Here is a 66,257-nt window from a genome sequence, read left to right as displayed (position 1 = left end):
AAACTGTGGTCCTAAAAATAATATAAAAAAATCTTAAAAAAAAAAGTGTGTCATTCCTCCTTAAATTTCACCAAAGCATGCATTTGTCCCACACTGCAACCAGAATTAGCTGACCTAAACCCTGCTTTTTAATTAGTCAGTCACAGCCCATGAAGAGTCTGGATAGAGGTTCACAACCATGGAGATGCCACTGAAAATAAACAGAACTTACACTTTGCCCCCCAACTGAAGTGCTTTGGAAAGTATCTGCTTCTGGTATGGAAAAGCCACTAATAAGGTCATCATCTTCTCATCCAGCTCCAGCAGAACTAACTCCCACTACAACCAAATTTGACTTATGACTTGTAAACCACAAAACATTCAGTCCTGAAAAATCCCGGCTGCTATTTGCAGCCTTTGGACATCTTATACAACTAAATGAGACAAGACTTCATGTATATTAAACATGTAAAAAAGTCAGACATTACTCAGATTATGAATGAAAAAAAAATATGGATAGAAATCACACTTTCATGTGAAAAAGGAAGTTAAACCACCATTTAGCAAAAAATAGAATCTGTTAAGTCTGGCTTCCCAGATCTAGATCCGTAAGGGACACTATTCATCACCACTGAGTCAGCTGGGATTGCTTGGGGGCAAGCATTGATCCGTTCGAGACAGTCAATCAAACGTATGTTCTGTTTTACAGCAGGTGCCGTACATAATATGCATTAAATGAAGACACATTTTTGTCTGAAAGAGGGATGGAAAAGATGCTTCTGGATACTGTGGGAAGAGACAAGGAATAAATCCATATTGATTTCAGGGTAGCTTATTTTAAAACACTGAGAAATGATGCCACTTGTTTTACTTGCTGTAATAGCACTTTTAAGGAACATAACTCACACTAAAACCATCTTGCTTAGGATTAGTTTTCTTTCACGGAAGAAATATCCTGCGCGGTGCCAGACAGCCCTGATGGTGTTATGCCAATGCTGCTAGAAGAATTAGCCCCATTACAATCGTCAGTTGTCTTCTGGAGAGCAGGATTTATAAACAGATCTGTGCTGAGTGACAGCTCTTTCCCCGGCGAGATGCAGGCCAAACTCCAGTCTTTAGAATACTTCCCTGATTGGATTTTAAGATGTTAAGAAGGATGCTCGTGCTCTCCCTGTGATTAATAACGGAATGTCTGCAGTTTTGAGGATAGGACAAACAATAAATTAAAGTGATGAGTTTCCATCCTTTTAAATGAAAGCTAATCCCCCTTTGCAGCTGCAAGGGGCCCAGCATCCCGCTTACAGAGCCCCTTGTCCCCAGGGCTGAGCTTGGTCTCTGGCTGTGTCCCCTCCACAGCAGCCACAGCCCCCCCAGGGGGCAGGGGAAAGGGGAAAGTGCACCCTCAGCTACCAAATTCCTCCCCATCCCCTGACTCGCCCCACATTGGTATCCAACACAAAACCAGCCTTTACCTGTCCTGCTGATCCTGACTCCCTGGTAAACAGAATCATAGAATGGTTTGGGTTGGAAGGGACCTTAAAGATCATCAAGTTCCAGCCCCCCTGCCATGGTGTCACTAGACCAGGTTGCCCAAAGCCCCATCCAGCCTGGCCTTGGACACCTCCAGGGACACCTTCTCTGGGCAACCTGTTCCAGTGTCTCACCACCCTCACAGGAAAGAATTTCTTCCTGAGATCTCATCTAAATCTCCCCTCTTTCTGTGTAAAATTGTCCTATCCTTGTCCTATCACTCCACTCCCTGATCAAGAGTCCCCTCCCCATTTCTCCTGTAGCCCCTTTAGGTACTGGAAGGGGTTCTAAGGTCTCCCTGGAACCTTCTCTTCTCCAGGCTGAATACCCCCAACTCTCTCAGCCTGTCTTCATAGGAGAGGTGCTCCAGCGCTTGGATCATCTTTGTGGCCTTCTCTGGACCCACTCCAACAGGTCCATGTCCTTCCTGTGCTGAGGACTCCAGAGCTGGACACAGTACTCCAGGTGGTGTCTCACCAGAATAGAGCAGAGGGGCAGAATCCCCCCACTCGACCCCATCCTTCCTTCTTACCCCATCCATCTACTGTCACTTCATTCCTCCTTGTCCATCGCATGGGAGTACGTGGATGTGTCCCACCCCAAGGTATTCAGATAAGCAATGTCCATGTCTTCTTCTGCAGCAGGGAAAGGCCTAACTCAGGTCTGTGTGGCGTCCCTGACTCAGGGCGATTTCATGGGCTGGGAGAGCAGTTCTTAACCTCTTTTGCAGGCAAGCCTGCGTTGTTGTGGGGAGTTTGTACGTAAAAACACTTGTATCTCTTGAGTTCTAGAAATTCTTGTACAGTCTCAAGGGAACTAAGGTCCACCCCTACATTTTTGTCTCAATGGAACTGAGCCACAGTCTTCTGTGGCTGATAAAGCTTTTTGCAGCCATCAGAAGGCATTCTTCATCTTTCAGAGAAACCAGAGACAAAGAGAGATTAAGTAACTTCTCAAAAACTGAGCAGCATAACCCAATGCAGAACACAGATATAATTAATTCTCCTAACTTCACCACTCTACTATTATGTCTTTTCCCTTTTGAAGCTAAATAACAGAAATAATTGCTTAAGTGATTCCTCTCCAAGCTGCATAACCAATTTATTTCTCAATTCTTGCTCTTTTCTTCACAGCAGATTCTGATTTCTGGTCTTAGAAGGGAATGAATTCTTCCTATTTTAGTAACAATTTTGAAGTTACAGACATCAAATATAAAAGAATAAGGAAAGCCTACTCCACTTACTGAGGAAGCTGAGATTGTTTAGCCTAGAGAAAAGGAGGCTGAGGGGAGACCTTATCGCTCGCTACAACTACCTGAAAGGAGGTTGTAGAGAAATGGGGATTGGTCTCTTCTTCCATGTCACAGGTGATAGGACAAGAGGAAACGGCCCCAAGTTGTGCCAGGGGACGTTCAGATTGGACATTAGAAAAAAATTTTACACTGAAAGGGTTATTAAACATTGGAATGGGCTGCCCGGAGAAGTGGTTGAGGCACCATCCCTGGAAGTTTTCAAAAGATGGGTTGACATAGTGCTTAGAGACATAGTTTAGTGATGTGGGTTGGTTTTTTTGGTATGGTTTTCTTCTGGTTTTTTATCAGAGTTAGGTTGATGGTTGGACTAGGTGATCTTAAAGGTCCCTTCCAACCTAGATGATTCTATGATTCTGTAAAGCTAGAACCCTGTCATAAGTAAAAATAATAATCAATGCCTGCATCTGAATTATAGTACTTAGAAAATTCTTTAAATCACTTCCTTTTCCATTTTCCTTTGTGGAGACAGCTGCTGGTTTTATTTCTCTATGCCTATAGATGGAAGGGGAAAAAAACCATTGATAATTTGCCATAGGAAAAAAAATAAATTAAAATTCTAAGTAAGTTTTGACGTGGAACATCTTCACTTGAAAGAAACAACTTCGTGCTTTTAAGGGGAGCAGGCTGTAATAAAGCTACTCAATCTGAAAAGCCAAGTATAAACATCTAAATGCAGGAGGGAAGGGGAGCTGTGTCCAAAAATACATCTATCTTACATTGCCTCTGCTCTCAGTCTTCAGAAGGGAAATGATAAGATGGGATGAAGCTCCTGACCGCTGATGACCACCAACTTTAAAATTGCATTGGCAACATCTACTGATATAGAGAGATGACAACTGAGAATCAGAGAATCTGGGTTGTTTTAGATGCTTCTACGAACAAACACAGTGTATTGAACCTTCTGAACATCCATCCAGCAGCAGATAAATCCAGGTCCAAGGGGGTTTTCAGCAGAATGGATATAATTTCTCCCTGACAGGCAATACCATCCCCACCTACTCACGGGGGGGATGAATGAATGACCTACTCACCTAATGAATGAAAGAGAAGCAGGAAGTCAAATACAGTAGTATAAAGTAGTCTTTTTTAAAATACACAAACTCTTCATCTAACCAAACTTGAGGAAATCTAATCGTGTCCATTACGGACATTTCCAAACAAGAACTTTAAGGGAAAGAGAGCTCCATCCAGAATTGAAGTTGGAAATATATTTAAGCTCGTTAAGTTAGTGAAATTCTTACGGAACACCACAGGGTGTTACTTTCCACTAGCCATAAAGCTTGGTCTTGATGTAGGACTTTCAATCCATTCAGAGGTGACAAGATCAGATACTTGTTATACCAGAACTTCAGTAGGAAGGCAGGAAATAAGCTGCTACAGAAGGGAACAAATCCTCCTCCAGGAAAGCAACTGTTTGCTTTCAGCCAGGAATCCAGAGTCACACTTTACTGGAGACTGCAAGTTCCTGGTTGGAAGAGATTAGTAACGGAGGTACATTGAGTAGGGAGAAGCAGCTTCGTAAAGTACACCAGTTAATTCATGTAGCCATGTTCATTGGTTCACCAAAAGAATTAAAAGCTAATTATGGCACATGCAATAGAAAGACAGCTGATCTTGACACACATTCTCTTCGAAGAACAAATGCTTACAGACTCTGCTGAAAACAAGCAGGTGAAGATAACCCAGGAGCTCTGTGTCTGAGCAGAAAAAAAACCTGGGAAGCTGCACTTTGCTGCAGCTGAGATGCTCTGGCCTAACTGATAGGATGCTGAATACAAAGCAGGAGCCACGAGTTAACCCAAACCCCCAAAATTAGCAGGAAGAATGTTCTGTTCTAATGACTTCATTGTCTCTGCTTTTGGTCATTTCCATTCTGTTCTGATCTCTCAGACAGCTGTCCTCAGAAAGAAAGAAAGAAAAACTTTTGTACCTCTGAAATAGCTGAAACAGGAACTTGCAGCTGTCAGAGACAGGTGACAAGCAGAATCATTCAAGAAGTCTTTGGATTAGACAGAGAAGGAATTTGCAAGTCCATTTTAAGAAGATAAGATACACGTCCTCTTTTAAAGTTATGACCCTGGCCATAATTTAGAATTAAAAGTTAAGTATTACCTTATACCGTTGCAGTTTAGAGACATTAAAATGTTGTCTTTTCTTTGTACTCAATGGACCTGGGTTTGTCTTAGTGACAGAAAAAGACCACTCCTCGCCAGATCTTCCTGTGCCTCTCACCTCGCTTTTGCTAAGAGACAGGAGAACAACTCCATGATCTGCTGCTTCTGGGACAACTCCACCTTCTTGAAAAGCATAAAAGGCTGCCAAAATGATAATAAATTACTATCTGTAGATCACACACAAGAAAGCTTTCGGTTGTGCTGTGAGCACCTGTGAGTAAACAGAGCTGAGAACTGGATTTCTGTAAAGAGACAGAAAGCACATAGTGTGATGCTACACTGAAGCACATAGGAACTTCACCAGTGCAGAGGTCTCCTTTTGGCCCAGGACATGGGAAAAGCCTGAAGGAAACCAAGGCAGGAACACGTGTACCTGATGCAAATGGGAAACTTCAATCTTCATTTAGGCCTTGAATCTTCATTCAAGACTGCAGAAACTGCAGTCTTCATTATGGCCATGAAGATGCTTCAAGGGCTGGAGCACCTCTGCTATGAGGACAGGCTGAGAGAGTTGGGGATGTTCAGACTGGAGAAGGGAAGGCTCCAGGGAGACCTTAGGGCCCCTTCCAGGCCCTAAAGAGGCTACAGGAGAGATGGGGAGGGACTCTTGATCAGGGAAGGGAGCAACAGGACAAGGAGTAACAGTTTCAAACTGAAAGAGGGGAGATTTAGATTAGATCTCAGGAAGAAATTCCTTCCTGTGAGGGTGGTGAGACACTGGAACAGGCTGCCCAGAGAAGCTGGGGCTGCCCCATCCCTGGAGACATTCAAGGTCAGGCTGGATGGGGCTCTGAGCCACCTCATCTTGTTAAAGATGTTACTGCTTATTGCAGGGAGCTTGGATTAGATGACCTTTAAAGGTCTCTTCCAACTCAACACATTCTATGATTCTACAATGAGTTGCAGTAGGACAGGAGGTGAACCAGACTGGGCATACACAGAGAATAAGCTCCAACTGGCACAGGGATGGATGTATCTAGGATAGCCAAAGGGTTTGGGGTGGTTTTTTGAGTCTCACCACACCACACAGCATTTCCTTCACTATAGAATAAAATGATATGTAGAGAACTCTTCACAGCAGTGCACCAAATTATACAAATACCAAATGGGCTCCATTCTTCCTTCAACCTTTCTTTCAAGGGTTGTCCCCTCAGTTATGTCACAGAGAATCCCACCACAGACCACACTGTGGGGCTCACTCACATTTGGGCGTTAGACTTGTTGTGGATTGATGTTCTACCAGTGGCAGTGTCAGGAAGGCGAGCGAGGACTTCACAAGGAGCGATGTGGAGGGGAGAAGTTGTTCCAAAGGAGCAGTGCGAGGCAAGCAGCAGGTGCCAGATCCCAGCGAATGTGGCTTCTGGGAGCTACAATCAGCAACTCCAGCTGGGCCACTTGTTTGGGATTCCTGCCAAAAGATTTATAAAAAGAACAGTAAAGAATGTGCAACAGCTTTAAATGTGAATTTCAAATGCAGCGCAGCCAATATCCACATTTGTTGAGGCTTCTATCCCTCAGCTTTTCTCTAAGGCTCAGCAAGGAATGCAAGGAGTTTCTCCTGCCCATCTAATTTTATCCTCTTAGAGATATCCACCAGCATGAAGGAACAAATTAGAGCCAGTGCAATTTCCTAATTACTTCCAGCTTTCAGAGAGAGACCCAGAAAATACTGGGAAGCAAGAATCCTTATTTTTTTATCAGCAAAGCTGATAAACCAGCCTTCAATTTGTGTGTTGCTATACATGGAAGCCTTGCGATAATTCACTAAGAGGTGATCCCAGCCTTGACTCAAACTACTCACTGATATTAGTGTCCTAACATCATAGACATTTCCAGGAGTTTAACGGTGGCAAACAAGAATGGCTGCTACATGATAAGCAAAACGTGCAGGTTATTTCCCCACCAGACACATGAACTGGTTCCTCAAATGCCAGCAATGACTATATAGCAAGATGCAACATTTCATTACCCAATAGGTTTTCCCATATTCTGTATCCGAAGCACGTTGGCATGATTGGAGGTGGGTTCATCCAAGTTCACAGGAGACCTGGCCCCATCTGTACGGAACGTGTGCCAGCCACAGGGAGCTTCACTACCAAGGTCCAGCAGCCTTCCAAGCACAAAAAGGAAATCCAGTCACCAAAAGGGGTTTTGTCCTTGATACGACGTACAGAATCTCACAGTGAATATCACAAGTCACTTGCTCAAAAAAGTAAGTTTACCACAGAGCATAAAAACCCCTCAACACCAGCACTGTAAACAGGTCAGGTGTGGTAGCTGAATCGTTTCTTTGATTCCTCAATTAATATACACATAAAAGTGTCCACTGCTTCTGCAGACGCCTGTATGAGATGGGGTCCTGCAGCTGGAAGCGAGTTAGAACAATCACAGACTCCTGATCTAATTAATACAACGGGCTCTGTTCTCCTCCTGTCCTCATGTGTGTACAAGAGACACAGAGGCAAGTGAAGGAACGTGAAGTCTGTTGGTTCTCTCTCTTCCTGGTTTGAATACCAATCTTAAATGGCAGTTTGTATCCAGGGGACACAGTATAAAGAAGTCTGACACAAATCCATGCCCCCCACCAGACAAGGTCCCTTGTTTGCCTTTCAAGAACCAGGAGTTACGTGTACCTTCAACTAACAGGATGGGCAGGTCCCCAGGGTTATCAGAGCTTCACAGGGTCCTTCTTGCAGCAGGGCAGGTCTCCTGCTGGGCATCCATCCAGAGTGCTGCTCCCGGGAAGCTGGAGCCAGTCCTGTAAGACACTGAACATCTGTACACGCTTATTTACGGCACAAATTCTTCTCCAATTTCAAGCTGTTGCTGCTTTACAGACACGCTAGGAAAGGTCAAGTTCAGAAACTAACAGTTTAACGATGAGCAGGCAACCAGAGGGCTTGGGAGGGCCAAAACCTCCTCCTACCCAAAGGTCACCGAGATTCATCCCCTAGAGAAATTTAAAACTATTCAAATCTCTCATGGGACATACTGTCATTCTAAGCCTCATGAACAGTTCATGACACTGAGCCTGTTGTGAGGCAGCAGACAAAAGAACTCTTTTGATACACGAAGAAAAAAATAAATTAATCAAGACAGCCCAAAATTCAGTGTTTTATTGCTTCATGGTTATTAGTTACACTTTGACACAATGTACTTTGGAATAAATTGGCACCTGATATATAATTAAAAAACTTAGCATTTTACAGCTCATATAATTGGCACTATAGAGAAAACCCACAGATCTGTCATTTTAACCCAAGATTTAAAAATAATGATAAAATGTTTACATTCTTTACTGTTGGCAAGTGCACTCTCATTGTGGAAGGCCCTTAAAAAAAAAAGTGAACAGAAACTAATAACCTAAACGCCCTCCAAAAATATCTAAAACCAGCATCAGATAAATCACTCCCCTCCTTACACCAGTCTTTTTGCTTTGGTACTTTTAGTACCCAAGTGCACAGTAACTCCCTCATCTCTTTAACATGGTCAAGACTACACTGACTATTCTGGGTGACAAGAGGAGAGACCCCCACGCACCATCCCCAGCGCCCATGCAAACAGCATTTCCATCAAAAGTGACATTGCCTCGGGATTTCACACATCCCAAGAGGTTTATAAAGTTTTTTTTTTAATTATTATTTTTTTTAATAATTCTTTTTGAATAAATAAATGACAGCCGTAATAGCTGCATTTACTTTGGTGACCAGTTATCCCTACGCAGCATAAGTTAAATTCATAAGGCAAGTGGTGAGATAGCAGAAGTGAAGTCCCTGAGGATCAGCATCTCCGTGTTCAACATGTTTGTTTCACGCTGCGTGTAGAGAGCCTGGAAAACAATGAGTCCCAAGGCATCTGCTTTTTTAACCTCCGAGCACAGCTGCAGACCACACAACGAATAATTTCTGTACCTCTTCTGTAGGCAGGAATATGTAAATAAAAGAGAAGACTTAGTAGCTGGCTGGCGGTGGGGAATTAGTTCTGGTAAACCTGGACCAAGTGCTCCACCTCGTGTCAGTCCTTGGCATTCAAAGCGAACCTCTCGATGCCTGCTCAATTATCGCAGGTCCGGCCGAATAGTTAATGATTTCTTCTGGCTGTGAATTAGTGTTGTCCATGGTGCCGTACGATTGCTGCTCCTTATGGGCAAACACCGTCCTTTCTGTAGAATAAGGATGCAAAACTCGGGGGACGTACATCTGAAATCACAAGCGTCAAGGGTTTTACTAGTCTCTCCAAGAACAAGTGAGCTAATTCACCCAGGATCATTTCTCCCCTTGCCACTCTTCATCCATTGCCCATTCTTCACCTTAACACCTAAGGCCTTTTGCACCCCAATGGAGGCTTCCTGCTGCAACACTCACACGTACTCGTAGACTGGGGCACAAAGACCTCTATTTCTACCTCAGTCCTACATCCTTCTTAGCAACGTGGCAGGTAGGACCCGCTATCCACGTCACAACTTTCCGAGTTTGGCAGACTGCATCTGGCGGCTGTCAAGATGTGAGGCTCTGTCTGGTGTTAAGGCCCCAGAAGGCAGCCTTACAGAGCTGCTAGAAGTAGCATCTCTCAACTACTCCCAAAGTATCAGTCGAAGGTACTTCTGGAAAGCCACCTGGGAACAGCCAAGGAGCCCAGCTGCAGAACTCTCTGGTCCCACATGCACACGGGAAGTCCCACAGTCCATTCAGACTAGTATCTCCTACACATGCTCTTTGGTAAGTAGGGTGAGAAATTAAGTGTTTCTAGGAAACGTAAGAGAATATTAGTAACTCTTAACTTCTTACAGAAGATGTTGGGATGGTTGGTACATCTGTGTCGCTTCCTCTTTCACACTGTGTGTCTTCTATCTGTAACCAGTAACAGGTGGGGAAAGGAAGAGAGACAACATCAGACTGGAAAGTCAAAACAATCTACAGAGACCATAAGCGCCCAAAAACCAGAACAGAGAGATCCCTGTGCAGTGCTGGTCCTCTCTCCTCCCAGCCTCTTGAGTTCTTCTTCCATGCTACTCTTCCAAATTCAGTTCCTGCTGCCACTGACAGCATTTCCACTGTGTCCAGCAGCCCACCTCTACTACCAGCCCTTACCAGGATGAATCTCTGTGGACAGACACTGCTAATGAGAAGATAAGAAGAACCCAGCTGGAATAGCTGGTGGTACATCAAGGTGCTGAAGGATGTGAGGTATCCATTGCTTACCTTGTAATTCAGTGGGCTCAGGTACTTGAAACAGCCAAAACAAGTGTAAGCCAAGCAAATAACAATTGTGATGTTGACAACTAGGAAGGTAAACATGGTTGTAGGTGCTTTAAAGCCTAGAAAAATATCCAGAGAATGCAATATAAAAATACATAGCAGGAAAAATAAACAAACAAACCTTTATCTTGCCCATTTTCAGAAGCCCTGTGGTTTGTTTTTTTTTTTTTCCTTAGAGGACTGGGCACACCACTTCCAGCCACAAACAGGAGAACCTCATTATGCACAAAGCTTGTTGAATAGTAAAACTGCTGAGAAAGCTGTTTCCCCAGCTTTCTTAAAGGCCAGCTGCAATGCTTGAATGATAAACAAGATTCAGCACGATTCTTCTCCTCCCTCAGTCATCTATTCTGGACCCACTTCTAAAATACTTTCATTAATGATCTGTGAAATGTAATAGATAGAGTCGGTTTATTAAATATGAGGATGCCACCAAACTAGATGGTGTGCAAACAACCCAAAGAAAGAGGAAAAAAAAAATGCAAAAATTATGTCAATAGATTAGACGACCCCACCCTCTATCAAGGAAAAAAACCCCAACCAAAAAAAGTGGCGAGATGAAATTGTATGTAGAAAACTGCAAATAACTACCATTTGGAAGGAAAAATGAAATGCAGATATAAGGGAGAACAAGGCTGTAGCACTACAGAATACAACTGGTGATTCCAAGCTGGAAAGCATAGTGTGATGCTATCACAAAACATGAGAAAGAACAACAAAACCACCTAAAAACCAAAGAAAATCTCTGGCACCTATACAAAAGCGTCTAGGGCTACTGAACCTTCAACTTGAGCAGCGTTGTCTGTGTAGAACATCATAATAAAATATGGACAGAACTTGGAAGGAATCCAAGGAAAACGATCAAGAAAAGAAACTGAATAAACATGAACTAAGCTGAAAGGTAAGGGTTTTTTCAGAGACAGAGACAGACAGAGAGAGAAAGAGATAAACTATAGGAAAGGACGTGGTAGCAGCCTCTGGTATGGAAAAAGTTATGATGATTACAGTGACTTATTATTCCTCAGGTCCACTGAGGAAATATTCTGAAGAAATTAATCTCATTTTGCAACAAAGATGACTTGAATAAGATAATAGGAAAAAAAGCCAAAAAACTAGCTGTTTCCAAGCTTCTCTAGTCAAAAGAGGCAACACCAGCTCTCAAATATTTTTGTGGTAATCCCAGCATGTGCAGTAGCACAGAACAGACAAGTTTTACTTTTTAGCAGGTCTGTTCATGAAGGGGAAAAAACCCACCAACAAAACACACACACACAATCGAAAAAAAACCATCCCACAAACACGTCACTATTCAAACCAAAGAGGGAAATGAAAAAGCCTCCCTGTGGGTATTCTGGAATGTCCTTTAGAAGGTGATGTTTTTCTAAGCGTAGGTTTCATCAGTATTTACCAGCTGGCGAGGCATGTCTACACCAAAGCCAACGTTCAGCATGAACCACAAGGTTCAGAGAGCAGGGAAGGAGTAGTTTCCAAAGATAAGTTTTCCCTGCCCTGTGCCTCAGCAGCTCTCCCTGCCAACAGCTCCAGACAAAGTGGGACTTCAGTGACCATCCCAGGAGACAGGTCATATTTGATTCTGGCTGAGAACTGGGACAGAAGCTCTGCCAGCCTTATGTTAATATTAATAATTAGTGAGAAAATGAGTGAGTATTATCACTACAGACTGAAATATCCACACCAGGTAAGCTGTACAAATCCATGACTAAACAATCGAGCTTCACACACTATAAACTGATCTATTTCGCGGATAAGAAAGCAGACTGCTCCTTCCTCCTCTTTGGCACAAGAAGCAGCTGTGAAATCAATGGCAATGAAATCTAAATTTTGAGTTCCCACCTCTCAGACTCACAGCACTTGGCCAGAGCACCAACAAATCACCAAAACCATCCCCTAAAGAGGATCCTCTATACTGATCAAGCCAAACAGGGTAACCTGGTCTGTGTTTTCCATTACTGAGTTCTACGACAAATGATGGTTTTACCACAGATGCAGAACCAGAAAACAACATTATAAAGATCTAAAATTTCTACTACATTTGCCTTCGTAACAATTAAGAGAAACACCTCGATTTCTGTGCGTTTGGAGTTGATTCTTCTAAAGCATAGTCTAGAAATTCTGCTGTTGTTTTACAGGACATAGATTTGTTGGTCTTCCTGGTTGCAAAGACAGCTCTCAAAACAAGGGAAAAAACAAGCTCTCAGAAATACAGGTAACACAGGGACATCTGCTCAAATCCAAGGACAGCCTGAAGCAATAGTTCCAACTGTCCCTTACAACGACAGGGAGCCATCTCTGAAATTGACAGTCTGCCAACAATATTTTTTTTTATTAGTATGCTAGAAAAACACAATGCAAGCATGGTCATTTGTCACCAGTGCTGTGAAAGCAGAGAAAAGGGCAAAATACAGACAGGTGCCAAGGGCCTCCTTCCCAAGAAGGGAAGCTCAACTCCTAGCATCATCCCTGTTCCACGTCAAAGGCTTCCTCCTATATCCCAGATAAAAAGCCATCAGCTATCACCTACCTCTTCTGATGTCAAAGCTGTCAGCACACCACAGCCAATGCTACCAATGCCAAGTATTTGAAAAATAACAGAACATCCCTATTTTTAAAATAAATTCCACACAAACCACGAGGTTTTAAATTGCAACATGGGGAGGAGAGCCGCCATCTCACTACAGTCTTCTACGTAAAGTTTGATGGAAGATGTAGAACACAGGCCTTCATAGCATTAGGTGACATTTTAGCTGTTTTTCTAAATGAAAAAACCAAAAATCTATTCAGAATTAGCTCTATGATTTTATTACCACTCCACAGCCTAACTGGCCAATTAAAACTCTACAGATTTAGGGAACATATGATCTCCTCTAAAATGAAGAACATGAAGCTCCACGCTAACAGTTTTAAGTTAACATATCAGCTTCTCACTTATGGAAGCAAAAAGAAAAGCTCACAAAGCCTATGAAACTTCACGTGTAATTTAAGTAAGCTGGCATGAGACAAAGAAGCAGCTTCTAAGTAGAAAAAGGTAATACTTACCTAGCCGCAAAAATGAGAAAAAATAAAGCCAGAAAAGGCAGAGAATTGGAGCTGCAAGGGCCTGATTCACAGCTGCAAAGTGCATCTTCTTCTCCAGCTTGGCAGGGAGATATGCATAGTAAAGGTTGTAACGGTCCACCATGTGCTTCAGGAGTATGTATATTAAACCTGGAAGGAAAAAAGGGAGAGCCAAGTAGAGGCTGTTGAAGACTTGATAAAAAGCAGCAATTCTGTGAGCAGATCTACGCTAAAAAAAGTGACTGAAAATCCAGGTACACAGCCCAAACGTGCAAGAGCAGCCTGCTCCTGAGGTTGCTGTGTCCCCAGCCCAAGACCCCTGGGGTCTCCCCATCCCACCCCATCTCCACACACTTCTCTGTGGCACCACTCGTGCTCCCAGAGAGATCCCAGAGCTCCCTCCTAGCACTGGCACGTGAGGCCAAGCCAGCAGGGAGGACATGGTACCTCCTCCATCACCCTCTGGGAAAGAAGAAAGATCTAACGGTGGCTTAACATCCCCTTCTCAGCCTTCAACAGATCCATGACTGGATTTCAATCAGCTATTTCTGATCCCCCCCCTAAAAAAGCCAGTTACTGCAGTAGCATGTTCAGATATTTACAACTGCACACAAAACGAAACAAATATCAAGTACATCGTTACCAAAAAAAATTGGCCATGTTCTCCCAGTAATAAGGTTGTAAATTAAAACCAGTTCTGAACAAAACAACATAACTAGCTAAATTAGATATCTACCTCTCTAAAATTTTGCATTAGAGAAGGAAAATCCCAACTATATGAAATGATTTAGCACTACTTATGCCTGATAAAGAGGTTTCCAGAGTGGAAATATCTATAGCTGCTGAAATCATTCTTTATACATAATTTTCATGACAGTCCAGAATCTCTGTGAATGAAAAATGCAACAAAATCAGATATAGATCATGTCACAGTCACTAAAGATGGACAACTGTCCGTGAGTTCTAGACAGATTGCTAATTGCTAATTTCTTGCATACCCATACAGGGTTTAACAGCTGGTACAAGAAGAAAAGTAGTCAAAGCCAGATATATAGGTAACTTAGGGCAGAACTGTTAAGTTTTGTTCATTGGACAGAGATAAACCAACTGAATAAGCAAAATATCCTAGAAAAAGATCTGTGACTGAGATCTGGAGACCTTCTCAACGTCCTGTAGGACTGCAGCTCCATCTACACCACGGGGCAGCTGTGCTCCACCCACATGCCCTCAACTCCTACTTAACTGGTTTTCTAAGGCAGCAAATCTACCAGAATTTCTTTTCCAGTCAAAGGCCAGTTACAATGTCCACCAAAACCACAACCCAGCAAAGCAGTCAGCACATCATTGGGTCAGGACCACACAGCTGTCCACAGTGGTGACCACTGCTCCTTTTCTCATTCAGGATGTAGAATTTTAGATTGCACATCTAAAACTGGAAGATGCAGAAGATGCATCTTTGCGACACAGAAGAGCTGCAGCAGTGAAAACACAAGGTAGTTTTCCAGTCTCTTGCTCCTGGATCAACACGCTTATTTTTGTGCCTCGTTTTATCTACATCAGTCAAACTTTAGGACAAAAGGTATTTCAAACGTGCCTAAAGGATTTGGGGATCAGAACACCTCAAGTTTGGGTACTTAAGGTGGACCTCCAGACTGGTACCCTCTGCAGCTTGCTTCTCCCAGACCTCAAAAACCAGATATATAAATAATCCTCTCATCCCTAAACCTACCTAAACTCCTACATTTAAGGATTAAAAACCACCACCAGAGCTAATACATTCAAACTTGAGAAATAAGATAAGCATTTAATAGACATTTATTATACTTCCAAATTCTAAAGGCAGTAAAAAGGTATGTAATTCAGCATCTTCTGCTCTGTTTTTCCACGAGAAGGGAAGGAAGCTTGGCTCCAAGTCCTAAGGATGGACTATCACCATTCTAACTGGAATAAGGATACAGAACTGGGCCTTCCGAGTCTCCTGCGTGCCCACAGCTCATCAGAAAACTTACCAAAGGGGACAATGATGGGACACGTAATGCTGTAGGCCATGATGACAGTGAACACGCACAACATCCAGGCGTACATTGCTCCAAATTCGTATTCAAATGCTTGTTGCTAAGAACAGAAACAAAACACCCAAAACTATCCATCAGGAATTAAGAATAGATTCACTGAAGCAACAGTTCACCTTTTCTTATTCTCTCAGTTATTTCCCTAAGAGGCATAAATGATGTCATTACAGAGGTGAAATGTTATGTATTTCAAGCATCTGTGCTTCCAGAAAATACACTGCTTCTTTCATAGCCTTGAAGTGATTCCTCGGGGAATCACAAGAGTGATTCATCTACAAGAAGCAACTACTTAAAACCATGAGGCAGAAGATAATTGTGTCAAACTCATCTTCATTTCACTGCAGATTCCATTGAATCTGTACTGTTCCTTGTGTTGGCTTTCCCAATAGGGAAATTTCAAGAGATCAAAGCTATGGTGTGGTCAATATTCCCACTTTTTCTTCTTGGGATGAGGAAATCAATATAATTTCATATAAATAATTTCAACCAAAGCAAGGGGTAATAAGTAACAGTTAACAGAAGCAGATGTTTGAAAGAATCTTTTAAAAATGGAACCCACCCACCCACAGAAAAAGTGGAAAAAAAAAAGCAGAAAAAGAAGAACAGGGGCAGCTGTATAGAGGCTTAAGTTTCCACTGTGACACCTGGAATTTCAAGCTGCAAGATGGCATGTCACCTGGAAGTGAAAGTCCACCATTTAAAATGGAATATAGACAAAAGGTATATATTTTTTTTGCTAGGTGTATGTTCAGATTAAAGTAAGTTGTACACACCTGTGGGCTGACAGAGGAAACTGACTAGACAGATCTGAATTTTAAAAACCATGAAGTTTAGGCTGTAAGATAAAATCAGAACTATCCTATAAAGTAGAAATCATAAAACTCTGGCGCTATGAAGAGAATAATACCTGAAGTTCAGAGCTTGGTTTTTGATTTTTGACCATCTCTGACTTGAATAAATACCTCCCCATTACCTGTGCTGCAACTGAAAGGAATATGAACCCGTCACGGATGAGTGCAAGAAAGGCCATAAAAAAAAATGACAGGATATGATAGTTAATGGTATGACGGATGGGGGCTCAGGATCAGTCATTTAATTGTCTCTTGCTAAGGAGGGACTCTAATACCTGTTTAATATTTTTCCTTTCTGCTGTAGACTTGGCCATTATCATGCGTATGGTGTAAAGGATGAGACCAGGGAGGCGCAGCAGCTCCATCCCATTGCCAATGAAAGCAGAGGCAATCACGTAGTTGACAAAGAAGGCTCCCTGGTCGGGCAAAAAGACACATCTGCAAGGAAAAACATCAGAAAGACACTGACTGGAAGTAGACAAGCAAATACAGCATATAAACAATGGATCCCTATCACCTTGGAAATCTCTTACTGTAAGAATAGGCACAGGTCACCATAAGAAGTGGCTAGAAGACTTCCAATAATCTTGTTGAAAAAGCTATATATATATATAAAAATATATATATATATGTAGCTATATATGTATTTATGTAATTTTATATTTATTTTATATATATTTAATATAATTATTTAATATAATTTTTATATTTACTTTATATATATTTATAGCTACATAGCTTTAAATGCAGTAACTGGAGTACACTAAGAGCCAGGTTAAGTTGCAGCTTGGATGAAGAATAAACCCTTCAGCCTGATGGGTGGCTGATGGCAGACAAGAGCATCATTTGATGTCTGCAATAGCACCCCAAGACAACATGAGGTAAGGCTGCAATAGAAGAATTGTCTCGCCAAGCTTGGTACCTCCTAATTGTCTTCTTGTTACTGATTTCGAAACAGCACTTGGAAACCTAACTATGTCCTAATAATTGCATTCCATTCTCTCGCTCCACCCACAGTCACAAGAGTTTATAATAACCAATATCTGCAAGTTTACAATGCTGATGTAAAAACATTTAATTTTTAAAAACATGAGAGTCAATGGATTTCAGAAAGAGAATTGCTGCAGCTATTTGATCTCACTGTGATCCTTGGGAAGGCCCCTGTCCTCAGTACATTTTCTGGTCCCCTCTCACCTGCATCGTAGCATCCTGCCCTTTCTTGTCTTGTACAAAACATGTAAGGTTTTGGGAAAATAACTGTCTCTCTATTGAACGTTTGTATGCATTATAGTGCAGGGAAAAAGCATGGATTTCTTCACAGCAAAATCACTTGCATTCTACTTCTCTTATTCAGAAACTCAACATCATCTCACAGGGTACCATCCCCAAGCAAAGTTTAATAACACCAACCAAGGTTAATCAATGGCAAAAAACCCCAAATAGAGTCCCAAGTGCTACTTTAGCAAAGAGTTGCTAATACTTACTCCAGCCTAACCGCAGAATCAGAGGATTCTCTGTCAAACAGCCAACGGAAAAAGAAATCAAGGCTGCAAGAAAGACAGTTAATGTAATTCAGTCTCCAACAGCTTCGTACTGTGTAAAATTGCTCCTCTTTTTAAGTAGTTCAGCTCAGGATAGTGGATAGAGAGAATTTAACCAAATAATCTGAACGCTAGTTTAGCTTTATTAGAGTTATTGATAGTTGGAAATAGGAAAAAAGGTACAGAATCAAACAAGACAGAAATGTCTACTTCATACTAAAGTTTTACTGACTGATTTTTAGTAGTTCTTCTATAGGTAGGACAAATACACGTTACTCAGCCAGGTAAACAGTTCAATACTCTAAAGGTGGAAAGAAAAAGATATATAACTGAAGATAAGACAATCAGAAAATTGGGGGGTTCCCAGCTATGATGGTGAGTACAGGCAACTTTCAATTCATCACTGATCTTACAACATCTTAAATTTCTTTGCTAAAAGAAAAGTCAGCCTTTGGAAACTTCAATGGCTACGAGTCCTCAGGTGAAAGATGAACATTGAAATCTAATGCATAATGACAATATAATCATACGCACAGGAGGGAGTGGCAGTACTTCAACTAGAAAACAGAAGTTGTCTTATACAATAAAAACATCACTGTTAAACCACGATTCTTTACCTGGTCAGACCAAGGGAGGGCAGAATCAATACCATGAAGATCAAAAATATGTAGACTTTATGCATCATTATTCTGTTCTCTGTAGATCTACCAACATAAAAAAGTCACCAAGTAAGTAACTCATACAAAAGACTTTCATATTTGAAGGATCTTGTTCTGAGAATGTCAGCATCTGTCAGACTTCCAAGCTTCCCTCCACCATTGCTACAAGATACTCAAAGCACAAACAACTTTAAGATATTCACTTATTAGGACCAAGCAGGTTCTCAGTATCTTCTTGAGCAAAGGAAACACTTCTGAACATTAATCCAGACTCTGGATTGGCATCACTACAGGTTGCACCACAAGCAAGGGGATGTGTGAGCATCTTTTACTAACACAGAGCAGGTAAAGGAAAGCAGAATAATATTTGTGTTACAAAACTAACACAGCATGCTTTTTTATTCTTCACAGCCTCTCTGATGTAAATTGTCTGCATTCTTTTAACCTTCAAGTCACATTGGAGAGCTAGACTTTCAGGCTTTTTTTCAAGAAAGCCCAGGGTACAGAATTTCTTGCAAGAATTTGAGATGCTGCATCATTTATTTGATGAATAAACCGTACATTCTGGACATGATGTCTTACAACAAAATGGTACAAAAAAAATAAGACAGTCCAAAAAATTTGGCCTTAGAATCCAAAAAACATCCAAAAAATGGCTGCAGGCATTGTGGAGAAAGATTGAGTGAAGCTGGGATTCTGTGTGCAGTGTACAGCTGGGATTCAGTGTACATCCAGACAACGTTTTTCACCCAAAACAACACAAAGTTGGATACCCTTTTTATAACTAGCACACCAGCAGTTGGAGCACTTTCTGTTGAAGTGGGATTCTGGGGTTCTGTGATGTTCTCAGCCTAGAGGGGATCCAAACCCACACCTCCCATCTTCCCAGAGAGCCAGCTGGTTATGGGATCTTCGCACGCTCCTGTTGAAGCTACACCCCTTGAACCCACTTACACATTTTTTTTCTGATTAAACATCATGAGGTTTTGGGGGGGGAAGCACAAGCAAATCATGTGGTCAGATTAAACTTGCTGTGTTGACTACAAATTACTTAAATAAGATGTTGGTTATAGTATTAGAAAGAGATGAGAACAAGACATTTGTTGCTATGAGAGGTACGCGGATCTAAGAGCCCCAGGAAAGATAAGCATTTTCTCCATATATTTTAGTAATTCAGCTGATAAGGCCAAAACCAAGGGAAAATCTCGCTTACTTTGTCCAGTGGGACTCCAGCAAAGTTGAATAGTAGACAATTGTTGGTAGTAAAGCTGAGAAGGACCAGAGCAAGAGCGTTGGGAAAAACTGACTGACAATGGGATTCTAGTGAGGGAAGAAAAGTTAAAAAAACCAAACATTAAAAACATTTTAATGTAGCTGCTGTAGAACACAGGCTGCAATACTTTGCTTTTTGTAAATTATAGCAGGTTGGACTGTGGAAATTATACTCAGATACAGTCTTAAAACTAATTAAGTGCTTAGCACTGGCATGCAAGACAAAAAACAAGAATAGGATTGGGAATTAGATCGGAATTCCAAGAGAGTGAAGTCTCCCAAGCAGTTTTTATGTAGCTTACATTAGTTCGGGGAAATATTTAACATGAACAGTGTGCAAGAGATTTTAGCTGCAGTCAAACTAGGACCAGCTATACGTGCCATCCTGCTTTGAATCCAACAAGCAAAATAAAATCATGGTATTTCACTTCAGAATTTAAAAATCGGAATTCCCCTCTCCTCATCATAAAAAAAAATAAATCAAAATACAAGTTAGACTTGCAATTCCATTTTTGGCCAAAGTTTTTGACTACAAAATTTAGAATTATGTAAATTTGGAATCCGAATTTTTACTACAAACAAGTAAGACATGTATAATAATATAAAATTTCAGATGAAATTACTTCAGCCTACCGTCAAGGAACAAAAGAAGACTAAAGACCTGATTCTGGACATATGCTTTCTAATCAGGAGTTACATAAAACAATCCTGAGAATTTCAACTGAATTTAGCTTATAGACATTGTTTCCTTGTCTTATCACACACCCATCAGTTTATCAACCCTGTGGTCTGACACACAGCTATATCCAAACATATGGTGATACTCACATTAAGGTAGTGAATGGGTTTAGTGACATTGAACTTGTCCATGGTTGAGATGATTATGGAAGGAGTGGTAAGAAAAAACAGCACAATAAAAAGCAGTAAATTAATGCAAGCCCATCTAAACCACCATTTCAGTCCACCCACTGAAAGATTTTTCCTGAGGAAAAAACAAAAGAAGAGGATATAAAACCAAGCAGTAAGCATTTGCTGTTAAAAATACATATATACTATCTGTCAAGTAACAGACACTTTTTTTTGGCACTGCTTTTTCTAAATTGAGCTTTCATAAGTCTCAAACTTGTGTAACAAAGGACTACACAAGTTCCAGTTGCTATCAAAAAGAAAGAAAACCGTGCAACCTTTCTTGAATGATAACATAAACTGTGCTTGCAGCAGAACATATTTAGTCTTCCATAGCAAAACCACAATGTCTAATGTAGTTAAGGCTTGGGCAGAACTGCAAAGCAAATAGCGATCAGAGGCAGAATCAATCTATCAAGAAACCATGATTTGAAAAAAAAATAATTAAAGAACCCTGCATCCCTTCCTGTCATACTAAAACAGAAGCCATAGGTCTTAAACAGGCAGAGTTCTTAAATGTAATCTGAACTGGTTCCCAAGGGGACTGGAATGATCTGAACCCCAGCCAAAGCCAAATATTTAGAACAGACAAAACAGGGACACAGAGGCATCCCCAACTAGGACAACTCTTTTGGTGAGTTTGATGAGTAAGTAACTTGGCAAATCCCTGTGCCTCTTCTTCTTCAAGGGGGAGAAACAACAAAATCCCACCATCTTCCCCTCTCAGAGGTGTTTAGAAAAGCTTTGTAAGTGTCTCAGCCCACTGAGTCTCAACAATCATTTCCTGTGTCCATAGCCAGTGCTTGAAGAAAGGAAGAGGAAATGAAGCACACATATATGCAAGAACCCTTTCATGAAAAAGATTAAACTGACCTTACTTGGAAAGCTGCTTGCAAGAGATTTTTAATTCATGTCTCGAAAGACAGAGCTAAAATTCATGGTTGTTTGTTTTATGGTTAAAGATTCTGTACTTTATTCCCAACAGCAGAATTGTAGTTCAAGAGAAAACCTCTCAATTATTAGAAATAAATGGCAGTCACCTTAAAAGTCATATTCTATTAAAATCATTAGGAAAAAAAGTGTTTGTTGGTTGTTTTTTTTTTAACATTACATACATGTGAAATACAGAAACTTGTGCATGTTTGTGTCTCACTTGCTGTTTATGTTTGGGCAATGGAAACGTGCCAACAAATTACTGTTATATGAACAGGGAATTATATTGACCCAATTCTAAACTATTCGCAAAGTGACTGGAAAATGTTTGGCCATTTTTAGCCTATAAGCATGACGGAAGGCAGCACAGGACCAGCTTAATTCAAAAAGCATTTATCTATTTCCCAACACTCTCCTGTAAGCGGTGGGTAAAGGCTGGGAAATTTACTGGGTTAATAGAAAGATGTTAGAAGATGGATCTTCTGGATCAAGTTATACTCATCATGGGGAAACTCAAAAGAAATATAGATACTTGGAGAATACTCAGCACTAACACCAAGGGAGGATGGCTGGGGGGGGTGATTTGGCTTTGTTTTGTTTTTAAGTGAACAGGAACTGCAGGTACCAGAACTTTGGGGTGGCAAAACTCTAGTCAGCCCCCTGAGAGGCCTCCCCAAAGTCAATGAAGAACACCAGTAATGGAAATAAAGATGTAGATCAGCTGCACAACAGAAAGTCTTAGTTTAGGGTTAAAGAAAAACGTGCTCGTGCCCCTTCTCGTGTCCCCATTGTAAACGATATCATAAACAACTGGATGTAAGTCAGGACTCTTACCAACAAATATTCTCAGGATAAGGAGCGTATGTAACCTCCCAGTTTGAGACGCACAGCTCCCTGCTGTAGGATGATGGCTGGGGTTCTCCTTTACACTTAATACTCTGACATTTGCAGGCATTGAAGTCCTTAAGGATACTGTAAGGAAGAAAAAATAAAAAGAAGAGGAGGGTTTTTTCAAGTTTGTACAGCTCAGAACACTGGATGTGTAATGAGAAAGACTGGGAATAGCGAGGAAGGTTTTTCTGCATTTAATAAGCAGAGATCAAGACAGTACCTAGATAACAAGGTGACATTATATTATACATTTTACCCTTTTTGCCCACTCCTAAAATAATCACAGTACTTCATTTTATCTTCTAATATTACAAGCTGATTGACAATCAATGTATTTAAGGAAAATTTTGAACATGCCTAGAATAAATGCTTCCAAAGATTTCTCAAAACACAGCAACAGAAGTGCTAGGCAGACACTCAGAGACAGTACAACTGTGTGTACGTTACTGTGCAAAAGAAGTTCCACTCCAGATAAGCTCTTACACCAGCATGGAAACAGTATATATTATATTTGAACAGGCAGACTTTAAAACTCCTGAACATGCTTGTTTCTCAGTTGTGTTCTTAACACAAAGAAAACAGAGAACCACACACACACACACAAACAGCAAACAAACAAAACAAAAACAACACCCAAACCCCAGATCTTTACCTGTAGTGATGTCGAACTGCAAGCATCTTGCAGCAGCAAGTATTTAAGAGAGTTAGTTACACTTTGACAGTTTATTTTTAAAAATATATACAAAGCAAACTTTTACACTACCAAGTACCATCACTAACCAAACTTCTACAGCCACCTGACTCCATGAACCTCAGTCCTGGCTTCCCATTTCCCCCATCCTATTTCGGGGCTCTGTGGAGCAGAACCTGTGAAAGGCACCGAGTAATTTCCTAATTTGATGGTAGCTTCAGCTTCACATGTAATATAATCTATTTTTCCAGAGAATGGAGTCCACTGCATCAATTCCAAGCTAAACAAACATAAATATTTCCAGTTCTTGATAATTCAACTCGGAGATACCTGCAGTGTGACTCAGAACATGCGCCCAAAGAGAGACTACCCCATCAATACTGGGTATGACAAATCAGCAGCTAGGGAAGGAACTTCAGCACTTATGTCTTCTTTCAGTTTCCCATCTTAAAATGCTATTTCATGCTCTAGATTCTATAAACATGGCCTGTAACATTACAAAATTAGGAGAGGGGCAGATTTCACCACGTAACTGCCACTCAGCTAAAGAGCAACAAGTAGAACTTTCTCCTGCATCTCAAATTCTTGCAAGGAATTCTATACCCTTGAAAAAAACCCTGAAAGACTGCCTCTCTGATGTGACTTGAAAGCCAAAAAAATGCAAAACATTTTACATCAGAGAGGCTACAGAGAATAAAAAAGCATGATGTGTTATTTTTGTAACACAAATATTATTGTGCTTTCCTTTACCCACTGTGTGTTAGGAAAAGATGCTCACAAAGTGCCAAGTGAAAACAAGAGGCTACATGCATTTTCTCTGCAAATGGCTAAGTAAAAAGTGCTGAAGAAATACTGATATTAGGCTTACACAGATATCTACAATAACAGGCAAGAGAGATACATAATGTGTGTCTATCACCTACGGCCGGGTCAGTCACTGACTCTAGTTGCCAAGATGCACCGTGACAGTTTGGTAACTGGACCATTTGCCCAGTAGAAAATGGAGAAATTAGTAATTTGTATTCAAGACCCAATTATTCTGGCCTGCTATTAACCTTCACTGATGGACTGGATCCACACAGAAGACAGAGGCTCCTTATCCCTGATGTCCTGAGCCATTTAGTCCCTTAGATATTTTCTTCACTTGAAGCATAGAGGCTAATTGAACACTTACAGGAAAACTTACCGGGAAGCAAAGCAGAGGAAATCCACGAGATGGTGAAAAAGAAGAAGAAAGGAAGAAGAACCAACATAAGCAAACAAGGGACAGGAACAGGAGATCAGTTGTACTATTACAGTTAAAAGAGAACAAACAAGACAGCAGACAAAACTTACTAGGTTGCCATGGATTTCTCTTGAAATGTTACAAAAGCCATTCCCAGTGGGTTATTATGAACAGCTTGTTCCTCTTTTGAATATTCTTCCATCAGTTCATTTCTAACTTTGGTATAATAATCTACAGCATCCTCCTGTTGGGAAATTGATGACTGTTACATCCAAGTACCAGATGGCTAATATCTTCAGTAAAATACAGCTTACACAAACCATAGTCTCTCTTCCTCATAGTACTTCCACAAATTACAAATCAGGTCACAATGTGAAGACAGACAGGAAGTTTTTCAATTCTTGCACTAAGATTACATTTCAAAAGTTTGGGGGAATTCCTTTTCTGTAGGGTGCAAGAACATGAAGGATGAGCTATCTGCAATAAATAGGGTATTTTCTGAAGCTCAACAAGGCGTCACAGAAAAATTATTCTCTAGTATTCTACCAATATACCCAGCCATAACTAAAATTAACACACTTTCTTACCCTTTCGCATCCTCTCACTTCACAACAGCAGAACTGGCCACAGGGCTTAGGGTTGATTTGGACCCGCTTGCCATACTTCTGATGCAGGTGTTCATAGTAAGTCAGGCTTTTTTCTGCCTGTTTTCTAGACAGAAAAATACACCCATAACATTTTGCAAGAAAACAGTATCAGCGTCAAGCTTAAGAAGAATATAAACCCCAAGAGAAAAAGCTATGTCCAGGACTGACAAGAAATTAATCAGTCACCAAAGACACTCATATACCTTATTTTGGCTACTTGCCATAATTTATTTTCAAGTCTGTAATAGAATTATACAGCCTACACCTGAGTGAAAAAAAACAGCAATGTATAGCCCAGAAGGTAATACTTTTTTCTCCTATGGCCAGCACCTCTGGCCAAAGAAGCAGGGTCCCAGAGTCAGTAATTCAATAGTTGAGTTCTTGTCAGGCAGCACAAACTGGGAGAACTCTCTCATACCTACAAGAAACAGGATGAATCCCACAACTTACCTTAAAACACAGCTGAACCTAACTGAAGTCCAGAGGAGAACTTTAAGAGTAGAATTAACTTCTAGTATGTGCAAGCTTAGTACTACGGGTATAGGTTGATTAAAGACTGGCAAAGCATTCATAATATTACGCTAAATTTGGGCAGATTACAAAAACAAGTACCTTTTTTTGAAAAGACGAATAAGCTTGGCGACATCATAACACAGCTGGACCTCCAGCACAGTGCACGTTGGGTAGGCAGCGCTGAAAAGGAAGCAGAACACAAGAACAATAAGAACAGAAAGTACAATGAAGAAAGTCTTTCAAAGAGCATCACTGATGTCTAACTGACATCTCAATCGCTCATTTCACTTCTGAACGAGGTACCATAGAGTGGAGACTTCCGGAGGGACAGTTAATGAAAGTTACTTTAAGATGAGATGTGCAGCATTATTCCCAAGTAAAGGCCATGTGGGAGCATGAATGGAGAGTGTGGATCCACAACCACTTTCTTAGATTCTAATTTTAATATCAGCTAACTAACTATAGTCTTTAATACAGTCTTTTCTCAATTCTGTCCAAGGAATAAGATATGCTTTTAGAAAATGGATACTATAATACAAATTTTGAACAGTGCAAAAGTCAAATAACATTTCTGCTTGGGCAGGTAAAATTACTAGGACAACTTTAAATCTCCTGTTCTTAATGACACTACTCAAGCATGAAACATACTTGAAATAAGGTAAAAAACTTACGTGAAATGGCCTTGTATTGTCTCTTCTCTTGCATTTTTCGGAAGACCAGTTATAAATAATGTGCACTTAACCTGCAAGAGAAAAGCACAACTCCAATTTTGAGAAACCACATCATGAAAGAGAAAACAAGAGTATGAGGAAGGCAGTGACACAGCGCAAGTTGCTGTGCTGTAGAGGGGAAAAAAGGCAGGAAATTTTTATTTTTATAGGAGCTGCATCTATTCAAGATAGTACCATGTTCACCATCTACAATGGCAACAGGTTACACCAAAATTTCACAAATCCCTCCCCAATCTCCTCCTCTCCATCCATTTTCACAACTCACTCAACGGGGCTTTGCTTTCAGTGAATTCCTTCACACGTCACATTCTAGCAAGCAGGAGGCATCTTGGCAATTTGCTTTTTTAGCACTATCCACTTGGAAAAATGCAGTGTGATTTTATTTCACCCCAATACAGAAACTTACTATGTTTTCTTCTTTATATGTGACATACTTCATGTGATGTCTCATGAAGACAACAGTCAGAATCAGGTAAACAACAGCAAAAACTGTGTGCAGCCAAAGGAGATCATTACTGTTGGACAAAACATTAATGAACATGAGAAACAGGAAGAACTAATTGTCAGCCTGATATTGTATCCTTGTATTGTAGCCTTGAAAACAGTAAGCAGAGCAAAACCTCTCATTGAGCAAAAAACAAGTAAAACAAGGTAGTTACTGGTAGTTAGTCAGGCCTATGCAGATGCCTTGGACAGCCATTAGGGTTATTTGCTTATCCTAAAATTTGATGAGTAATGGACCCAAAAAAGAAAATAGATATTCTAGGACATGGACATTCTTGCACCTTCTCATTCAGGTGACCAATAGCACACACCATGTTATTTGCAAAAATGGTATTTAATGGCCTTATTAGTTACTGTGCTGAGTGCATAATTGAACTCTCCTTGAAGACAGACCTCAGCCAAACCGACAGCAGTCTAATACAGGGAGTAAATTCTGCTTCTCTGATAGCTCCCTCCTCAAAGCTTACAGAAGTTCTGTTCTGTGAACAGTTCTTCAGTTTTGCAAAGAGCATTAATAATTATGATTAACCTAGAATACATGAAGCTATTTTACAGATAAAAAACCCAACCAAACAAGAAATCCCCACTAGCTACTAGGATTCATAATGTGGTTAAAAAAACCAAAATGCATTGATAGAAACTCTAAAGGACATAGTAGCATGGATAGATGTGGACTGATCAAGTGTTAAAAAAGAAAAATTGTACAGCTTTGTATCTTAACTGTTTTACAGACTGTTTTAAAAAAACACATAGAAGTCATTTTAATCATGAGCACGGATGGGAGAGATGTGCACACACATAAATCTGACGTAAGAGAATTTCAATCATCTGAGTTACACATTCTAGTAAAGCTGTCAGGTTTATTTCCCATCTGAAGTATGGTTTCTTTTAATGTGGAAATTTCTGAAAATAATATGGCTAGATGTGTAGTCATTAGCCAAGAGAAACATGTGGTGCAAGAAGCAAGAGCTGAGAGAGTAGGAGCCAAGTCTCCAGATTTCTTATCAGCACTGTAATGGCGTAGCCTGAGGCAGGACGTATCCCACTTTCAGTTGATGAAGCGCGAATAAGTAATTTCTATCCCACAAGCCACGCTGCAAGTATCAATTCATGTGTGGAGAGACTATGGCAGGAAACAGACATCAGCATAAAAGGACTCAGCAAGATTTACTTACCCAGTCTGTAAGTTTACTATAGTTGTTCTTCCAAAACTATAGGGATCTTTATCTAAGAACAAAAAACAAGTAGCATAATTGACTGGTGCAACATGTAAACTACCAGAAAGTCAGCTTTGATTCTATTTTTTTAAGTGCTTATATACTTTTTTAATGTGAAGCATATTCATTGATAAAAAAATTCAGAATCATTATCAATGCTGGTTTACACTGCAATTGCATTTTAAAGTTGGAAAAAAAATCCCAGGATTATGCCACATTCAACCCACCAAGAGATATAACAGATTATTTTAAAAATCTGAATATTAGATCCCAGCAGTTCCCTTTCTCCTTCCAATCTCCCTTCACATCCATTAAGAATATTGCTTAGGGATTTGAACATTTTTCCTTCATATCTTCACTTATTTCTTATCTCATTTTTTTTTAAACTGCATTAGATCAGTGTTGACAAAAAAGAACTGATAACCTTACTAAGGTCAAGAATGAGAAAGTTTATATGACACCGTTTCTCTAGATTGTCAAGTATTTAAAAAAAAATGATAACGCAAGGGAGTGAAAACTGAGTACATGTTCACAAAGGAAAAAAGAACTAAGTGTATCTGGAAAGCTAAACAATCTTCTGGCATAGACTGTTAAACCACATTGTGAGTTAAGTCATCAACACAGAAAGAACTGCAAATGCACAAAATCAACATATGGTGCAAGAGGGGGAAGAAGGGGAAGAAGCAGAGAGACACTAAAACGTCATCTTTGATTTTCAGCTGTATTTCCTAGCATCACAAAAATTAATGCAGGAAAACAGAAGCTGTATCCCCCTGCTGTAGAAGGCCAGCCATACTCTGCCATTTGAATTAACAGAGAGCATCTACTGGTATCCAAGATAACACAACTTCTATCAAGTTGTAGTTCAAGGACAGTGCACAAATTGATGCGTTTTACAAAAATCCATCTTGGTGTAAACATACAGGTAGTAACTAGACCAGAAGTGGGAACTACATTCTCTAAGTTCTTTGAAAGCATCAGCATTTCTCCTCCTTTACTAAGGAGGTAAAGACAGCAACTGGGGCATGAGTTGTGTTGGATTTGATTCTGTAAAACCAGGGATGCTGACTGAGAACACAGAGGTGGAAAGCAAGGAAGGAGAAGTGACTGTGAAGTGGTAAAGAGTCCTTTGAAAGAACAAAAAGAGAAAAGATTTGCAAAGAAAAAAAACAACAAACAATAGCAATGGTCTTTAAGAAAGCAGATATTAATCTAAACAAAAAATTGCTAAAAGAGCTCATAAAAGGGAAACTGGAGATAGCAGTTCTACAAAGAAACAATACTAAAGGCACAGCTACAAAGCATCCCATTACAGACAAGGGCAAAGTCACAAGACTCTTTAAAACACAGGTAGGAGTAAACTGAAAACAAGAACTAGGCCACGTTATTAAGGACAAGAGAATAAATTATAGAGACAAAGATCAGCAAGGCGCATACAAAAAATACAATGCAATAGTTGTCTTGTGGTACAAGAACAAACAAAACAAAATGCAAGTACTCTGCTTGAGAGCTCCTGGGAAAATCAAATTAATTATTGCTTTTTTTTTTAAAATCATTATTCACCAAGATGATCAGCAGTGAACAAATCCGTAAACGTGATCTTAACAAGACTGCTGCAAAGACAGGTACAAAATGGGCTTATAAGGGCTCATAATAAAAAAAAAATGGAAGAGTGACCTAATGAACTGGCCTGGTTTACCAAAACGAGGACCAAGCACAGATGAATTGATAGTCCTCAAGCAGATAAAAGGATATTGCTAAAAGGAAAATAATAATCTCTTCTCCCCAGTGATCTTAAGTTGCAACAAAAGAGATTCAGAGTGGACACTAGGAAAAGATTTCTCAGCTGCAAAGACAGTTTCCACTGGCAATCACCACCAACAAAAATCATGCTTAAAAACTCCATTTAAGAGGGCATAGGTCAAGTTAATCTTGCCTTGAGCCTTCTAGGTTGAGCCTTCTGTGTCTGCATGTGGTCTGCCCTCTTGCTTCTGACAACAGCTTTTGCCAGACATTTAAAGAACCCTCTGCTCTCACACATATTTCACACAAAATGACACACACATCAGAGTGAAGCAAGGAGGGGGGAAACAAACCCCAGAATTTACCAAAATAAATCCTAAAAGCTTTTGCAATGATATAACCCTCAAAATTCTTCCTAGAATACAAAAAAAAATAAAAAATCTTACCAAGTAGATCACCTGACAGGTTGACGGGCAATATGACACAGACAGACAGAATGCTGACAGCGATCAACAAGCAGATGATGTGACGCTGGAAGGCAAGGTAATGTATGGCATCTTCACCACATCGCTCATGAATCTCATCATCGCTGCACCGTAGACAGAAAAGCACATGGTCAGTCTCTTTAACATCCCTGGGGTTTTGGAGGGTTGTTTTTCAACATAGACTCATTTCTCAGGCTACCTGGTGACATCCCCATCAATCCCTATCCATTTTCAACGCGGTTGTGTTCTTTCACCCACAAATTTAAGTTCCAAAAGCGAGTTTTTCTTGTGCAGTATCAACATACAAAAGTTAACAGGAGGGAATTTAGGACAGAAACAAGTAATCTGAAAAGCAAATATAAATCCAAGTTCCTTTTTATCAGCCTAAAAGAGGACAAAGTCATTTGCTGTGACCTCCTGCTTTATGACAGTCACAAGGTATTCAGCTTAGCTCTCAGACTTCAAGATGACACTGTGACAGTGTTCACTCATCTCCATAAAGGCTCCCCATGAGGAAAATGACAACAGAATCACCTTACTCTTATGACATCCAATTAGCAGAAGGCTTTGGATTGAACGACCGTCATCTATCCATTGTCAGCAGGACAAATCTTTAAAATAGGAGTTCTTGGAAAAGGAAGGAATTGAACTAGCAAAAATGGGGAAAAACAGGCTCAATCCCCACCCTTTTTTTGTTTCAACGTACCCAAGCTAGAAAGTGATTTTTAAAAATCATGATTTACTAAGCCCCAAGAGATACAAAGACTGAACATCACACGTCTAACGCTCAGTTTCTAGGAAACAGTGCGATAGGCTTTTCATAGTTAGTCAATTCCAGTCCCAACTAAAGCACCAAAACCCTTGCAGGGAAATCCTGTTTCTTGCCTGGGGCCTTGCTGGCTTCAAACAGGGGAACACCCACACAGTACTCTTTGAAGGGTAAAAGCCTCGAGCCTAGCTATTAGCTCAGAATCCATATAAATGCCATAGATTCACTTAGGTTCACACACTGTCCCAAGATCAGGAACTCCCTGGGCTGCCAGCAGAAGGACAACTGTATCCTGAAGAACTACTCTCATAAAATGACCTCATTTTCATATTCTTTTTCCACCCCACCAGAGGTACCTGTATCACTGTTTGCATTAAATTCTATCTACTCAAGGAAAAAAAAACCAACCAACCAAACACATTTTATTGAATGCAACCCCCCCTCTTTTTAATTAAAACAGCATAGCAAACCACAGCTCACTATTTCTGTTTCATATACTTACTGCATCCGAAAAGCAGCTGTCATCCAAGAACAAAACCCCTACAAATAAAGAAGAAAGTTCTTAGGAGCTAACATACACAAAAAATATAGTCTCTAATCTGTGCAATTAAGAGAAGTGTTTCTATTTAAAAAGCTGGCAGTTTGCTGCTCTGAAATCATCCTTTAGAAACATATAAAAAAATACCTCGTACTCTACATATTTTTTGCAAGATTCATCATACGTGTGTCTTCAGAGAGTATTTAAGGGTGTTTTTTTTATTACTTGCCCATTTATTGCTTAGGCTTCTTAAATTTATATAAGTATGCCCAAATCCCATCTCCAATGAACACAAGTCAAGATTGAGGCTTCTAAGGAACTTTTTTCAAAAGGATTATTTGAGAGCAGAACAGGTGATTATTTTTCCCCCAAAAAATTTCTAGAGACTCTCCAATTTCATGGGTAAGTTCTGTGAGTCTAATACAAGTTAATCAGTTAAAGAGTAATAGAAACAATGCTGTGATTACGTTAACAGAAAGGTTTCCTGTATAAATTTACAAATCTTCCTATAAAACCCTACAGCAGAGAGCACATCTCTGTGAATGTTCTGGTATGGTTCAAAGAAATCTTGTCTCTCAAAAGGCCTCTTCTTTCGAGCGAACAGTATCGAGCTAGAGAGACACATTTTTATTCAACAGTTTCAATGATAAAGTTGCTTCAGGGCTTTTAAAAAGATGAAGAAAACTACGCAAATAGCAGAGCAATCCTGATCAAACGCGGGTATGCTTTTGATGCTCACACAATTACTTAGTTGCAAGGCTAGATATTAAGTTGATACACATATAAAATGTTAAAATGTAGGCTGCCACCATCCCAACAGCTCTCGCATAGTTTATTCTGAAGCTGCAGCAGAAAATTATAGAGATATGTGAATTCAAAGACTCCAGGAAGACCATGAATGGAACCAACTAAAAGTTTGGAGTGGAAAATTTTTCACTTTTTTTGCCAAACCAGTTTTAATATTAAGAGCACACGGCATTATTGCTCTCCTCACTCTTGCATCCAGTTTTCTCATCTTCATGAGGAAGACAATGTACTATAAATCACAGAATCTTCATGGTTGGAAAGGACCTCTGAGATCACTGAGTCCAACCATACACACACAAAAGACCCCCACAATCTCAGCCACTAGGGCAGGCCACTAGATCATGGCTTGAAGTGCCACGTCTACACCATTCTTAAATACCTCCAGGGATGGTGACTCCACCACTTCCCTGGGCAGGCTGTTCCAGTGCCTGACCACCCTCTCAGTAAAGTAATTCTTCCCAATATCTAATCTAAACCTCCCCTGCCACAACTTCATACCATTTCCCCTGGGCCTGTCATTATTCACGTGGGAGAAGAGGCCAACACCCACCTCTCTACAACCTCCTTTCAGGTACTTGTGAAGTGGTAAAGAACAAGTACGTATTATTTGCAATCAATGTGAACATAATGTAACTTTTTGAACTTTTATTTATGCATATATTATTTAGTAGGATTTTTTCTTCCTCACCCCTCCCCTTTGAAACTCTAACATGTATAGTCCCCCTCCTAATTTAAAAAAAAAAAAAAGTCTCTTAAAAACAATGACACAAGATACTGGCTTGTGATATGGGCCGAGTTTGTCAGGAAACACATTACTAATTTTTGCATATATACATGGTCTTCTAGTTGAATGACTGGTTCATTGGGCTAGGTGGAATGGCAAATTACAACAGATTCCATTAAATGGTTCACATTTTAAAAAAAAAAACAAAAACAAAAAACAAAAAAACACACAAACCAAAATTCTAGAATACTTACCCTATCATATTCAAGATCTTCAGGTACCGATGAGGATGTTGACAATCGGTTGTATCTTGATTCACTAAAATACATTCAATGACGCTTTTAAGCATCTTTAATAATAGAGAACGGAATTCCACAGAATTTTTTCAACTTTAACAATTCTGAAGTAACTAAGGGAAATAGCATAAAAACACTTTTTCATTTATGAAAGCTGTGGTTTTCACCTTGTAGCATACGCCTAATTAGAGAAACTTTTGCTGTGTCTCATGTTGAAAAGGGAGGATGTGTGAGCTCCTGACTTGAGAGCATTTAACTGAACTAGAAAGAAAAAAAATGTTTTATTGGGATATTACACCATGGTATCATAAGAGAATGAAACACAGGTCTTGGAAGCTTAGTGAGGATCAGCTTTGCAAGGTAGGTCCCTGTTCAGATATTGCTTGGTACAAGACATCACCTGTTTTCCCTCCACCTCTCCTCCTCCATCTTACAGTCACTGCTCAGAATCCCTCTGCACAATTAAATCCTTCACCTGCAGGGCCACCAACTCACACAAGTCCTGTGGCAAGGCTAGAAAGAGACTCCACAGCCCTCAAATATAGCAAAGTACCTGTTTTCAATTTGTTGTTAAAAAGAAATGTTGCAACGGTGATGAGCCCATAATTACAGGACAACACATGTCAAAATGGGGCGTATTTATAGGTGCATCTACGATAATTTTGACCTAGCTGGCTTAGGTCACAGACCAGCAGGGACACTCCTAGGTCCCACATGGACACCTGTACCAGAGCATCTTCACTCCTGCTGCCTGAGCTTGCTGCCTCACTTATTGCCCATCTTATTGTTTTGTTCAGGCTTTTGTTTTGGTTTTTTTGTTTTGTTTTTGTTCCTTTACTTTTCATAGTTGTATGTGGATTACACCTAAAAACACATTTTGAGTCCTTTCCTATGGCTTAGTTGTAAGTTTACCACAATTCAGTCACACCTCTACTAGCAGGAAGCAGCTCACTATTAAAGTTCACCCACTTCATAAACAGACAGCTAGCTTTTAAACATCCCAAGATATCATCCTGCAGAATTAGTATTTTTTAAAAAATTAAAAAAAATCAAAACCTATTTGCATTGTCACTAAAAATCAGTGAAAAATTTCAGAAACCTGAAATGATATGTTTCTTTTGTATTTTTCAATCCTTCAGAAATAAAGCACAGGCTACATAGGGAGCTCTGAGAAGATTCTGGGCTTGAGCCAAGACAAACAAAATAATTGATCCCCTTCTATCACAGAAACACACTGTAAACATCAATCTGCAGTTATGTGGCCCTTTAGCAGACAAGCAGCCTATTTTCTTACCTTCTCTTCCTTAACCCACAACTGCAGAATGAAATTCACAGCAAGTGTCAAACACACAAATTTACTACTGAAACCCTGGAGTAACTCTGAGTGGGACCTATTTCACACAAAGCAGCACATTGTTAACAAATATGTACATGCGATTACAAACATATCTAACTGATACAAATGCACTTAGGTACAGTAAATAGGGCTTAAACTATTTCCATATTCCCCAAATGGTTTCAAAAAAATCAGTCTGTGTATCTTTTTTACTTTACCTTTGAGCTTCTGACACCAGAGCAACACGACCGTAGTCCCAGAATCTCTTTCTTATAACGGAAAACAGCAATATTAAAATCTAGAAAATAAAACCAAAGATCTTTGAATATTTATTTTTCCACTTCATAATGATTATTCTCAGGTGTCTAGGAACTGTCAAAAAATGCTGTCCTAATCCTTAAGCCAACTGTCATGTGTTAATCAGCCCAATGGTGGCCATGCTACAAACCAACCTATCTGGCACTGAAGGATGAGAACACCTTCTTTCTTGCTCTAATTTACAAAGGAGAAGAACTGCCTGCAAAAATACCTCTGAGCCGCAGGCTTATGCAAGTTTGTGACACAAAAAGTAGCAAGCAGTGCTTCAGAGAAAGTCAAAACTTTCATAAATACACTTTTACTACTATACATTACTTAATGACCAGAACTACAATGGAAGACTTTTATTTTATTTTTAAATAGTGATGTAAACAGCCAGTAGGGGGCTCAGCTATTTTCTCAAGTATGAGAATTATTTTTATCTTCAGAAAAAGTAATATATTATTGTAACTCGTAAGCCCCAGACACTTATACTAGATCTCTGCAATGTAATTTTAATCTCTGTCCCTGTATTTTCACTTTTTTGGAAGAAGCTAAGAAAACAAGGAAAAAAGTCCCAAACCCACTATATAGTTCATAGATGCATTTCCTTTTTCTTTTTTTTTTTTTTTTTTTTTTTTAAAGAAACAAGTTGCTCTGAACAAAGCAATGAAGCAGAAGTAACAAGGCCTGTTTTCTATGCATATGTATCATACGCCCTCACCTTCCAGCCCCTCCTACATCCCATACCTGTTTGGCTAGAAAGTGGTGCCAGTGATGTAACTTATTTGGACTTGCGCAAATACCAACTGGCCAGCCAGAACACACATCAAGATTATCTATGTGTGAAGATTACACAGCTAATTTCCGGATTTCACAATGAATACAACCTTCCTCTAAGAGCCTTCCCCCCAAACAGGGCATTTAGATCTTCCTCCATCATGCAAACAGGAAAATTCTCTAGACTCTTTGACAACTTTGGTTGAAATTGGGTAATGTATTCTACAGTGACAGGGAGGAACCACTAGACAAAAATGGGCTATATAACAATGCAATATATCAACCCCACTTCCTTAGGAAAGGAGCCTAGAAATAATATTAAGAAACCCATTAACTGACAGTTACTAAAGGGATCTGCAGTAAACCTGTCATGATAAATAGGAATACAGGGATTGCCAAATGAATTGCAGTACTAAGTACTTGAAGAAGAGCGGAGCCTTCTGCACTGCATCTAACTCTCTTATCTAAAGCTGTTTGAGAGGAGAGTTGAACAGCAAGGAACTCAAAAGCTCAGTATCTTAAAAATCAACCACAGCTTTAAGAAAAAAAAAAAAAGTGTTCCCCTCCACCCCCCCAAAATAGTCCAATTAAATCTTGTTTAATGCTGTGCCATCAGTTGCACAGAGCAGTAAATAACGTATATCCTCAGAAAATGGATTTATGATAGCATGCAGCATACACCAGTTAAGATAAAACAGAGAAGTCTGAGCTACCACTACAAAACTCACCATGACCCCATGTACAGACGCTACGATACTGCACTCTCTCTACATCTACACATCCAACATACAGTGACACTGTCATCCCACATGTATGTGAGCCTTTATCAACACTTGAGCAGTGGTTTGATGTTCCCAGGATGGCCTTAGCACATTTCTTATTCTGAAGCTTCTCAGGAACAAATCTCTACCTGACAAATAAGAGCATTCTGAACAATCTAACTTTTGAGAAGGCCACAATTATTTTCAATGCAAGAAACAGAAACTGGGCTTACAAAAAAGCAGGTTACATCAAGCAGCAGGACAGTTGGGATTCCACCAAAAGTTACTCCTTGGAGCACCGTGCTGCCCCGGGCAGTGCTGTAGCAGTACGTCTCATTTGTTGAGTTGAAAGGTGCACTTCTATTCCAGAAGTAGGCTAGATGAGAATGTCCAAAACCCAGAAAAAAGAAAGGGTTCATTTTGTCTTTCCCTTGAAAAAAAAAAAAAAAAAAATTAGGAAAAGTGAAACAAACATGTAAAATGCCTCCCTGTAATATTAGTACATCTTACACATACCAAGTATAAAAAGTACAGGAAGATTCGGCCAGGAAACTACTTCAGAACAGGAGTTGTATTTGACAATCTTTCCTCTTCTGTAAAATATTTTGCAGTAACTGACAGGCTCAGTTACCAGTAGTGACCAAGCAAGAATTCCAGACATCTAACCAACCACATCCTCTACAGACAGCCGAGGAAGACTACAGAAGACCTACAGAAAACAAAGTTCTTCATCTTCTAATCTATAACATCAAACTATTTATTCCAGCCTGGATTCTGATTCTAAGAGTAACACGGGGCATTAGATATTCCAACAACAGCAGTTTGAAGATTTTGAACCTCGTATTCAAATATCAAGACCTTGAAATTATTACCACTAATTCCACAGAAAAGAACTACTACACAAATACGCATGCTCCTCTCTGTTCTTGGACTACTGTGGGCGTTTTCTTATTTAATAGGAGAATTCAGCTGAAAGAACATAACAGTCATTACAGAAGCATTACATGAACAAGAAGGAACAAAGAGTATTTCTAATTTTCTAAGAGAACAGCCATCTACTTCATTTTAGTCAACCGACCTGCTCAGATAATGTAGTAATATACAAGAATGCACAAGATTTGGCTATTAATACAATGGTCTTTTTATTAGTGCAGGCAATTTCTCACTTATTTGGGGGGCTTTCTGCTTTAAACATTTCTTTTCTTGGGTGGTTCCCATGTACTTGGGACAAACACATGCTTCATGCAGGACGTAATCCTGACTGATAAATTCATTTTAAAAAAGCATACCCCAAAAAACTCTATCCTTTGAAAGCAAATATTGCAGGTTCTCACCACAGGTCCAGGGATGCTACTGCTCTGATATCATGCCTCTGTAAGAGGAAAGCACATGTCTCTGATGACAGCACCGTTCTGGACACTGAAAAAAAAAAAAAACCCACCACCAAAACAAAACCAAAACAAGATTATGAATAACTGCAAGTTCTCCCTTTAAACAGCAGAAAAACAACACGGAGAATACTCCTCCCAAAAGCGCATTTACTGAAGTTGGACTGCGTGACAGGGCAGGGAAGAAATTTTGCCCTGACTGCTGTGTTTCACCACAGGAATAAAATAAATAAATTTTAAAACGCACAAACTTTGTGCCGCCCACCTATCCTTAGTCTGTCAGGACCGAAGTTTAATGCTGACAAGAAGTATTTTTTGAAAGCCTTCCTCACAGCAACTGCGGGGACCACACGCTAAACTTTAAGCGACACACCGCGTCTTATCAGACACACTTTCCCATTTTTCAAAGCGATTAATTTTAACCAAACCAGCCGTCGGGAAGAGAAAGGGAACGGCGAGACCTCCCTGGGCTGGGGTCGCCCTGCACCCACCGAAGGAGCCCGCAAGGAATTTCCCGGGAAGGCGAGGCCGGGGTCCGGGCTCCAGAGACCGGGACCCAGCCGGGGAGAACGGGGAGGAGGCCCCGAGGAGCCGGCCCCCTCCTCAGGAGGGCCGGGGAGCAGGAAGGCGGCCGGCCCCGTCCCTCGCCTCAGCGGCCGCCCCTCAGGGCTCGCCTCGCCCCTCCGCCCCCGAGGCCGCCTCATGCAGCCTCGCCCCTCCGCCCCCGAGGCCGCCTCACGCAGCCCCGTCCCGTCCCGTCCCCACACGGCGCCGCTCCCGCCCTCCATTACCTGCAGCGGGACGGCCTCCCCCTCCCTTCTCGCCTGCTCGCCACGCAGGGCTCCCGCTGTTACAAGCCCCGGCAACAAGTCCCGGGAGCCGCGCATGCGTTGCCGGGACGGGCCCCGCCGCCGGGACGGGGCCGGGACCCGGCGGTTAGAGACCGGGGCGGCGGCCGTGGGTCCCCCGCCTCTTTCCCTCCCTCCCTGCCTTCCTCACGGGGCTGCACAGCCCTGAAGGCAGCTGGCTTTTTTTTGCCAGCCCTCGCTTCTCTGGCCTGCCTTTTCCAGACCCTTAAGTGCTTCCCTCAGGGAGGAGAACCCCGCAGTAAAACAGCCCGGGGCTGTGTGAGGGGCGAAGAGGCACTGTCGTTTCTCTTGTGCCACTGTCCCTTGGCCACCTGCCGCCTACACGACATGGCGGCCGGGAGGCGCAGGCCCCTGCTCTGGTTTGTCCTGTCAGAGGAGAGGCCGGGAGCTGCAATGGAGCTGGGTCTCTTCCCCTTTCCCTTGGGTGGGGATAGGGCTCGGGGATAGGGCTCGGGGGGCCTGCGTGTTGGGGGTCTGCCCCAAAAGTGTCTTGAGCCCAGCTTTCCTTTGAGGCCACGCAGCTGAAATCGTGTCTGTGATGGTTTACAACGGTTATTTTAGAAGTTGATCTGTGAAAATTTACTGCTGGACCCTAAAGACAAACTGTCTGGTGAAGAATGAAGGACGTCCCAACTACTCTGATTTCTCAGCGTGGACTGTGGTGCTGCAGTTTGGAGGAAACCTGTTTGTGCCTCTATCACTCACATTATCCATTAAATAAAAACCCAAAAGAACCAAACCCAGATCCAAACAGAGCTTTTTGTAGCAAAAAGAGGAGGAAGATACATGAGACTTCAAGAGAGGTTTCACAGTTCCCAATCTGGTAGCGAGCAGGTACAAATGGAACAGGCCATGCACTGAGATAGGCAGCTCTGAAATAAATTAAGTAATAGCAGTAATATGAATGTTCCATGAAATATTCAAAGCCCCTTGTCTCCACACACCTATAAAGAGAGAAAGAGCATTCGAATGTTGTAAATTGGAGAAAACGAGACCTAGGGATTTCCACTTAATGTGTCTATGACAGGGCTGGGATGGTTGATTCCCAGCCAGCCACAAGGACGTCCTGTCCTTCACGGGAGTTGATTGCTTCCAGCCAACAAGCCAGAAAGGCCAGCAAGGCCACACCATTCACCTCTTCTCTGCCCTTTATTTTAGTGTTCCCTCAACAGCTATTTGAGACCCAGCGTTGCCAACCATCATCATCCTCCTGCATCTTCATCCTCTGCCCCTGGTTGGCATGATTGACCTCAATGAGTAGCGGGCATCTGAGGAAGAAGATTATGATAATAATGAAAACATCTAAAATCTAACCTAATCAGAGGGAGGCAGGGAAGCCACTTGCCTTCGAAGTTTTACATCCTGCTTCCAGTCCCATGGATGAAGCAGCAGTGGTCTGCTCTAAAATGTTTCAGAGCAGCGGTCTGCTCTAAAAACGACCCAAATCATCAGGGGATTTGCAAGATCCAATCTGACATTACACTGATCAAAATCTCAGGCCAGTTCTCAGGTATCATCTGTTGACGCTTATGTTTAAAAGAAACGAGCATCCCAGCTGCCAAGAAACAAGTATTTCTTCTAGTTGACAGTCCTGTTCCCGCCTCTCCATCTTCAATTCCATATATTTGAACTGTGTGTACTGCTTAGGGCCCTGCACTCATACCTGCTATCCTGCTCCCTGCCGTTTTATTAATCCACAGTTGCTTCACTCTGTCAAATCCTTGCCTCACTTTTCAGGAATGCCTGCTCGGTGGAGAGCAGTGTTTGGCTGTCTGTGTGCTGTGTGCCTTCCCCTACTCCACCCTGAAAAAAAAAAAAAAGGGAAAAAGTCCCAGTTAACTGCAGTGACCAGGAGACATCTCAAGATAGAATATCCTAATTTGTCTAGCACCTGCATTGTAGATAATCTGGGATTTTAAATTGGCCATAAACATTTATATTTGTTAGAAAATGACATAGAAGTCCTCAGCTCAAATCAGAGTGGTTCAGATTCACTGCTGGAATAAATAAATTCCACTATTGCTGAAAATTATGTTAACAATTTTAGCTTTGAAATGCATTCTCTTCTACTCAGGGGTATGTTGGTGGCAAAGTTGTTTGGCATGAGTATAGCAGAATAATGATTCCAACCTGACTTTTCTGGAATAACACTTCCTGTGGTCAGTTTATTTCAAAACAGCAATCCAAAGTGGAATCGTTATAATTGCTTTCTTTTAAATTAAATTTTACTGATGTAGCTGCAGTGGAGTAGACCTGCCCTGTGGGTGAAGCTTTAGTGTGTGCTTCCAGCTCTTCTACTTCTAGGACCAAAATTTGGTTGATTTTCTCACTGATTTCCTAGGCTGTTTGTACTTTTGATTGTCTTATTTTTTGCAGAATTAAGGCGGCCTTGCTCTGGCTAGACTGTCTTATTCTGTAGTGTAAAATAGGTGATGTTCAGTGATCTTAACATTGTAGTCCTGACATTCCTCATTCTGAAGAATTTCGCCCAGCTACAAAATAATTTTTCTCTCTCTTTCTCACAGGAGTAACATCAAGCTTTTGTCATTTGGGTTTTTTTGCTTCCTCTGTCTAGACAGGCTCTTTAGCTAAGTGGTGTGATTTTGTTTATCTCTAATTTTAACAGCAGAGTCACATTTCCCTTGTCCCTACCCCTTGTAAATAGGGTTTTGTTTACCACTGTCTGTTCTTTTGGTGACAAAAGCCACATACTGTCATTAGTTAGCAAACGTTTAATTATGTTGCTAGAGCAGATGGAAATCCAGCCTTAGGACCTAGGGATTAGGTCAACAGAATTTAAAATTCTTCCATCTTTCCTGTATTTTGCATGCGCCGTATCCACTCCAACAGCTCTTTAGCACCGAGTTGAACAAGTGTGCGGGGTATTTACACTTACGTGTGTGACTCTTCCTTTACTTTATTAAATGACCTTATGGCTGGAGATCTCCACTGTCACTTTAGTTTGATTTATCACAGCAGGGCTCCCCTTGATGGGTGAACTCCCCACAGGACGTCAATAGTCTCTGGATGCGAGTAGCAGGTGGCCTGACGCTTTACCATGCGTGGCAGCTCTCGCCGTGGTTTCTTCTCTCTGAAGAAACCCATCAGCCCAGCTTGCTGTGCCTTACTTATCTGCCTATTCAAATATATCTTAATAGATTTAATTCAGGCTCCTAGCTTGGCAGTCCTTTGCTATCTTTTAATCTTGGCCTTCATCTAGCGATCTGTTTACGAGCCTCGATATACCAAAGGACTTAGTGTGGGCAGTATGGAGTCTTCATTTGGAAGGCCTGAGCATTAATATGGGTATAATAAAAACAAACAAATAGAAAAATCTAGACAGACAAATTTAAATGAACTCTAATCATAATGCAAATATGCAAGCAGCAAATGTTGATTAAAATTAACAATTTATACTTGTCTTCTCTCTATACTTATTAATTATTTTTGTAGTGCTCCTTCTCATTCGTAGATACTATGTTGATTTTCAAATAGCCTTGCATTGAGATTGTAAAGTATTTCTATTAATAAAGACAATTGGCTAGTATAAAACTATTTAACCAAATATATCTAGTGATAGAAATTTGGCTTGCTTGGTTTTTTTACATTTTGTGTCAGTTAGGAAGTGGTGAACGGGCTGTTGGTATTGATACTTGAGCATGATTAATTTTTTTCACGGTCTTTGTCAAGTTATATTTGGATGAAAAATGGAATATTATTAAAAACTACAAGTAACTGCAATCCAAGGTAACAATACTAAAAAGTACAGGATAAATGCCCAGGAGAAAAAAGCAAGCTTATTACAATGTATTTTACATTTAAACTTGATTTAGGAACTTCCCTCATCACTCCCCTGTATGTAGTGTGAGATTTTAAGTCTTTGTTTCACAGATAGTTGCAGCTGTGGAGAGTCTTTTGCTGATATATAGGATTTATAGGTTTATTATTAGCTCGTCAAAACACAACCGCTGTTGATGTGACATGCTTTGGTACAAAACTGGGGCAAGATGACCTGAAACATGGATGACTTCATTGTTTTCTGAATATACGTATTATCTTAATGCCTATCCATGCGTTAACCTTGTGTGTATGAAAGCTGAAGGGATTTAATGCATAGGTGGCATAGCACTAGCTATAATTAAAGGAGGTCCCTGAGAGACAGAGGGAGATGGAGAAACCATCTGGCACAATCTGGTCTCTCCCACTGAAGAGGACACCACCTGGCTGCATGGCCCATTGGATTTAGGTGAACCAGGGAGCAGGTGTATTGGTCACCCGTGTAAAATATCAAACCACCTACAGCTTGTCATGTTTCCATGTTCTTGGGTACAATATACCTTAGTATTAGCAAAGAACTCTAGTGTCATCAAGACCATAACTGTGCTGACCATAGATAGTAACTCTTGTTGCAACGGGACTGGGATGAGACCTGGACAGATGTGACCTCCTTGCCTTAGGTTCTGCTTTCTCTGGAGCAGAAAGCTGGGTAAGGACTTGTGCAGGAGCCACGAAACACCCCAGGAGATCTTGCCGGTCTAAACCATTGGAGGGTCAAGTCAGCAGGGTTTGCTGGAACCTTGGATTGGAAGTAAGTTTTTGTTAACCAGCCTCTCAAATCTGAGTTTTGATTACTTTCCGTCTGCAAAGAGACTGGTGAGATTCCCAGCTTCTAGACTTAAGAACTGAGTTCCAAGGCCTTGGCGATGAGCCTTCTGGAAGGTGGTTCACTGGCTTGACTTCCCATCAAACATACTGCTTGAACATATTTATAAATGTAATTTACAGTATTTTTAATCACAGAATGGTAGGGGTTGGAAGGGACCTTTGGAGATCATCTACTCCAATCCCCAGGCAAAGCAGGGTCACCCAGAGCAGGTTGCACAGGGTGGCGTCCAGGTGGGTTTTGAATGTCTCCAGAGATGAAGACTCCACCACCTCTGGGCAGTCTGTTCCAGGGCTCTGCCACCCTCAAAGGAAAGAAGTTTTTCCACATGGTCAGACAGAACTTCCTGTGTTCCAGCTCGTGTCCATTAATGTGTCAGAACCTTAAGCCTTAATATAGGTGATTATAATTTAAGCAAGTATATTTTAAAAAATAAGAATATATTTGAGTAGAAATCTGGATTAAATAATTGTTAAAGGACTTTTGAAATGCGTAATCTCTTTTTTTCCCCCTCAGGCAAGAATTCCCCATTCCCACTCCTGGTGTCACTGATGAAAAAAAATCAGAGTAGAGACTGTGAGAATTTCAAAGAGAGCTTTGGTTTTGTTTTAATCTCAGGTTAACTCCAAGCATACTAGAAGCAGCAGAGCTAAGAGTTATGCTTTGTTAGCATCTGTGTCCTGCCTAGGATCTGCCACTGATAATTATCTTTGTAGGTTTGTGTGTGCCAGCCTTTAGAAATCCATTTTTCCACGGACCACTAGTGACAGCAGGATGATCCTGGTGAGTCTAGGCAGGGGGTCAGGTGCCAGCAACGCCAGGGCCATGTCCGGGCCGAATTGGTGACAGGATGCGAAGTGGCTTTAAGCAGGAAGCTGTGAAGAGCCGTCCCGGTGGCAAACAGCCGTGACTGAGGGCCAGCGGGGCTTTTTCCCAGCAAGGAAGGTCCCGCATCCAAGGCCTGGCTTTACCACTGGAAGTGGTGAGGAGCAGCAGCACCCAGGCAGTTCCACGTGCATGGCTGCTGCTTGAGGCTTCTGCGTCCTCGCTGGGCACTTCCCGGCACCTCCAATTTAGGGAAGCAGAAGAGTTGCCTAAATACTGACCATACTCGCCATTCCCTAACATGATGGTTTTGGACGCTTTATCACCATACCTTCAGACTTTCCTATTCTCATCCCTCCCTACCCATCTTCATTCCTCTTTCTGTAGGGATTTATTTCCCCTCCTATTCGTCCTTTCTTATATTTCTTTTTTTTGGTGATGATTTTATTTTCTCTGGATCACTTTCTTTTCGTTCTCTTCCATCTTTCTCCTTTCAAATGTATGCAGAAGGGTAGAAAAGTATTCCCTTGTGTACTTTCCAGCTGTACACAGCACGTTTGACGTGGCCTCAGGAGTGAGAGTGTGGCCAGATCTGTGTAAAAAGGGAAAGTAATGTAGTCATTGCAAGCTGAGCTTAAACATGGGTGATCTAAGGATCAGTGGAGATCAGTGGAGAACTTTCTTCCCTGTAAGCAAGCAGTTACCAATGGCAAGAGGGATATCTCTTGTTTTACTAAGATACTTTATGTACAGTAATTGTTACAGTCTATTAGTGATTAGGGTTTTGTTGATAGAGGCTGTGGTTGGCTGGTGCCTTTGAAAATCAGGGTATTTACTTTGGTGCCTAAATATGGATTCGGAAATTTTGGCCAAAGCAATTTGCTGAAGGTCATTATCCCGTCTCAGGGACAGAACTGGGAAAAGAGCCCAAATCTTTTCAGCTCTCCCTTCCTACTGATGTTCTGTGCAGCTTCGGTAAAGCAAATCTTTATATATTCCGATTATATACTGGATTATAACAAAGTGAGAATTAATTTGGGAGGAGTTAAAAGCAGGTCCTGTGAAGTGGCACAGCCACTTTGTGGAAGCTTCTGGAGTGAAACAGACCAGGGTCCATGTTGCATGGGAGCACCAAGGCAAACTATTCCTGCCTTCCCAACACAGGTTCACCTTTGCTTTTACATCCCAGTCTGGATCAGTTCCTGGGACGATCTGGAGAGAGAATGGTGTGAGCTGGCACTGCTGCCTGTGGAACTCAGAGATGGGCAGACCTGAAGTTTAAGGCCCCAAATTGCCAACTGCTCTGGGGAGCAGCCAGCCAGGCTGATGGTAGTTCCTTTGCAGTGTAGTCTCCATGAAGGTTAGAAAGGTTTCATACATCAACATGAGACCTCAAACTTATTATTCAACTTAATCACAGCAAGAGCATGTCTCAGAGGACATGAAACAATGCTCAGAAACCAGTTCCCATCCACTTTCCTTAGGAAACAAGACAAGTGTGTTCTATAATTGCTGCGGTTTCTGGATCAGTTTCAGGGCAAGCCCGGGCAACAGTATGATTTCATATTCCATTATGAATCTGAGCTTTTTCTTATTTAGGCCAGCACGTGTTTAAGAGTTTACCAGCCTGGGAACATAGTGAAGTCCAGAGGTAAGCTCTCCTACAGCAAGGGACTGAGAACGAATCAAGCAGTGAAGCTTCCAAAGAGTTTTGAGAGCCAGGCTTCCAAGTCTGGGCACATCACGAGTCTGAAATCCCTTCCATTGGGCCTGAACTTCATTGAAAACACCCTTTTTCTGTAGCCTGCCTTCAAGCTGTTCTAACAGGTCTGGTCAAACGAAGTACCTCAAATTAATTCCCAGAACAGCTATGTCTCTGCTCTGATTGTAGTAATTTATTTCTAGTTTTGTTGTCACAGAGGTAGAACATTCCTCCCTCTACTTTAGAATCAAAGCAGAGAAGAGGGACCAGGCACCTAAGTTTTGCTCAAATCAATGAAAAATGAACTCTGAATTCTTTTTTGGGCCTTTGAAAATCTTCTGCCTGTATGTGGTTTGTCAAAAGAACCTGGATTCTGTACTGGCAACTGCTGAAGCCAACAGCCCTGCTACACAAATAAAGCAAATTTTGGTCGCTGTGGCTTTATTATAATTATTCAACCCAGAAAGCTGACAGCTTCAAATGCGTGGCATTTCCTGCAGAATCTCACATTGAAACCGAAATTAAGGTTCAGAAAGGCATACGGTTGCTGTGTGGAAATGCTGGCCGTTCCTGGATTGATGCTTTTGAATAAGCAAATGGCTGAAGTTTGTGTTTCACGCTTCAAGGGACCTGGCCAAGTGTGGCTACATCCCCTTTTAAAATCAGATGGTCATGATGCATCTCCCAGGGTCCTGTAGTATGAATGCTAAAAGGATTAAAACTAGTCGGGTCACCCAGCTTTATTTTACCCATTACAAGGGCAATGTTAAATCTGAGACTTTATACCTTTTGTTTACATAGATATGGGCACATGGCAGGAAATTACATAATTTAACCTGTGCATGAAGTAAAATACCTCTTTGTGTTCTGTTTGGAAGCCAAACACACAAGGAACTGTATTTTCTGCAGTTCTTCCCTACTGAAGTCTTTTTCATTAAAAAGTAATATTATACCAAAAAAGTTACAAAAGCAATGCAATGATAATATAAATATTTAAGTGAAAACAGCTTTGTAGTAACTGCTCGAGCAGAAGCAGTCTGTCCCCACACCCTCCTTTCTGAACATTGCAGAATTGTTTGAAGGCAGAAGAAAATGAGGGGGCTGTTTTGATATTTGTTATGAGGCAATTCTCAAAAGTGTAAGAAGGTACCCAAGCTAGACAGAAGGAAAGTGGAACGAACACGGTAAATAATAAACCAGCATAAATAGTAAGTGGCTCACTAGGTTTTCAAAAATGAGGTTGATGTTAATGATTTGCAATGTTATCAACAGATTTTAAGTCTTTTAAAATGCATTTCAAATACTCCATAGCCCTTTAAGACCATTCTCAGAAGCCACAGCAGAGCTCTGAAGACAAAGAAAAGAGGCCCACAAAGTTCGATGCAGCATTTACAGCCGGTTAAGCCTGGCTCTTCCTGTTTAAAAAGAATAAATATTAAGCGCTGGGATGAGGGATTACAGTCTGATCCAGATCGTCATTTCCAGGAAGATTGTTTTGTACCTTTTACATGTCCTGCCCCCCCCCAAGAAGCCTCTCGGACATCCCCCCCCGGTATCAGCCCAGCTCAGGTAAGCAGGTCTGGTGGTGTTGCTGGACCCACGTGGAATTCCACTTCATCATCCTTTTGATCTGCACCAGCATGTTGTTAACATCAAGGAAAAAAGCCACGGGCATGTAATTATTTTGAAACTGAATCTATCAAGGTTCCGTGGTGTAAAACCTACTGACACGCGATAGCCCCAAAGTTGCTTCAGCAGCAGATGTTATGGATGGAAAACAACTATAGAAGTAGTTTAGTTCATTTTCCTGCCGTGGCAGGTATCTTTTTTTCTAATCAATGTGTTTGCTAAGGCACTGCCCAAGTTAATTTTAAATATCTCTGCGAGGACTACTGCAAGCCTTTGGGCAGTTACTCCACACTCTATCAGATCGACCAAATTAGAGAAGTCTAAAGTATTTATCAATTCTATCTTGTCATCTCTCTGCGTGTTACGACCTAATTATATCTTCTACAATCTTGCGCTGGTTCTTGCAATTTCCCGTGCAAGGAACGGCCCTTTTTCTTTTTTGCACTGAACTAACAAATTATGATATTGCGTGACAGCTCACAATGCTTAGCCGAAAAGGTTCCTTTTGGATCTTGCTCATCTTGGCCTTTCATCTTTATTTTTGGCTTGCAGGAAAAAAACATCTTCCAGCACAGTTAGTAATGCAAATTATTCAACTTTCATTAATGTGTAGTTCATAATCTTTCTGCCTTTGCAGCTTCTCCTGATAGTAGAAATAAATTAAAGCTTCTGGAATGTAGTTTTATTCTTTCTCTATCTATATGAGTCGAGGAAAAGTGATTTGTTTTCTCTTTTTCTCAGCAAAAGAGGAAAGTCTGTTCAGTGAAGCAAAAGTTGTTAGAGTTGAAATTAACTGGAGGAAATACAGCCCATAATTAAGCCAGGCTACTCACGGCCGCAGATGCAATATGAATAGTATTCCAAGTGTATGAGCGTGAAAGGAAAATAGGGGTATTTCACAGAATCATAGAATGGTATGGGTTAGAAGGGACCTTAAAGATAATTCAGTTCCAACCCCCTGCCCTGGGCAGGGACACCTCCCACCAGACCAGGTTGCTCAAAGCCCCATCCAGCCTGGCCTTGGACACCTCCAGGGATGGGGCAGCCACAGCTTCTCTGGGCAACCTGTTCCAGTGTCTCACCACCCTCACAGGAAAGAATTTCTTCCTGAAATCTAATCTAAATCTCCACTCTTTCAATTTAAAACTATTTCCCCTCGTCCTATTGCCCCACTCCCTCATAAAGAGGTGGGCTCTCACTTGCATCACTAGGGCAGGAAAAATACATACTCTTAAAAAAACAGCTGATACATTGTTACAGTGTAAACACACAGCTGCAAAGAGAGAGAGAGAAAAAAAAGCAGCATTTTAACTAGGCAGATAAATGGGCTCTTATTAGAAAATTAAGTGGTGCTCCTACAAAATACAGTTATTTCTCAGTAATGGGGACATTCCTCAATAAAGTGGACTGTGGTGTAAAGCAAGCAATTTAGGGCCATACACTTATTTATCTGATTCAACAGCATTTGCTGAATGTCAGCGTTTTTGCTAGCAGCCTTTTCTGCAGCCATCAGAGTGGTAACAAATCCTGCTTCCCCAGCTACAAACAAGGTACAGACTGGGGCAGCGGGGAGGAGAGTGCTGAGGGGACAGAAAAAGCTGTATTTAAACAGTTGTGTTTGCTTTTCTGTGGAAAAAAGAGGAGGGAAAAAAAAAGAGAGATCTGGGAGATCTCTTATTCTGCCAGAACACTGATACTTTGCAAGTGCTGCCAACACAAACCCTGCGAGCCCAGCCAGCTGACATCAGCTGACCAAGGACATGGTGGGACTTCGGACGTTTTATCCATTCTGCATCCAAACAGGCAGGCTTTTGTCTGGGCCGTTTGACCAAATCTACACCATGAGTAAAAACAGAAGCAGGACTGAAAAAGAAGGCCGGCTGAAGTCGACGCAATCTAAGATGCACAGCACCAGAAGATACATGAACTGAGCTGAAGATAGGACCAGATTTGCAATCTCTATCTCCAATAAAATGGTGTGTTTTTACTGTACTGGATAAACTGTGGGTAAATGTGTCAAGGAACATTATCCCCATTGCTGCCTGGGGCTTCACCACCAGCATCTGTGAGAGGAACCCAACAGGACAGTGATCTCTGTCAGGAAGTTGAGCAATATGACAAGGGGGAACGGTTTTAAACTTAAAGAGGGGAGATTTAGATTAGATATTGGGAAGAAATTCTTTCCTGTGAGCGTGGTGAGACAGTGGAACAGGTTGCCCAGAGAAGCTGTGGCTGCCCCATCCCTGGAGGGGTTCAAGGCCAGGCTGGATGGGGCTTGGAGCAACCTGGTCTGGTGGGAGGTGTCCCTGCCCATGGGCATGTCTGTGGTTTTTTGTTAGCTGTGTAAAACTTAAGACTGAAGAAAAGAGTAAGAAACAGAACTTCCACTTGCACCCTTGTTTAACTTGACTAGTTTATACCTGCGTCTTAACCACTATTATTTTTATTTTCATATTCCTAGATTCAAAAGACCCAGACCAAAATCAACGTACAGACACACTCCCACCTCTATATCATAAGCCTGTTCCACAAAGCAGGGTGCTCCTTGGAGCACACAAAAATTGTTGCCTTTTGTATCACTCAAGCAAAGGCGGTTTTAATATGGGCCCAACTGTAATACACAGTAAGTATGTCCATGGAAATTCAAATTTGAAAATTTAAACATTTGTACCCTCACTGACATACTGGAAATGTGTTTGAAACATTCTTGTTTCCCAGTATGATAGCTACATAATTAGGCTAAGCCTTTCACACTTTCTCTTTTAAGCCATTGGATTTATTTACCAAAAATCATTGCATAGATATGCCCAGCAAATGCCTTAGAGAACTGTTTGTTAAGGTGTTTTAAAAGAAAAGCTTAAATATAGAGATTCTCTCTTCACGAAGTGCTCGCTTTTATCAAAATTGCAAGTTGCTTGCACTTCATCCCTTGCAGCCTCTTTAAATCCTCTGTTTGACATTTTGAAAGTGCCATGCAGGTTCTAATACACATTACACAAGAAGAGCTATTATAAAATTCCTGAGTTTTTCTTGTTTGCATGACAAAGGGGGAATGGCAAATCCTCCAATTGGACCAGATAATCACTCTCCTGTGAAAAGCCTACAATCCACATCCTCTGTTTTCCTCTTAACTGAGCTTCAACTGTGTTTGGTCAATAATTTTATTTTATGTGTGAAGCCAATAAATCATCTTCCAATACACATTGGACAAGCCGAGAGTCCTGGTAGATAAGACATCAGCCATGGGAGAAGTCACGTCCAGGACAGTTGGGTGCTGCTGGAGCAGTTGGGCATTTTCATTTCATGTAATCATGTTTTGTTTTTTTGAAAAGCCTTCACTATGTGGTAGGACCACTCTCCAGAGCAAAGACCAATTGGGTGGATAAAGGTTTACAGGATCAGGTCTTCTGGCATATTCAAAAAGAGACCATTACAAATGCCTGAACTGCAGGTTTATCCGGGTGATTCTCACTATATAAACTTAACAGATTCACTGCTGGAACTGAGTCAGCCAACACTTACAGAGCACATCTGAAGGAAACTTTGTCCTCAGCCACCCAAGAATTGCTTGGATGCAGTTTGCCACTGAAGCCTCCAAAGTGGTTTCACCCTGTGGCTGCGTTTGTCCCATCCCAGGAGGAACCAGTAACGTGCCGTTTAGCTGGAGCCAGGAGGGGGCTACTGGGCTACCTCCCCAGCCAGGTCAGACAGAGCTTCCCTAAGGGGCTGAGAGAGTCACTGGGATTTCAGAAAAAAAATCCTTTCCTCCTCTTATTCACAAGAGCGGAGCTTTTTACATGAGTTAAAGGTGAGGTGGTCAAATTAAGTGGGTATTTTTCACTCATATTTGTGTCTTGGGAAGGAATATAACAGAAAATATTGATTTGTTCAGAGAAAGATGCTACATCAAGAGAAAGAGTAAAGAATATGCTGGTCTGGGCCATGCACAAACTGTTATAGTCCTGGTTTCCACTTTAGCCTTATAAGGTGCCCCTAATCTAATGGAGACTTCATCGTATTTAAGGAAACAATTTTCTTGAAAGGTTATAAAGACAAAATGAGCAGTAGCAGAAGTGTTTAGTCAGGCTCTTTCAGACAGCTTTGTTGCTTTCCTCTGTGTACGGAACAGGCTGCCTCTGCTGACACCAGTTTTAATGAGGGACAAACCACCACAGAGTGCTTTTGGACAAAGTTAGTTTCATCGGGTCCTCCAGCCAGGCTTTTCTCAGGGCACATGGTTCAGCTTGGACACTGGATGAAACCGGGTTGATTTTGACTCATTCACAGAAACATAAAATCCCAAGGCCTTTTGATGCTGGAGACATTTGTACGTACGCTCAGGTCCTTCTCTACTCGTTCCTGCTGGCGAGGATGAGAATCTGCCCCAGGCAGGGGCCAGGCTCCTTCACGCTTTTATCGATCACATTTTATTTTTTTCAAGTCACTTCTCCTGGGATTGGTTTTAAAAATAAGACTTCCACCTCTTATGCCAGCAAAGGCCAGGGAAGCAAAGGATGTGAGCTTCAAGTTTAAAGGTTGAATTTGAGGCAAACAAGCAGCTCCCCCACCTCAGCCTCCAGGTCTGCTTTGCTCCCCAGGGACAGCTCTCTGTTGCGGTTGTTAATAGCCTTCAAAATACCAATATTCTTCATCCACGTTGTGGAAAAGCAGAGTGGTTTCTCGTGTTCCTGAAAGGCGATCTGCCTTTATATAAAGCCTTCTTCTTTTAAGCGCAAGTGTTATTAAACCCGCAGGAACCCATAAAGAGTGATGGGACATTTTTCTAAAATGTCAGGCCTGTACATCTTCCACCTTCTGCCATTCAGAAGCAGCGTAAAAGGCCATAAACCATTCAGCTGCTGTGATTCACTGCCCTGATTCATACACCTGATACAAATATTCAGAGATCAAAGCAGTGCCTACTCCCCCCGCACTCCCCCCAAAAAAAGATTTTAAATGATTTTTTAATGCCTGCCATCAAGATGGACTTAGAGCTCAAGCATTATTCTCCTGATTGATATTGGCTATTTTAGGTAGCAGGTCTCCTGCGGTAAAGATTGACGCTTCCTGTAAGAATTGTACGGTGTGGTGCATAAAGCAATGCACTCTGCAGATGCCTTTCCCCCCTGACCGAGGCTGAACATCAGAACACTGGTCACTCAGAGGTTTTCTGGGCAAAAGTTTACAGGGAATTAAAAAAAGGATGGAAACTTCTTCCCCCCATGTGAAGGAATCTGGAAGCTCCCCTAAACCTTCTGATATTAACTTTGCGGTAGATGAAGGTGTTAAACTGGCATGTGTCTCCCGACCAGGGAGTGGTGATCCTTTTAAGTCCTCTGCTTCGTCCCCACTTGTGGAATTTGTTGTGCCAGTGGGACAAGGCTGGCTATAAAACCCCGTCCTGCTCAGGCAGCCCGAGAGCAGCCCCTGGGGAGATCCCCCCTTCCTCTCTGCCGGGCAGGCGGCTGCTTCCCCAGTGCAGGAGGATGGAGGCCAGAGTCGCTCGGATGCTCTGCCTGCTCTGCCTGATTGTCACCGTCCCAGCCTTTAGCCAGGAAGGGTTCAAGGAGGTGTTGCTGAAGCAGCTGGGGCTCTCAGAGGTCCCAAAACTTCACAAGAGAGACTTGGAGAATCTGGTGATCCCGGACCACATCAGGAATAAATACATCTCCATGCTGAAGCACCAGAGGGTGAAGCGCCGAGCTTTGCCCAGCCTGGCTGGCATCCTCAGGGGCATCCCTGGCCACGCTGCAGGTAATGTTTTGTTTCTACCCTCATCATCAGGGAACTGGCAGAGCACTGTGCTGCTGCCAGGGGAAGCTGCCTGCCCTCACCCGTGGTGGGGCAGAGGCAAACCCACGGGGGGAGCAAGGCTCCAAACCCGAGCTGAGCAGGAAAGGTGCCTGTAACAGCATCTTAAAGATTAACACCTGCTGGTAACTCCTTGCGCCCAGAAAGGGGGTTCCTACAGCCCTCCTGAAGGGCAGGCAGCTGGAGCTTTTGATAGAAAAGCCTCGGCACCCAGGCAACTTTTTGGGCAGGTGGAAAAACGATGTGAAAAATAAACATCAGTAGAAAGTGTAGACATTGCGGTGTTTCGGTTAAAACTCCAGAAAGTCCTCTAATAGAAATCATCATGGAATGGTTGAGGTTAGAAGGGACCTTAAAGATCATCAAGTTCCAACCCCCAATCACATCTCTGAGGATGTTTCACTCTCCCCTGTCTTTTTCTTTCTTTTTTTTTTTCTTTCCTTTTTTTTCTTTTTTTCCTGGGAAAAAATAATCAAAGAGGAAATCAGCTGTACGGACTCAATGATGTCTGTACAAGGACACTCAGAGCTTGTTTAGCTTTTAAAAGATGTGACACCTGGGGCAGCAAATGTAAAAACACTTTTTCATTGCAAGTGGTGCAGTTTCCTGCTCCAGTGGCCAGCACCCAGCACTGGCAGAGAGAGATGGGCACCTCTCTGTGTTTGCTCAATTTGGGGGCAACTTATATAGGAGATTTCAGTTCTGTTGCCTCCAGGTTGCAGAGACTCAGGCATAGGAGAATAATTAGGACATTTGCAAGACATTGATTCAAGTATGCATTATAAAAGGTGTGTTTAGTGTCTGCCACAGGGGCTGGAGTGTGGAAGGAGCGTGTTGTGATGATAATTGTGGACCAATTGTGGGGGCTTTGCAATGGACAGCAACGACAGGCTGCCTTTTTTCTTCCCAACATGGCAGGAGGAGTCCTCTCCTCTGACACCACCACGCGCCAGAACCTGATCTTTGACATGGAGGGCAGAATACCCCAAAACAGCGAAGTTACGATGGCTGAGCTGAAACTCTTCAAAAAGCCTCTGGAGCGGGCAAACCTGCCTGCCAAGCAGTCCCTCAGGCCTGTCTCCAATGCCAGAGTCAGCGTCTACTGGGTGCAACGGCAGCACGATGGTACCAACAGGACCTCCCTGATAGACTCCAGGTAAGAAAAGGAACCTCTCCTGAAGGCAGGACTCTGGGGTCCTTTGGGCTGGGTTTCAGGTTGGGTCCTGTGTTTGTGCCTCTGGTCAGTCTGATGGGGTTACATCTGTAAAATCGGGCTCTACAGCCTCTAAACCCAGAATGAGTTTGTTAGAGCAGATATTAGGTTAAGACTGCAATATACGATGATTTATTGAAATAATCTCTTTTTATGTCAGACTGTGCTGTGTACTGCCAGGTCTTCCCTTCTAAAAACCTCTACCTAGTTCACTTCTCTCTCACTAACCCACATGGGTTACTGGCTTCCGGTATTCTTTCCATTGGCCATTTTATTAGCTAGTTTAAAGAAGTAAATTATGCAAAAAACCAGCCTATTTCGTAGCCTGGAGCTACGTGGAAGTTTTACAGCCCTTGAAGGCAGAATTAGACATCAAACCAATTTTCTGGGTGGGTAGAAACATGTGGCCCTCATACAGGAGTAGGAGGGAGTCGTGGTGTTCACCAGACTGTCATCACTAGTACCGGCGCTGCATATAATCCCACACCTCCATCTTTCTGTGTGAGCGTGGATGAGTACCTTGACATGAGCGTGCACAAAGGGTTTTGTTTGGCCCATCAGTGCCTGCTGGATCACAGAATCACCGAATCTTAGTGGTTGGAAGGGACCTCTGAGATCATCGAGTCCAACCACAAAAAAAACCCAAAAAACAACCACACCAAATGCCCACCAAAAACACTGCACCCACCAACTAAACCCCACACTCAACACCTCGCCATAAACCAATAACCTTGGGCACTAGAGCATGCCCTGAAGAGCCATGTCTACACGTTTCTTAAATACCTCCAGGGATGGTGACTCCACCACCTCCCTGGGCAGGCTGTTCCAGTGCCTGACCACCCCCTCAGTAAAGTCATTCTTTCTAATATCTAATCTAAATCTCCCTTGCCGCAACTTCAGACCATTTCCTCTGGTCTTGTCGTTCGTCCTTTGGGAGAAGAGGCCAACACCTGCCTCTCTACAACCTCCTTTCAGGTAGTTGTAGAGGGCAATGAGGTCTCCCCTCAGCCTCCTCTTCTCCAAACTAAACATGCCCAGTTCCCTCAGCCTCTCCTCATAGGACTTGTTCTCCAGACCCCTCACCAGCTTGGTGGCTCTCCTCTGGACACGCTCCAGCACTTCAATGTCTTTCCTGTAGTGAGGGGCCCAGAACTGAACACAGTACTCGAGGTGAGGCCTCACCAGTGCTGAGTACAGCACGCTTCTTTTTGAGATGTGAGTTAATTGCCACGGGCTCAGCAAAAAATCGTGGGGTAATCAAGGCATGTGACAATCTGTGAGACACAAATGATTCAGTGAGAGCGCTGTTGATCTGATGGACTTCTCTCTAACGCCAAGTCCCTGCCATGCAGGCTGGTTCCCATACGTGAGTCGGGCTGGAAGAACTTCGACGTGACGCAGGCCGTGCAGTCCTGGCTGCGAAACAAGAGGCGGGAGCCAATGTTCCTGGAGGTCTGGATCGAAGGAGAACGGGTGGGCAGCCAGGCCGCCGAAATGGCCAAAGCCGTGCGCTTCACCTCGCAGGACCCCAGGGATAAAGCCCTGGGCAAACCTGAGCTGGTGCTCTACACCCTCGACTTGGAAGACTATGGGTACGTATGGAACCTAAATCTGTACTGTCTCTGGTGTGGCTTTGCCCCTGAATTATCGTGCCAGCCCGGGGTGCACAGCTCTTGCCCTCACAAGATCGTATGAGGAGCGGCTGAGGGAGTTGGGACTGTTTAGTATGAGGAAGAGGAGGCTTAGGGGAGACATCATCACTCTCTACAACTTCGTGAAAGGACACTGTAGAGGGGTTGGTGCTGGTCTCTTCTCGCAGGTAATTAGTGACAGAACGAGAGGGAATGGCTTCAAGCTCCAACAGGGTAGGTTTAGATTGAACATTAGGAAAGAATTTTTCACCGAAAGAGTGATAGGGCATTGGAACAGGCTGCCCAGGGAGGTGGTGGAGTCCCCATCCCTGGCTGTGTTTAAGGGCCATTTAGATGCAGTGCTAAGGGACATGGTGTAGGGGAGGACCTTGTAGAGTAGGGTAGATGGTTGGACTCGATGATCCCAAGGGTCTCTTCCAACCTAGACGATTCTATGATTCTATGATTCAAGTGAACTGCTGTGAACACAGGACTCAGAAAGTTGCCTCCGAATCCCACCTCTCCTCTTCCCATATTTCTTTGCCTGATTATTCAGATGAAACCCCAGCATGGTCCAAGTTTCCCATCTTGGGGCCTACCCGTGCTATCCTGGGGCAGGGGGGGGATTATTTCTCCCACCTTCCTGGTTTCCACTGACGGCATCGGTTCTTGACTCTCCCTTGGTGTGCAGGGGCCCTGGAGACTGCAGAGAGGAGGTGGTGATGGGGAAGTCCACCTGCTGCCGGCAGAAACACTACGTCAACTTCCGCGAGCTCTCCTGGACGCAGCACTGGATCATCGAGCCGGCGGGATACCAGGCTTACCGGTGTTGGGGGGGCTGCCTACAGCCCCCCAGCCCCCTGCGGCGCTTGGGCTACGGGCAGCGGACCTGTGCCGTGACCCAGAGCTCCCCCCTCCCCATCATGTACCTGGTCAAGAGGGGCAACCGCACCGAGATCGAAGTGGCCGAGTTTCCCAACATGATCGTGGAGAAGTGCAGCTGCATCACGGAGGGCATGGCACTGGCCTGAGATGCGGGTGGCCAGCCCATGGCTCTCAATGGGGAGAGTGGGAGGTCATCCCGGTCCCCAACCTTGGGGACAGCCATAAAGATCTCCAGGTACCCACCTCCAAGGGTCAGCAGGAGCTGGGGCTGCAGAAAGGGTGCACTTAAAGGCACTGTCCATATAGATGGGCTCAGAGGAGCATTCATCCTCATGAATACCTACATGAGGGGTACCTATGGAGCCCAACGTCCCTCAAGGCCCCCTTGATGCCAGCCACATTTCGTTGAATTTGATGGAGCTGGGCCCGATTTATTTCAATACTCTTCACCCCCAGGAGTACTGCAGGCAAAGGAGGAGTCATCGTCACCAGGTGAAGAAGTAACATCTGGCTTCAGCTTTTCGTTCTTAGATTGACAGCCTTTCCTAAGTTTTGGTCCTTGTCTGTCCAAGTCACGTTCGTGGTGAATTGTAGAGCAGAAGCACTTACATGTATATATTGTATACACACACACACACGTGTACATATATATAGTATATGAATACATGTATGTATTGTCTACATACATATTGGATATATACATACTGTCTACATACATACGTGTACATAAAATATTGTCTAGAGCTCAAAGGAACATATATATGTGTGTATGTATCGTATACATATATACACATACATAAAATATTACCTGGAACTCAAAGGATTATGTTTTTGGCCCCTGCACTGTGGGCTTAGCACAGTTTTAGGCAGAATTTAGAGTCCTGAAGTCAATGGGAATATTAGGATTTAGGTTTGCTCACACGAGTAAAAGCTTGTAGAATCAGGCCCTTATTTTTCTGGTTATGTATCACAGTTATTTCAATTTAGGGATACCTCCCAAGTTTTGTGTGCTTTCAAACTCAAGGAAACAATAAAATACAACTATTAAAGTAGCCATGTGTTTGCTTATACTTATTTTTAGGTCTAAAAGTGGCCCTGGATTAGCCCACTGCCGGTAGGAGGATTCCAAAATGAGTTTGTCTGGGTAGACAGGGTGGCCGTGGGCCATGGACTGGGTGAAAAGGGAACCATCGGACTCTGCGGTGGCTTTGGGGTCATGCTTCAGGAAGGCTGAGATGTCAAGTGTCCCCTGCAGGCCTGAGGTCACCTAGGCATCTCTGTCATTGCCTTGGCCAGTGATTAGGTGGCCACTTTTCACTCATGTAAATGCCTGTAGTGAATGAAAAGCTTCAAGGGGAGGGAAAAAAGGCAGAAGCACAGACTCACCAGTGCTGGGCTACGGCACCAGGGGTTACTAGAATAAGAATTGGGCGAGCTGGGCTGATCTCCAGCCGTTTCCTTCTCATGACTATGTAGCATCTGTCTTAATGGCATTGGCGTTCAGCCCCAGGTCCTCCCCACCCTGGTTTAGGGCAGGGCATAGCCTGAAGGCCATGAGCTCAGTGATCACCATGGGGAACAAAGCAGGGGATTTATCCACACAGGCTCCTGGGGAGGAAAGTGTTTGAACTGGTTCCTGCCTGAGAACGAAGAGCATTAACCCTGGCTTCCCTCCAGCCTCCAGCACCTGCACTCCAGACATTGTCATCCCCAAAGCCTGGGAGAAACCCCAGTCAGGGCCAGGCTGCTGCAGGAAGCGGGGAGCAGAGGATCGCAGCAGGGATGCAGGCCTGGGACCAGCAGGGTGGACAAGGGGCTGGACCCTCTTCTGCTCTCCTCTGCCAGGGTCCTGCACTGTGTCCGGCCCCTCCTTGCTTTTCCTCTGGCTCCTTTTGCTCCGGTGTCCTGGGGACACAAGGTATGTAACTGGAAGCAGTGGGTCTGTGTGGGGAGAGGGGGACGTGGTGGCTGAGGAGACCCCATGTTATTGTGGGGACAACTGTGGGTATTGCAGTGCAAGGACAGGGCACAAACCTGTGAGCTACCAAGCCCTGCCATGGATACTTATGTAGAGAATGATAGAATCATGAAATGGTTTGGGTTGGAAGGGACCTTAAAGATCATCCAGTTCCAACCCCCTGCCATGGGCAGGGACACCTCCCACCAGACCAGGTTGCTCCAAGCCCCATCCAGCCTGGCCTTGAACCCCTCCAGGGATGGGGCAGCCACAGCTTCTCTGGGCAACCTGTTCCAGTGTCTCACCACCCTCACAGCAAAGAATTTCTACCTAATAATCTCATCTAAATCTCCCTTCTTTCAGTTTAAAACCATTCCCCCTCATCTTATCGCTCCCTTCCCTGATCAAGAGTCCCTCCCCATCTCTCCTGTAGCCCCTTTAGGGACTGGAAGAGGCTCTAAAGTCTCCCAAGACCCTTCTCTTCTCCAGGTTGAACAATCCCAACTCTCTCAGCCTGCCCACACAGCAGAGGGCTCCAGCCCTCTGAGCATCTTTGTGGCCTCCTCTGGGTTTGCTCCAATATCAATCTTATATTTTCACAGTTTAAAAAATGTGGGTTTTGGTTTTGGGTGGGTTTTTTTGTTGTTGTTGTTGGTTTGGTTTTTTGTTTTTTTTTGTTTTTTTTTTAATACAGAGTATTTGAATGCTTATTGTAAATTTCAACCTGCATTTGGATTGAAACTCCCCACTTCTGGGAGGGACAGGGCACTGCTCCTCTAACTCCAGCTGGCTTTGCAGTGGAAAAATGGAAAAAGCAGCATGCTCAGAGGTTGGGCTGATAAAGGGAAGGCTCCAGGGGTTTCTATGGCGTGGATTTCTAAACTGCTGGGCAGAAGGCCATGGATGAAATCCTGCTGCACCCGGCCAACACCAGCATTAAAACATGGGGCATCCTCCTGCACTGCTGAAAGGGCCGAGCACCCGCCTGGTGCTCAAGGAGAAGGAGGCACGTGCTGCTCACATCAAGGGTTTCAACAGCCCTCTCAGTCCCAACACTTGAAGATAAGCTCTTTGTGTCAGCATTGGCAGCAGCAGTGTGTCTGAGATGAAGCTTATTGCCAGCGTGGGCTCTGACCTGCACTCCCAAGGCCATCTGTGAGGTCCTGCAGCACTTCATGGAGCTGGATTTGGGGAAAACTGTTGGTGTCACCAAAGCTTTCCTCACGTGAGAGGCTTGGGCAGGACAGCAGCATTTTCTCTCTCTGTTGTCATTACCTTTTAGGAGAGAGAACAAAAGTTTTAAGCGACATTAAGTACCACTGCTGGCTGAGTTACACCGCCCCATCTGATCCTTCCACGGCTTCATTTGAACTGAGGCTGCTCTCCTGGTCTTCTTTCAAAATCTATGAGAAGCTGCAGCTTTTCCCCACTGGCCAGACCTTATTTCCTCTCCCCCTCTCTCCCCCTCCCTGGCCTTTGCATTTCACAAACTCCTACCAAGAGCGTCTGACACTTTGCCTTTCAGGGCAGCCTTCTAATTGCCGCCAAAGTCAGATCCCCAATCCACATCCCATCAAAGGTGATAATCAGGGGAGCTCCTGGCCTCTGGCTGGGAACAGCTGGAGTCTGGGAAAGGGGAACCCGGGGCAAACAGGACGGGGGAGGCAGAGATCCCGCAGGACTTTGATACCTTTAGAGGAGCCTCTTAACAGTCTCAACTAGTTTTTGCCGTTAGTTTAATGTGAAACTAGCTCCTGGGCAAAGTCCTGGGTTTGCAGCCAGGACCTGAACTCCTGTCACTCCCGGAGCAGGAAAGCAGCCTGCACGATCTCAGTGTGTTTCAGGATAAAACAGAATAAAAAGCTGTTCACAACTGCTGCCTCCCAGCCTCTGCTCCAGGTGTATGAGGGCACTCCAGAGTTGCTGGGGTTTCCTACAGCTAATCCATCAGAATGGGCAAGAAACTGTTTTTTATCTGGAGATACTGAGCTATGCAAAATCCATCCATAGCTCTCAGTATCCTTTCTGACAATTACTGACTCAGGGCTTTCTTTTTTTTTTTAAAGCTACTTAGTAATTTTGTTTTCAATGTACTCTGAACGTTTTTATGTTTTTCTGTTTACGTTTCTCCTTCTTTCAATTTTCTCAGTGATGATAAATCTGCCCCTTTGAAAGTTCAAGTACCTGTATCCCCTTTAGAAGTTTGTTTTGTGTTTGCTGAAAATGAACACGACCAGTTTGCAATCACTGCGTCTCAGACAGCTGCCAACTTCCAGCCCAGTGGTCAGTGACCCTGTCACCCTTAGGAGGTCTCAGCTGGTCACTGTATGCTGAGTATAGAATCATAGAATGGTTTGGGTTGGAAGGGACCTTAAAGATCATCCAGTTCCAACACCCCTGCCCTGGGCAGGGACACCTCCCACCAGACCAGGTTGCTCCAAGCCCCATCCAGCCTGGCCTTGAACCCCTCCAGGGATGGGGCAGCTACAGCTTCTCTGGGCAACCTCTTCCAGTGCCTCGCCACTCTCACAGCAAAGAATTTCTTCCTAATATTTAATCTAAATCTCCCTTCTTTCAGTTAAAAACCTTCCCGAGAATAGGCATCGCTACAAATAAACTTCTAAAATGTATGCGTTCTCCAGAAAGCAAAATTTTGGGTAAGATTGAGCTTCAGCTAGATCAAAGTGATGGATTTTGGCAGTCTCTGGACAAGGCAGGATGATGCAAACCTGACCCGATATCCCCACTCCGCAGCGGCACCGGGTGTTGTGTTGGAAGGGCTGAGGGTTTCTCCGCCGTCAGCTCAGTGCCACCTACAGTAGCAAGCGCAGAAGGAAGCCAAGGGAAAGAATTCCTGCACGCCCACCAGCAAAAAAGCACAGGTGAGGTCAAAACACCAGCTTTTTAGTAACTCACTCGTTTGTCCACGTTGCAGAGGACGGTGAAGGTGTGGAAAATGGGAAAGAAGCCTCTTGGCTGAAGGGCCTGTCTGCTGGTGATGAGCTTTCTAAGCTTCCCCAAGTCATTTCTCTGCAGCTTCAATTCAGAAAACACGTAATAATTTCTAATCTGACATTCTAATCTGTCTAATCTGATAAAGTGCTCACAAATACAAACTCTTCAGTACTTCATTAGTAGAAATCCAAATCACCGTTAAGCCCAGCCAGGTGGGGCTTTGTGATATTTAATTTCTCTGAAGTTTTTTTTCTTCTGGGCTGGGAGGAAAATATCAATTTTCACTTAACAGCAGCAAGTTTCTGGTCCTTTGTGTCACAGAAAGAAGCCAGAAAAGAAGTAATTATTCAGGTTTAGCTATGAATGCTCCTGTTTGGCAATGCTGAATGGTCCAGAGTATTACTTTTTGGCAGTGAAAAATCAGTAGACTTACTAGAAGGAAATGTCATACCCCAATTCTGAACTCACCAGCCAGAAACAATTTTTTACCAAATTTGATTATATTTTACTTGAGTAATGACCTGCCCTGTTCCCTGCTATTTTTTGTGTATTATATGTGCTTATATTTCTTTCCAGGGTATATATACATTATATACATTTATTTCCAAAGCCTTCCCTCAGGTTTGTGCCAGCGCTTTCACTAATTAACTTTTTTTTTCCCCTCAGAAACTCTGACATGCAAGAGAAACACGAGGCAGCACTCTAGATCTTCTCGATGTTTGAAATAAATGCACTTAAGAAGTACACTTCAGAAGAATTCTCGCACCACTTGCTTGTTGTTTTCTGAACACTGTGTGAAAGAGACGCATGAAGCTCATTTTGTGAATAGAAGTAAAGAAGCTAGAGATAAGCAGCTCAAAAGATACCAAGGACTTCTATTTAACCACAACAAATATGCTTGCAAATAGGTAAATAGCCTCAAATGAGATAGGACAATGGGTAATGGTTTTAAACTGGAAGAGGGGAGATTTGGATGAGATTATTAGGTAGAAATTCTTTCCTGTGAGGGTGGTGAGGCACTGGAACAGGTTGCCCAGGGAAGCTGTGGCTGCCCCATCCCTGGAGGGGTTCAAGGCCAGGCTGGATGGGGCTTGGAGCAACCTGGTCTGGTGCGAGGTGTCCCTGCCCAGGGCAGGGGGGTTGGAACTGGATGATCTTTAAGGTACTTTCCAACCCAAACCATTCTATGACTCTATAAATCCACCTTATGGGTAGAAAAAACATAGCATGTGTAGTGTTTTTGACTTGCCTGGACATCAGCTGCTCCATCAGAAATCACTTCTGCCCTTCCCAGTTCTGCCCCTGGGCAGGGGCCAAACCCTGTCTCCTACAAACCAGGATCAGTGCAGAACAACAGGAGAGCTGCCTCCTGGGGAGGAAAGGATAAACTCATCAGGTTAAACCAGCTGCACCGACAGGACCGACTGAACAGCTTCTCTGTAGAGATTGTCAAGAATAAATCCTTGAGCTTTATCAACCTCTCTCAAATCAAAATTTCCAAGCAAGATTACATACTACACAAGTGAATTGATTTCTGAGCACGTGAAGCCAATTTCTTACCAGTATTGCAATGCAAAACCTTATTTATTTTATGAGCTAAACTTTAAAACACATAATCGGATGGTACAATGTCAGAAGAGACCATTTTTAATTTTTCAAGTATCTCTACAAGAAAATTTGAGAAGCAGATCAACATAATATTCTCCAGCGTGTGGTGGTAAAATTAGAAATCCAAGGTGCTGAACTAAATGCTTTTTTAAAAGCCTCAAACCAGAGAAGTGGCAGTTGCACGGGGGGCCCTTGTCACCTCACAGGGTAACTCCCTGCACTGAGCTCTCACACTGCTCTGGGACAAAGCACCAGCACCACAGGTATTTTAGTCCTTGGGATACAATTCCATTTAAAAAAAAAAAAATTAAAACCCATCCTAAATTTCTCATTGAGCTTCATCTTGCTAACCTTCAGCAGCCAGCAAGTGTACTTAATTCTTTCTTAATCTCTTAATGATGCCATTCTCTCTTTTCCCTCACTTGGCTACTTTTCCAGAGCAAAATAAGTAAATACCCTTATTTAACTTCTTCTAAAAAAAGTATTTACACACATTAATAATTTATATTCTACTGACACCTGACATCCCACAGAAACTCACAGCACAACGTACTGCTTTATACAGACCTCACCCATATTAAAATGTTCTTTTTATTTAAAGGAACTTCAACTTTTAAGCCTGGATCACAGGTTCAATGTTTCTCATTCAACAGCAGTACCTGAGCTGACTGGAATGCACACTAAAGGAAATCCAATGTAAAGCTAAGAAAGGATCACTGTTTTTCTTAAAACAGGTGATGACAGTGTCATACAACCATTTTCCAGAAAACATTCCGTTTTCTCCTTTCCATATACAGAGAGTTTGTTCTACCTGTTGCATTATCTATGTGGCAGTATATAATAAAAACAGGATAAGAAAAATTTAAAAGCTCACGGATACAACTTTTTTTTTTTAATCACTTTTTTTTCCCTTTTGAGGGCTTTGCAAATAAAGCCGGATCGATCTGGTCTCTAGACAGGCCTCTCACTGAAAAAAGCCTCGTTGCTCTTTCCTTTAAAGTGCCTCCACATTTCAGTCCTAAAGACATCAACTCCATCTTCAGTCTGTCTAAACCCAGGGCTTCCAATTCAGCAGCAGAGTTGAACGCCAGCAGGTCTATGGGTTCCACCTCCTGCAAAGAGAAAAACATCCCATCAGACTAGTATTATTATTATTATTATTATTTTCTTCTTGGTTGGGAAGGGAAGGAACAAGTATGGACAGAATGCTTCATGTTACAGAAAATCTTCAATTAGCATCGTCTCAAACTCCTAAGTACTTAATGAAGTTGAGCAATGTCTCAATATGTGTTACGTTGGATATTAGCCAACGTAATTATTATTAGCAGTACTTATGCTACCCAGGAAAAGTATTACTACATCATGTACATGCAAAATTGAAGCTAGCCAGCAGCCTAATTGTAAAACATGCAAATCTTAGCGGAAATAAACACACCCAAAAGCGGGGTAAGTGCTCAGGTGAGCTTTGTACCCAGTGTCCAACTGCACTGCTACAACTGTACTCCTGGCAGTGCCTTTGCCAGCTAATTAAAGGCTCGCTCTGACACGTCCAGACAAGCTGCAGCCTCCGAGACACAAGCACTGGTCATTTTAAATTATATAAACATCCAGGGTCTTGTCCACAGAAGAATATGGACAAAGACCGGATAATTCAAATGCTGGAATTTTACTAACGCACTAAACACTAACACCAAATGTTAACACACTAAAAAGGACACAAAAATCTAAGCCCACTAGGCACATATTAGTTCTATGGCATGTATCATGCTGCAGTTACAAAAGGGATTTCAGAGCAAGTAACACCAGCAGGAAAATGAGGCTGATCCATTATGAACTCAGCAAATATAATTAACGTTAGCAGAATTAGAACCTTTGTCCTGCTAAGCATACAAAAAAAAAAAAAAAAAAAAAAAAACATTTTCCAGAAAACATTCCGTTTTCTCCTTTCCATATACAGAGAGTTTGTTCTACCTGTTGCATTATCTATGTGGCAGTATATAATAAAAACAGGATAAGAAAAATTTAATACAGAGAGTTTGTTCTACCTGTTGCATTAAGACTCTTCAGAACCATTTGTGAAGCTTATAAAAATACAGTTGTTTCACTCCTTTAACATTGGACATATTGAATGCGTAACTAACTCGCTATTTAGCGACTCACTCTGGTTACATTAATGGAATTTCATCAAGAATAGGAACAAAAACTATCCACGGATGCTGAAGAACTCTATGTGGCAGTATATAATAAAAACAGGATAAGAAAAATTTAAAAGCTCACGGATACAACTTTTTTTTTTTAATCACTTTTTTTTCCCTTTTGAGGGCTTTGCAAATAAAGCCGGATCGATCTGGTCTCTAGACAGGCCTCTCACTGAAAAAAGCCTCGTTGCTCTTTCCTTTAAAGTGCCTCCACATTTCAGTCCTAAAGACATCAACTCCATCTTCAGTCTGTCTAAACCCAGGGCTTCCAATTCAGCAGCAGAGTTGAACGCCAGCAGGTCTATGGGTTCCACCTCCTGCAAAGAGAAAAACATCCCATCAGACTAGTATTATTATTATTATTATTATTTTCTTCTTGGTTGGGAAGGGAAGGAACAAGTATGGA

The 66,257-nt window shown here is 42.4% G+C and overlaps 3 protein-coding genes across 15 annotated transcripts in view; 1 reads left to right on the top strand and 2 right to left on the bottom strand.

Moving 5' to 3' along the window:
* Nucleotides 1-7,628: 7,628 nt before the first annotated feature.
* On the bottom strand, nucleotides 7,629-38,864 carry TMEM63A (transmembrane protein 63A). 12 transcript variants are annotated; one of them, XR_001413015.1, is made up of 26 exons: nucleotides 38,697-38,859; nucleotides 37,852-37,936; nucleotides 37,034-37,226; nucleotides 36,751-36,947; nucleotides 34,898-34,977; nucleotides 33,302-33,365; nucleotides 31,481-31,518; nucleotides 30,171-30,313; nucleotides 27,940-27,991; nucleotides 26,667-26,775; nucleotides 26,201-26,271; nucleotides 25,629-25,709; nucleotides 24,957-25,080; nucleotides 24,480-24,613; nucleotides 22,397-22,534; nucleotides 20,552-20,705; nucleotides 19,665-19,771; nucleotides 18,410-18,496; nucleotides 17,736-17,798; nucleotides 16,527-16,689; nucleotides 15,338-15,443; nucleotides 13,311-13,478; nucleotides 10,197-10,312; nucleotides 9,783-9,845; nucleotides 8,907-9,194; nucleotides 7,629-7,771 (listed from the first exon to the last, which is right to left on the bottom strand). XR_001413015.1 is itself a non-coding variant. In XM_014950889.1 (25 exons), the coding sequence occupies exons 3-25, from the start codon at nucleotides 37,176-37,178 to the stop codon at nucleotides 9,136-9,138; spliced, it is 2,469 nt and encodes an 822-aa protein (XP_014806375.1). In that variant the 5' UTR covers nucleotides 37,179-37,226; nucleotides 37,852-37,936; nucleotides 38,697-38,862; the 3' UTR covers nucleotides 8,086-9,135. The 12 variants fall into 12 exon arrangements, 2 of the variants coding, with proteins under 2 accessions (XP_014806375.1, XP_014806374.1); XR_001413017.1 differs by having other exon boundaries at nucleotides 7,653-7,753; XR_001413016.1 differs by having other exon boundaries at nucleotides 7,673-7,763.
* A 14,215-nt stretch (nucleotides 38,865-53,079) lies between these two features.
* Nucleotides 53,080-58,049, top strand: LEFTY1 (left-right determination factor 1). The gene is made up of 4 exons (XM_014951218.1): nucleotides 53,080-53,347; nucleotides 54,323-54,560; nucleotides 55,970-56,209; nucleotides 56,940-58,049. The coding sequence occupies exons 1-4, from the start codon at nucleotides 53,080-53,082 to the stop codon at nucleotides 57,277-57,279; spliced, it is 1,086 nt and encodes a 361-aa protein (XP_014806704.1). The 3' UTR covers nucleotides 57,280-58,049.
* A 5,561-nt stretch (nucleotides 58,050-63,610) lies between these two features.
* The window catches only part of SDE2 (SDE2 telomere maintenance homolog (S. pombe)), a 10,519-nt gene continuing 7,872 nt past the window's right edge, over nucleotides 63,611-66,257 (bottom strand). The window contains exons 7-8 of one of the 2 annotated variants that reach the window (XM_014951216.1): nucleotides 65,699-66,168; nucleotides 63,611-64,464 (exon numbers count right to left, since the gene is read on the bottom strand). In XM_014951216.1, the coding sequence (XP_014806702.1) occupies nucleotides 65,953-66,168 (216 nt within the window). In that variant the 3' untranslated portion in view covers nucleotides 63,611-64,464; nucleotides 65,699-65,952. Of the gene's footprint in view, nucleotides 64,465-65,594; nucleotides 65,625-65,698; nucleotides 66,169-66,257 lie in introns of those variants that run through there. The other variant, XM_014951217.1, reaches the window with a different exon arrangement.

Source organism: Calidris pugnax, unplaced genomic scaffold, assembly GCF_001431845.1.
Source record: "Calidris pugnax isolate Ruff unplaced genomic scaffold, ASM143184v1 scaffold24, whole genome shotgun sequence".
NCBI classification, from domain to species: domain Eukaryota; kingdom Metazoa; phylum Chordata; class Aves; order Charadriiformes; family Scolopacidae; genus Calidris; species Calidris pugnax.
The sequence above is the reverse complement of the archived record's forward strand: the minus strand, read 5'-3'. Positions and strand labels throughout refer to the sequence as shown.

What these genes read in the sequence shown, in the direction of transcription:
- TMEM63A (XM_014950888.1), bottom strand. Translation starts at nt 37,178, where the DNA reads ATGTCTGGAATTCTTGCTTGGTCACTACTGGTAACTGAGCCTGTCAGT. An exon ending in CTGGAGTCCCACTGGACAAA is followed by an intron (nt 18,497 to 19,664) that starts GTAAGCGAGATT and finishes TTATGTTGGTAG; the next exon opens with ATCTACAGAGAACAGAATAA. An exon ending in TGAGCCCACTGAATTACAAG is followed by an intron (nt 9,846 to 10,196) that starts GTAAGCAATGGA and finishes TACTGGTTACAG; the next exon opens with ATAGAAGACACACAGTGTGA.
- LEFTY1 (XM_014951218.1), top strand. Translation starts at nt 53,080, where the DNA reads ATGGAGGCCAGAGTCGCTCGGATGCTCTGCCTGCTCTGCCTGATTGTC. An exon ending in ACCTCCCTGATAGACTCCAG is followed by an intron (nt 54,561 to 55,969) that starts GTAAGAAAAGGA and finishes CCTGCCATGCAG; the next exon opens with GCTGGTTCCCATACGTGAGT. An exon ending in CTCGACTTGGAAGACTATGG is followed by an intron (nt 56,210 to 56,939) that starts GTACGTATGGAA and finishes CTTGGTGTGCAG; the next exon opens with GGGCCCTGGAGACTGCAGAG.